Source organism: Carassius gibelio, chromosome A8, assembly GCF_023724105.1.
Source record: "Carassius gibelio isolate Cgi1373 ecotype wild population from Czech Republic chromosome A8, carGib1.2-hapl.c, whole genome shotgun sequence".
Classification (NCBI taxonomy): domain Eukaryota; kingdom Metazoa; phylum Chordata; class Actinopteri; order Cypriniformes; family Cyprinidae; genus Carassius; species Carassius gibelio.
In genome coordinates this window covers 10,144,901-10,205,848 of record NC_068378.1, presented here as the reverse complement: position 1 = coordinate 10,205,848, position 60,948 = coordinate 10,144,901, and the positions used below count along the sequence as shown (strand labels likewise).

At 37.0% G+C, this 60,948-nt stretch overlaps 1 protein-coding gene across 1 annotated transcript; it reads right to left on the bottom strand.

Annotated features, from left to right (window-relative positions):
- Positions 1-419: 419 nt before the first annotated feature.
- Positions 420-45,805, bottom strand: LOC128018398 (solute carrier family 15 member 4). Its single transcript, XM_052603874.1, has 9 exons — positions 45,619-45,805; positions 44,720-45,342; positions 42,900-43,192; positions 42,315-42,456; positions 39,309-39,386; positions 35,003-35,183; positions 26,042-26,200; positions 15,739-15,897; positions 420-2,522 (listed from the first exon to the last, which is right to left on the bottom strand). Exons 2-9 carry the CDS (start codon positions 45,290-45,292, stop codon positions 2,371-2,373), a joined length of 1,737 nt encoding a protein of 578 aa, XP_052459834.1. The 5' UTR covers positions 45,293-45,342; positions 45,619-45,805; the 3' UTR covers positions 420-2,370.
- Between the last annotated feature and the right edge of the window lie 15,143 nt (positions 45,806-60,948).

Genomic DNA, 60,948 nt, shown 5'->3' with positions numbered 1-60,948 from the left:
TTTTAATGAGGCATAGCCTATCAGCCTCTCTTACAAGAGTCGTGGAAACACTGAGAAAGGTTAACACTCTCATAATCCATCCATAATTCATACATTGTGCTTACTCCTGATGCTCTTCAGCTTTTTTAAATAGAGCATAACACTGTAAAAAAAAAATGTGGAGGCGGTAGAAATATATAGGCTGTGTCAACAGTCTGACTCAGAGAGAGAGAGAGGAAGAAAAAGAGCTCAAACAGTTCATGATGGTCACACTCCTTAGAAACCACTCGTCAGTCTAGATATGCTTGGCTGAAGAGCCACGATGTTCTGATTTTATGCTCAGCTGATGAAACCAGACAAAAAGCATATACGCTAGGAATATGTGAGAGCTGTAATAAATGGGACACTCATATTGAAACTGTTTTCTCAGACACAAACACTTGAGGTCAGATGCATTTTATTGAACAAAAACAAAAAGAAACCATTTCATTTTAAACAAAAAAAAAAGCATGAAAAAAATTGCAATGTATGTTTTCACTACACAAACTCAAACTGCATTTTAGAAAGTGTCACATTTCATGATATCAGACTCTTTGAGGAAGACAAAATTATTTTACTTATTTAAAAAGCTTTAAATCAGCATTTGAATGTGCCCAGGTAAAATGAATGATGCCCTTTCCTCATAATAGGTGTTTTTTTCTTTTTATTTCAACATATTTGATCAGATTCAAACTGCTCTAGAGTCATGTGGAGCGACTCTGGCATTGAAGGCATAAGGTGTAACTGCTGAAAAAGTCCAAAGCAAACCACAGGAACTGCCCGTGCATGAAAACACATAAAAAGAACCAGCACAGAAGCATAAAGGGAGTGTTGTTACTATTTTGTTGAGCCTGTGGTCAAAGCAAATACAGCAGACTTAATTTATTAGTTGGCAAATACAGCAGCAAAAAGGGTTGTCATTGCAAAATTTGCATGAAAATTACATCAAGCAAGACGCCCTTTTACAGCATGATGACATTATGAAGCTGATGTATACATTTTTATAGGATGTATCATAAGCCTGCATGAAAAATTCATGATTCTATATACTCAATTATAAACGTGCTATTTTTCACTAGAGATTAGTCCTAATGTAATTTCACTACCTCATTCAGATACAAATATGAGCTTAAGGTTTGTTGTTCATCCAAAATCCTTATACGAATCTAGAAAGATCATGAATCATTACAAATAAGACGCAGGTTTTTTCAAAGGAAACACTATTCATATTCAGATATTCCTGCTGTAAAGACGTCAGCTGAGCTGTGTGTGTGCTTCATGATATCAACACTTCTTGCGCAAAGTCATTATTTTTCAGGTATACTCGTATCATAAACACTATGAAGCGCAATGCACTGCTTGGCCTTTCCACTTATTATCAAAATCCTTAAAAACAAGCTAGAAGAAATCTAATACCTGATAAATATCTAAAAGTAACAAACACTTGTAATGCCACAGGTTTAGTACCAAAGTTATAAATGTAATAAAATGTTAAGGACACAACTAAATGTGAAAAATAAAATAAAATTGTTCAAGTCTTTTGCACTGAAGTTTTTATCAGCTACTTCACTGATGTTTATAAAAGACTGTACAGGCTGGCTCCCACCTGAAATGAGTAGCCCACCATATTTGCCCTTTTGGACATCAGCCAATTAGCATCAATAGTGTAACAAATTAAAATGTATTTCAAATTTAAAATAAAGTGGCCAAAGAAACACAATACAGTCCAAACAGTGCCTGGACTAAAGGAAAGGGTGGGAAAAAGTTTCAAAAGTATTGTTAAATTGTGTTTTAAAAAATACAAATGTACCAAAAAAAAAACCATGCGAAAAGACACAATTTTAAATAAAGCTGAACAGGAGTATTTTCTTACCCTGTTGAGCATAAACTACAAAAATAAAGGGTTTAATAAATATTTAATTTAAACCAATAAGTTGTAAACTCATAGTAAACCATTTAAAAACCTTCAATTTATAAGCAAGTAAAAATCTTGACATCAAACCAACAAAAATCCTACATTTTGAACAAGTGTTGCCCAAAGTATATACTACAATAAAGCATTATATAATCCAGTTCAGTGATGGAGTGGACAAACCTCATTTCCAACCATTTCACATGATAATGTTTTTTTAAGCTTATTATTATTTTCTTTTCTTTTTTTAAATTGTCTTTGCGTGTTAAAAATGGCAAGAGAATGGCCAGTTCCAGTAAACGGGTTTTCCAAGTTTTGAATCAAATAGTTTAAAACCTAATTCTTGAAATACTACGAGGTTTAATATTTGGCAGATGATTTGGTGGCTGAGGAATGAAGGTGATCGTACGGCTGTGTAAAGCTGGTGAGGATGATGGGGGTCATGATTTGGTCAGAGACCCCCTGTGGCTCACTGCTCTGGGCTTCTGCTTGTCATACTTCACAGACACAATGAGGAAGACGAGGAGTGTGACTCCCTGAATGGCAGCCAGGAGGAAGAAGTAGTAATTCAGTGTGCACTCGTTGATGTTACCTACAGAGAGAGGGGGGGAAAAAAGTGAGAAAAAAAAGGTGAATTTCACAATACCCCAATTTCAGTAGTGGATAACAACCTCAGACATGATTTGGTGCACAGAGTTCACGCAACCTCTGTATACTGGTTGAAACAGAATTTGAGTATTGTTTCTTCAGAAGCAGGTCTCACATTTTTATATGTTGTAATTTAAAAATAAAAAAACAAACCATCAAAACAAGCCATGGTGATATTTAATATATCATATTTTTTTCTAGAATTATGATAACTGCAATGTATAAACAAATATATCCTTAAATCTGGACCTTCTGTTCATTTTAATCAGTTACTATTCCAGAATATACTGATAATATACTGATACTTCTTAACATCCTTCCTTTGTTCACTTGATCAGCGGAGAGATTTCTGCTCAGTTCTAAAGGCGTGTGTACAGGTAGATGAAGAGAAGCTGACCATCTGTGTGTACATGCTGCATTCATATGTCAAAAGAAAGCAAAAAGCATATGTTTGAGCTTGTTGGATCCCCGAAGGCGACAGAGCGAACAGGCAATCTGCTGTCTTCATACTACCCTACAGCTGCAAGGAGCTTTAACTGATAGCATGTCTGTCCGCACTGCTTGTAAGCATCCACTGCAACCTGCAAGTCCATCTGACTCCGGCTCATTCAAGAGGAACCTAAACAAGCATTCCTTCTCCATCCAATCTCTCCTTCATTTCCCATCTCTATATAATGCTTGCCAGCAGATAGAGGGTTTACATCAATACTTAGTGAGGAACCATAAACAAAAAGCTGCATCTTCACAGGATGAAGCAAGAGCCTATAATTTACCATCTTGGGAGCTTAAGTGAAGCACACTCGCTCTGATTCTGCTGGCATTACAGACTCCGAGCCCTCGGGCTGAACTAACTCTCCTGTTGTTTAAGCCTCTGACTGCTCAGGGCCATTATAGTCCTACATGATGACTGTGTGTAGTATTAAATTCAACCCTCTACTTACATTAAATTCAGTACGCAAACGCACAGAATTGGCTCAGAAATGTGTCCAGTACTATGAACCTCTCTGAGCCTCTCTCTCTCTCTCTTTTACTCTCTTTCACTCTCTATCTCTCTCTCTCTCTTTCACTCTCTCTGGGCTGAGGAAAAAGCTGCTTAACACTTCTGATCTGTTCAGAAGAGGTGGTCAAACCTCCAGGGTTGAGGACCATCAAAGAGAAACTCTTAATAAGTAGTTCAGGGAAGGGACTGTCAACTCTCGGGAGTGTTTCAGACCGGCTAAAGCAGGGCCCTGTAGTGCTTCTTAGAAATACCTATCACAACGTCTACAAACGTATATCTGCATGAATGCATTAGCATTTAAATAGATGTATTCACATGTCCACTTCTTGCCGAAATAGGGTCGCTGATTAGAACAATGTATTACACTTTAGAGAGGATTCTACTTCAGGTTGAAGATGTCATTAGATGAAGAAAAAGACATAGCACATTTTCGTAGCAACTGATTGGAGGAAAGAAAGATTAGAAAGATCTGCTGACCCACAGCTGAACCTTTGAGGAACATCATGAGCAATTCCGTGAAATACAATTATCCACGGCCTCAAAGAACACATCTCAAGCAGTTCTTATCTTCTGCCAGATGAGACAGTTGAAGACATGAAAGCACTGATTCAGTACAGTATGGAGATGCGATGCATTCCTGTCAACATTTAATTAGACAGTATGTATAGAATGAGGGCTGAGAGATTTCAGATGCACACAGAGGTCTCATCCTTGAAACCAAAGCAAATTTTTGAGTTCTGTGCAACTGTAAAGTAGGGGTGTCCTATTCTGCTTCTGGAAGGCCACTTTCCAGCAGAGTTTAGCTTCAACCCTGATCAAACTTCACCTGCATGCTACAATGATCTCGAGTTCTATGAAGGAGCTCTGGAAAGATTTAAGGATTTAGTGACAAAAAGGGCCAGGGCCAGGCCTGGGACGTTTTATTTTTTGCACTTGTTTTAGTTTTCATTTGGAAATTAAAGTTTACATTGTCTAACCAAAAATCAACCTTATTTTCATTAAAGGATTACTCCACCCCAAAATGAAATGTTTGATATTAATCACTTACCCCAATGTTGTTCCAAACCCGTAAAAGCGGTGGATTAACCCTTTAATGAAAATAAAGTTTATTTATTATTTATACATTGGTTGGACAATGTAAACTTTAATTTCCAAATGAAAACTAAAACCAAGTGCACAAAACATAAAACTTCCCAGGCCTGGCCCTTTTTGTCACTTAATTTCTTAAATCCTTCCAGAGCTCTGGAAAAACTGTAAAAAGCACAGATGTTAGGGCATTTCAAACTTCCAGAAACTAAAACCCCCTCAGACCCCAGAGGGTCTAGGGTTTCTACCTCCTCTTTCCCGTATCTACAAGCCATGTTACAGGAGGCCTTCCAGAAGCATGATCTGGCATCTTTGCCACAGAGTGTCCATCCAGTCTTTCAAAGATTTTGAATATGAATTTGTAAAGTTTAGTTTGAAAGCATCAGTTAGCACAGAGCCATGGCCTTGCAGTTACTGCTAATGTTGAGTCGATAGGTTCACACAGATATGAATCCAAGCAGACCCTATCCCATTCCTGTCCCTCAGTCCCCAATAATTTCCTTTCTCTTCTTCACTGTCTCCATCCAATAAAAGTGGCAAGCCATGTTATGGCTACAGGAACCTCCTGATCAATTTCTCTGCTGCTTTAATATACTCTGTAACAGCAGTCGCTCCCCAATGACAACAAGTGTTACAAGCAGGTGGACAGTTTGACTGAGAGAGCAATAGAGCTCGGGATCTTTCTGCCCTCTAGCAAGGAGAAAAAAATGCCCCTGTCTGTGAAAAATGCTGCAGTTACAATACCCACATGCCAGAGAAGAAACCAACAATCAATACCCTTAAATGGTCCCAATTCATGCCACAGGCTACTCCAACTCTGCTCAAAATAAGAAACATAAAATAAAATATGGTGTGCTATTGTTTTGAGTTTGTTTCCCCCATCCCTGGTGTTGTGCGTTGGCGGGTGACGTGGCTTTTCCTCCTATGCTTCTGGGAGATGACATGATTTAACAGCAGCAGTTGGCAGGATGTGGAGGTGCTGGTCACCTCCCCGAAAGGCAAGACTGTAAAGAATACTCAGTCAAGGGACAGAGTGGGAGATATATCACGACGACACGCTCTGGGAAGATTGGTTATGCTTCCCCTTTAGGAAAGTGGCAGCTGTCGCAGATTTGGCTGCGTTTGGGCAGTAATGGAAAAATAAACATTACTGGAGCCCAACTGCATGCTCCTGATGTGAATCTCAAGCAGGAAAAACAGTAAGCAATATAAGGCTCAAAGAAATCAGTAGGTAACAAAAAGTAGATTTTTCACAAAAAAATAAAATAATGGATACATTATTACATTAACACCATACATGTAATCCTTAAAAGTTGATGACTTATTTTATAACAATAGTTTGAGAGGAGGTAACTTTTGACTGGTGCATGAATTTTCCATCTGTTATACTGTAGCCCCCATAATTTGCTTTCCATCGTTACAGGCCACATGCCCTCATTTCACGTTACATTGCACATTTAGTCTAATATGGCAGCTACACAAAGATAACAGCAGACACCTGGCAGTCTCACTCTACAAGAGCCGGCAACTGTATTTGTCTTGCTGCAAGCCCTCTGGAGTCCAGCAGAGACTGGCCAGCACACACAGACAGACACGCACCGCACTTGACCTGAGAGTTCAGGCAGTGTCTGCCATGCTTCCTCACTCCTGCTGAATAATACATACTGCACAAGTAAAACAATGTGCTCAGCAGGGAAGAGGAAGTGTGTCTGCTGATCAATACAAACACATTGCTACACAGCAGACTGAGGGGACAGATATTGGTTTAATTAACGCTCAGGCAAGGTTAGAGACAGGAGGACAGAAAGGAAAGAGTCATTAGAAATTGTGATTTTAACTTTCTAGTTTTAGAAACTTTAAATGATTTTAACTCTTCTAGTATTTTAAAGGTCCAATCATCCAAAAATGAACGCTCCCATCATTTACTCTCCCTTTTTTACGTGTTATTTTCATTCTGTTTGACGGTCTATGAGGAAAACAACAAAGAAATGTAATGTTCATGCTGAGGTAGCATTTGGACCAATCAGACGCACAACTATTTGTTATATTTAACAAATAATATCTAACACCCCTCATCTAACCAAAGGGTCTATGTACCCTTCCCCCAGAATGCAACTATCGCCTCAAAAAAGAGGCAGAACAGCCCTCTGGTTCCTTAGCAACCACAGGCACACTATCTGATAACTCTAGGTTTGTGGCTCCCAGGAATGTAGCAAAGCACTCTAAACCATAGTCTCTCAAAAACAGGCACATAATGCTCATAAAAAACCTAAAGATTCTTCTCTTGAACCCCTCAATCTAATTTATATGCAAAACACCATACTAGAGACAAAGAGCTGTAAAACTTCCCTCCAAAAGTTACCATTCCTCATTGGCTCACTCAAATCCTGAGGGTGTGACATCATCCCCCTATATAAATCACTGATCACCATATCAGGGCGGTTCTTTTATTAGATTCAGGAATTCCAGGAGAAGATGCTGAGCTAAAAGCCTTAAAAACCACCCTTAGCCTTAACTTTCCATTCATCAAGATCCTCTGATTTGAACTGAAGTCCCCATCAATTCACTTCAGCAGAGACCAACTGTGCATCAGGACTTTTCTTCAAACAGGGCGAGACGTTCAACAATCAAACTTAGTCTTATTAATTGATACATTAAGTATCATATGCACCTTTTGATAATGTAGCTTTGTTTTTATTTTTCTTCTCTTTACTGCTTAAGCTTTAACCCATTTTCCTATGCCAACACACAACTGCATGTGTGTGTATGTGTGTGTGTGTGTGTGTGTGTGTGTGTGCATGTTAGACTTAAGTGTTTAGGCAGTTAATAAAGTCTTACTTGTGTCACATTTGAGGTTGTTTCTTTGTTTGCTCATAACTGAAGTCCCCAATCATGCAGATTTTAGACATGCCCTGAGTAGTATTGTAAAGAAAGAAAGTTTTTTTCCTTAAGCAGAAAATTATTGCTCTTAGAATTGAAAGACAGTTGACACTGAGAGGTCAAGTTAATACATACAGCGGATCTAAATATTTATAATTAAATCATAACTAATTATGAATGATTATTCATATTTCCCCTTTTAAGCTGATTCGCTACACAGCATTTGTCCACATAATAAGAGTTAAATTACCCATACCCATCCTCTGTGGTGCACACAGAAACACTCTTTAAGGATGAAATACCACACAGATTATAAATCCTAGATTAATGCAAACAGCAAACATATTCATTAGTCTATAAAGTCCATTTTTTGTCACAGTGATGGAAGTGCTATAGCTTTGTTGTGGTTTGTCTTAATTTATTTCTCAATGCTGTCGCTGGCCACACATTCTTCATTAGAGACACAACAGGCTGCCAAACACTTGCAGAGATTCCAATTATGTCCACAAAAGACAAAACAAGAGCTGCCCATAACAGACATTAACTGGCCTCATAAATGTTTGGCAGACTAAGAGAGAAATGCGGAAACTGAAAAAGTGCAGAGAAGACGACACTGGAGAAGACAAAGACAACAAGATACTTACATTTTACTATACATTTTCAGTTTAAATCCATAGTTTTTTTGTTTTTTTTTAATGCAAAAACCAATTTCAATGCAAAACTTTGAAAATATGTATATTCTATTTAATATATATTAATAATAAGAGTCATTTTGTCATTCAGTCTGAGTCTCTTAAATGCTGACCAAGGCTGCAAAAACAGTAATATTGCAAAATATTTTTTAATGACATTTCATTTTCATTTGAATACATTTTAAAATGTAATTTATTCCTGTGATGGCAAAGCTGAATTTTCAGCAGCCACTTTTTTGATAGATATGTCTCTTTGATTAGAAAAAAATATGCAGGGAGACAGACAGAGGTCAGAAAAGTCTTTCCTATCGATACACAGAAATGTGCCCTTACAAATAAGCATGATGCTCAGATCACAACAGCTCTGTCCCCTCTTAGCTCTATCTGTGTGTGCCAATCCCAACAACAATATTTCAGTGTTCCTCGTCCCGATGCCTTGGCGGCTTTTCTACAGGAGATTACACAAGTCAGCACACAGAGTTCAATGACATTTGTCAGGATCTGTAAACAGAGACGTTCATATTTAATGACTCTCTTGTCTGGGGGGATTTCTGGAAGCAACAGTGTCAAAACCAAGAATAAATGGTATATATATATATATATATATATATATATATATATATATATATATATATATATATATATATTAGCATGATTTATGAAGGATAATGTGACGATAAAGATTAGACTGGAGTAATGGCTGCTGAAAACCCACATCTTCCATCACAGGAATTAATTTAATTTTGAAATATATTAAATTAAAAACATTTCATTTAAATTGAAATAATATTCACAATACTGTGTTTTTACTATATTTTCAAATAAATAAATGCAGCTTTGGTGATCAAAGAAAATTCTTTCAAGAATATATATATATATATATATATATATATATATATATATATATATATTAGGGGTGTAACGGTTCACAAAATTCACGGTTCGGTTCGATACGATACACTGATGTCACGGTTCGGTTCGGTTCGGTTCGATACGTTTTAGATACAGCAAAATGTAAAAACATCTCAACTTTTCAGAATGCCGCAAGCGCACCGCGGGTCATGTGACAAGAACCAACCAATCAGCTTCATCCTTTCCCGTAACAACGTTGAGAGCTCAGCCAAGATGAAGGAACAGCTGATCATAGTTGTATATGGATTGCAATTTTGAAATAAATTCAGTAGCAGAGCTACTGCAAGCGATTTTTAGAGCTGCAAATCCATTTATCCTTCGCTGAAATTTCCGCGTCTCATGGAGAGAGCACGTCATTGTTGCTTAGCAAAGACAGACGCCTCAGGAGAAAGACGCGCTTAGCGTTTTCCATGCGTTTTTAGGCACGATATGTGAACGGCCCCTAAGGCGCTCGCTCACTCAGCACGCGCTGAAGGCTCGTTGCAAAATGTCTAATGCATTTAACAGACCAGAAATATAAGATCCTAAAATAACCAACAGGTCTGGTGTTTGGGTTGGATTCCCTGTAAGCTATAGTGTCTAAATGCTGCAGGGATAGTTTGCTGCGTGCATGTTTCTCCTTTTTTTCGTCTTTTCCCAGATAGTACTGACGCATATATCCCAGATATTCCCGCTGGTTTTTTTTTTTTTTTTTTTGTAATCCCGCTGGTGTACCCTGTCATGTTGCAGATGCGACATACCGTTGTTTATTTATCCACCACTCTCTTGCCATCACCATTATAGCTTAAAGGGAATCCAAAGTGCACCCAAACACCAGACCTGTTGGTTATTGGAGGATCTTCTCATTTCTAGTCTGTTAAACGCATTGGCTATTTTGCAACGAGCCTTCAGCGCGTACTGAGTGAGCGAGCGCCTGCTGAGTAGCCTAACATAAACATATAAGATGGTGTTTTTTTCTTCTTCGGGAGTGTCAGGGGCGTTGCCTGTTACGTTGTTTGGGTTATTGGGCTACCTTGTTGAACGCATATCATTATATTTCTTTCTCTCTCTCTTTTTTTTTTTTTCAAATATAATTAATTACTCCAACGAACCGTTCGGTATACATAATGCGTACCGCGTACCGAACCGAAAGCGTCGTACCGAACGGTTCAATACGAATACGCGTATCGTTACACCCCTAATATATATATATATATATATATATATATATATATATATATATATATATATATATAAGAATAAGAATAATACCAAACTTTTGTATGGTAGTTTTCATGTTCTAAATGACTCGAGGCTAGGTACAGAATAAAGCTGACACCAACATGTTTCACTATTATCTCCTTGTTCTCACTCAAATTCCTTTGTCTGCACTCCTTTGAAAAACAACACATTTCTTTTCTTTTGTCATATTCAGTGAACACACTCTCTTCTTTCCTGAGACTCTTGGCCTCGATTAAAACATTGACATTTCTGTAAGTGGCAGATACAGATTCTAGACCAGGAAGAGAGGGTCATGTCTGCAGGCCCTCTGGTTTTTGCATGTTTTTTAAGCTGACCTGAGATCAGACAGACTGACATGTCAAGTTTCACCTCGTGGGAAAGAAAGAAAAACGAAGGAGCTCCCTGGGAGTCCAAAGAAGAGATTTAAAAGAATATATTTTACCAATACTGTGAGGCGAAACTGTGCCTGGAGACACCTGCAGTCCCTCAGATAAAATAAAGGATTTGGGGAAAATGTCTCCGAAAATATTTATCAAAGTCTACATCATACATTGGTGAAAAAGTAATAAAACTTCTGTGAAATAGAGCAAAAGGTTTGTTAGAAAAGTTTGCTGTAAAGGGCAAAACTTACAGCACACATCAAAGTTACCGGCAGTAACTTTTTACTTCACATGGAGCAAAATCAGAGTCGACAGCACTTCTGTTGTCATTGTGTTCTTAAAGATCACCACTAGAGCCCCATCTGGATGAGATGTAAATGTAAATGTGTAGAATATATTTGTATTTTATATATTAATATTGTAATATTGATATTGAAATAGTCAGAAGTTTCTGTGATCTGCCTCTCTTTAATTCATTTCATATTAATTTAAAATAAATAGCTATATAAACGACAAGCCAAAATGAATTAATTTAGGCTAAAACGAAACTGAAACCAATATTGGGTCTCTCATTTGACACAAAATCAAATGTTTCCATATTCACAATGTACCTGAATGTACCTGCCAAATTATTATTTCTTATGTAGCCTACTTCACAAAAATGTTTTGCATAACATCACGGCCGTACGGTTATAACACTTAACGGCACAGATTTTACTACATATTTAAACTGAGCAGTGTTTTTTTATATATATGTTTTACTGACTGTATTTTATTATGGTAATGAACAGGCTGCACTGTCAAGGTACAGCAGCAAAGCTTAACTGTGTGCATGTATGCAGCGCCAGCAATCACTTGAATTTTCTCCTTCAAACAGTGGAAGCAACTACTACTTTTACTCATAAAGATAATCAGAATTGTAAATGGATTACCTTTATTTGTGTATATTCACAATAAAAAAAATAAATAAACAAAAAAAGTGTGTACATTTTCATAATGCAATTTCGATTTTTATAAATTTGCTTAATTTATTATTTAAGTAAAAATTAAACTTATTCTTTCTAATTTAATTCAATTCAAATTTAAAATAATCTTGTCAGTTAAACATGGCTGTCAATAAGGAAAAATAACCAAAATGTGCATCCCTACTTCTTTAGTACTCAGCAGGAGAAGGAAAGTCACTTGTTTGGAACAACTTGAGGTGAGTAAATGATGACAGAATTTTCTTTTTTTTGGGGTGAACTATAGGAAGCTTCTATACTGTAACTGCTGGTTTTAAGTTCACTTGACCCAGATTATGTTTCTTAAGGTAACTTTACATAAGACGCAAGAATAACAACATAATTGGACAGAATACAGGAGTCTCCAGACGGGTTTTTAAAAGTTTTTTGTTACTTTATATTTTAAAAACGCAGTAATCATGGAATGAGACACTAAAAAAAAACAATACAAGTGTAGATGCATGAAAAATGCATATCTGAGAGGGGTTTTAGCACATTAACTGTCCAACAACTGTTGCAGCATGGTATGTAAAGGACACTAGACACATTAAAAAATATCCCAAAAACTAAAAAACACATGATAAACGCAAGTGGAGAGTGTCTGTCCTTTGCATTTAGCATGCCAAAAGCAGAATACGATTAACATGGATGTACGACAAGTTGCAAATTGACACCTGATAGCCTGTGGGGACCATGAAAGCTCTCAGGTGATCAGTACGGTAAGTGACCCCATGATGTTGTGCAAGTGGTAGCCGATAGCCCTGTACGCGACTGCCTCCAGTGTTGCAAAGATTATTGTGAAGTGCTGATTTTAACAGTAAGAGAGTGAGTGTCGAACTCACTCTCGAATGCATCCTGAGAGGTAGGTCTGATCTGCTATATGGTATAATGGGAGGATGCTCAAATTTGTGAAAATAAGTGCTAGATAGTGTGCAACAGAGCTGAATGCTGGGTAATCAGGCCCTGCAGCTAGTGATTAATACCTGTGCGTCTGATCCCATAAAAGTTGGAGTCTGTATATGCATCCACAGGCACGCCACAGGCTTGGATAGCATCTGTGTGTACATTCACTTTGAAAGTTCTCTTCTCAGCGCTGCATAATTCACTCTCTCACTTCGTTTCCTGCAGAGTCCAACACCACAGGAAACACGGAGAGAGAACAGTAATGGAGTAACCAGCAGAGATAAAGAATAACATTATGTTGCTGGCCAAAAATAAAAAAACAACAACATGAAACCCAGACTGATCCTTCCTGTTGTTCAGACACAAAGTCATCCTGGGCATCTAATTCAGATTTGACTAGTGTATGATAGTCTGCAGGTGCCATTTCTTCTTCACTTGGAGGAAGAGAGAATGAGAGAAATATAAGGAATTTTCAGTTTTGAATCTGACTTAGATGCATCATATCCTGATTCTGTTTCTTCTAATTCTCCTCATAATTTCCTGTTCTTTCTACTATCACTAATTCTGACAAAAAAGGTTGGCCTGACACACCGCAAAGATTACAAGTCCAGGGCTGCAGACTGCGCCTAAAACAGTTGCATTCGTGACCAAAAATAATAATAAGCAAGACATATTTTGGCTGAGATCGCCACTGGCAACTAAAATTAACATTTAATTTACATATAATGATTTAAACATATGCATGTAATGGGCATCATTAAACACGAGCAGAACAAATTTCTGTGTAAATCGTTTGTAAAGCCGTTCTGATGTAAACTTTCAAATTTATGAAAATGTTTGTTTTCAAAATGTTAGTTGGTACGAAACGATGTGTAAATGGTGCGTAAAATGTTCTTTTTGGCAAACTTATGACATAATAATTTTAATTTAATTTGCCCTTTCCCTCTTTTTAATTTTTCCTTTATATATTTATATATAATTTTTGCAGCTGAGTTGATAACTGTAAAACACAAGCACATCACGGTCACTATTTACCCAGCAGCAGACACCAGCACTGATGGAACACCAGCTAAAAGCAGATTCCAGTTGTGCAGCATGAGAGAGATCAAAAATGATGGGACATGCGTAGTTAAAGTGCAGACAAGCAGTGTCTGCTTGATCAACTACTTGAATAAAAATACCTGAACATTCCAATATGCAGATTAGATATAACATTCAAAGAGCATGGTCATTGACTTAAAATTGGCAAAAATGAAAATAAAAAATAGCACTTTGTGAAAAAAAAGAAAAAAAAAAAAGAAAGAAAAAATCATATTAAAGCATGTTGTGCTCATATGGACGTGGTAGGTTTGAGTCTGGCTGAATCACATTCTGAATCTGTTCTTTCCACTTGTCCTCATTATTTCCTGTCCTCTCGCTAGACTCTACTTCATCACTAAAAATGGCATAGTGAAATAAAAAAATTAAAACAGGAATGAACTACATAATTCATATTAAAGCATGTGGTGCTTCTATGACCATTGCAGGTTTGAGTCTGACTGTTCCTTCAGAGTCAGTTCTGTTTCTTTAACTTCTGATTTCCTGCCCTCTCTCTTCTATCACAAAAAAATTAGAAGGGGGAAAAAAGCAATGTGTCATATAATTCATAATAAGACCCACTCAAATATCCCAATGATGCTTGCCAAACAAACAGAGCAAAGAGGGACAGATTTAAAGTACATGTACTCTCAATGCTTCCATTAGCAGAAATGCCTCACACTGTATTAATGGGTGCTGAATTAGTTTGTGCATAAACTGTTCATTTGCCTCAGATACACAGAATTGGTGGGAGTACATCTGGACCATTGAGCTGTCATCGCAATGGCAATCACATCCATCTACGGTCTCATTCATCGTCCCCTCTGCGACAGATTTACACACCAATTTTGGTGTAAGCCTGCCATGACCATTAATTTGCATGTGCATTCATAATACAAGACCTGGCACTGGTACCGCTCTCTTTCTCCTGACTCTTCAAAAGTTTACTTTACTCCAGACAACACGAAACTGCCAACACATTTAACAGAATGTGGCACATTTATAAGCAAAACACTATTCAGCAGTAAAAAGTAGGACAGAACTTAATTTTGTTCATCTGGATTTGATTGGATCCTGAAAAGTGGGTGAAGCAAAGGCTGTGATATTATTGGTTGATATTTATTTTTTTGCCTTTAGGAGGTATTGTAGAGTTATTAAACTTTGATGAAATTGTGTGAAAACAACAATTTTTTCTACAAAATAACAGCATGTACTGACAACTGATGAACAGTTAGACTAGGGACATTTATTTAAGAAATCAGGGGTCTATTCTGGGTCAATTTTTGACCAACAAAATAGGGGATACGGACTCAGATATAAACAGTGGCTGAATGGGCAATCACCTTCTGGGTTTAGGGTCAAGCCGTTGTACGTGTACACGCACACATAATACACACATCATCAATCAAGCACATGTGCTCGCCTAGTCACTTCATCTCTGACACGACCCGAGAAATGAAAGGTACGACCGCTCCTTTAGCATAATTACAACACATCACATTTAAACAGAATGCTGATCAGGGACCATCTTTCATCATCGATTACATTCATCAACATGGAAGATGCAAGTCATCGATTTTCAGGAAATTTTAACATTTATAAATAACAATGAAATCAAAGGTCTGTATCTTAGACAGCCAAGCTGCTGGAATAGGACTTTTATTGCTTATACAGAGCTAAATTATATATTTTTTTATCCTTTCTGACCCTTGCACAAACCTTTCTGCATTATTAAGTCATAATTAAGTATGCTTATCAAGCCCTCACATGTTCCCACAGTGCATCTAAGTTTAGGTTTTATGCTCATTATGGGGACATTTGGTCCCCCTTAATGCAGGCAAATCTTGACCCCCAAACTCTTGCATTTATATTCATGCACACACTCATTCAAAAAGACACACTGCTTAAAAAATAGGTGAGCTACATCTGTTTCATCCCAGACATGCTGTGCAGTGCTATTCACGTATCTTGTTCTACCTTTTAATGCTCTCTCTCACACAAGTCTTACCGAAGTCTTTATGCGAGGACATCCAGCCGATGGCTTTGAGAGAGACGATAGCAAGTAGTCCCGATCCCACAAAGGAGCCGATGCCGGAGAAGAAGAAGAACAGGCCCATTATAGCGCTCTGCATGGAGCGAGGAGCTGCGGAGTAGGCAAACTCCAGACCTACAAACACAAGATGATGCAGAAGTCAGTGATGAAAGTCTGAAGTTTGCATCGAATGCATGATCAGAACCTCAAAGCATCCAAGGGATTCTATGCACATACAAAAAAACACAGTCTTGGGGAAAAGATTACGGTAAAAAAAAATGAAGAGCAGTTTCATTTGTAACAGCATGTGCTCACAGACAAAGACGCAGGGGGATACTACGAATGAATTGGAAAAGCTCTGACTTTTACGAATAAAACGATCTATAATGAGCCTCTTTTGCATAGAAAGGAGGAGTGTTTGCAAAAAAGTCAATGACTTAAACATGTTGCAGCGCTAAACGTAAGCATACAGCGCCTGATATGCCACATACTGTATGTGCATGTTTAGCAAATTCACTCGGTGATTTGGTGGACCAGGACCACCAATTTAAAATAAAAAGGAGAAATTAATTATAAATGCACTAATAATAATAATTAAAAAAAAAACACTAAAGTGACAAATTAAAAAAAAAATAATAATAATAATGAAACAATAATTGGATAATTCACTTTGCATGCAACATTTAAACATAAAAAGAAAAAAGTACTAATCTTTTTTAAAGCATTTTTAAAATAAAAATGTAAAAGGTTAATTTTTAGTAAATGTTTTGTATTTTTATTTAAAATCTTTTTTTATTACTATTAAATTCACATGCATATGTATTTTTTAATTTGTGACTTATTTACATACATTTGAAAGAATAAACTGATAACTGATCTATGATCATTTTTAAGTGGCATTCCTAGTTCTCCGTACATTGTTAACGTCCTTATAAAGCAAACAAGAAAACCTCTTCAGAAGACATCAGACAAAATTTAAATTGCTATAACATGTCTGGAGGTGAATGTGTGTTTGTGTGTGTTCGCGTGCGTGTGTGTTCATACATCCGTAGTACTCTAAAGGTCTGGCAGCAGAGTGACTCAAAATCAGCACACATCCCTAAATATTTACTGAAAGAGACAGGGAAAGAGAAAGAGGTATAAAAAGTACTATAATGAGGATTCTGAGTGAAGGGAAGAAAAGATGAAGTAGTTCAGAAAAATAGTAGATGTAGCAAGGACGCAGAAGAAGAGAAAGAAAAGATCAAATCTCTTTTAGACCCTGAGTGCTGGCTGCCTGCTGGCTGACATTGATAATTTCATGGCACCTCAAACTTGTCATTTTTTAAATTATGGCTTGTGGGCACAACTGTCAGACTCGCTTACTGAGCCTGGTTAGGCCATGAATCTTGTTTGATAGAAAGATAAAGAGTGAGAGAGAGAGAGAGAGAGAGAGAGAGAGCACAAGGGCAAAACAGCTAAAAAGAAGAGGGAAGGATTCCACCAAACAGAGCAAAAGAGATCATCCCATCCCACAATCCCACACTCACACTCCTCTGGAACAAACGCACATTAGGAGATGTGGAGGCAGGAGGGGCAGAGAGAAAAAGAGCAGCGAAATAGAGAGATGAAGGAATGCGGCTGCTCTATTACAAATGTTTTTAGCTGTCCGCAGGCATGCCTGACCTTTTCTGAGTGCTCTTTGTGTCATAGAGACTGTGTCTGCATCCTTAGATGACAACGATCGGATGCTTGATAAGCCCTGGGCTCAAGAAACACCATTAAAACAACAGCAACTGTTCAAAATCAGTGAAAACTAAGAAAATTGTATGAGCTTGTGAGGTTTCGTGAGGTTTTTCTAAAATCAATGGATTTACATTATTTGGTTGTATTATTGTGCATAAATATAGGAATCTGAATCTAAAGGTACTTTTTATGACTCTATTGACTAATGCATTGACCTCTATGAGTAACAAACCCCACTGGAAGCAGCTGTCATTAAAAGTCACTTAAGCTAATGAAAGCTGCATTTATTTGGCAAAATCACTGGCAATTATTACATTAATTTAAAATAACCTTTTACTTTATTTTATATATATATATATATATATATATATATATATATATATATATATATATATATATATATATATATATATATATATATAGTCGTGGCCTACTGGTTAGAGATTCAGACTCGTAATCCAAAGGTTGCAAGTTCGAGTCTCGGGCCAGCAGGAATTGAAGGTGGGGGGAGTGAATGCGCAACGCTCTCTTCATCTTCAACACCACGACTGAGGTGCCCTTGAGCAAGCCACCGAACCCCAACTGCTCCCTGGGCAACACAGCTTAAACTGCTGCCCACTGTTCCAGGTGTGCGTTCATGGTGCGTGTGCACTTAGGATGGGTTAAATGCATAGCACAAATTCTGAGTAAGGGTCACCATACTTGGCTGTCTGTCACTTCCCTCACCCATAATCAATTATTAAGCGATCCAACGATCTCAGGTCTTCATCACATGGCTTGACACCATTTTGACGGGAGGACAGGATTGAAAACATGCTAAAGAGGAAACATGCAAAGGTGAGGTCAAACAGGGTCATGACTTATATTATTTGAACCAAGTGCCATATTAAATATTCACATATATTAACATTCAGAAGTTTCTTGAGCAGCAAATCAGCATATTAGAATGGTTTCTGAAGGATCATCATGCGACACTGAAGACTGGAGTAATGATGCTGAAAATTCAGCTTTGCTGTAATATATATGCACAATGCATACTCTTTGCTATGGTGCTGATTTGCTGCTCAAAAAACTTCTGAATGTTAATGTATGTGTACATTTAATATGGTTCTTGGTTCAACTAATGTAAGTCTTGACCCTGTAATGTAAGTCTTGACCTTTGTATGTTTCCTCTTTAGTTTGTTTTTACAATTTTTATTGTTGACTTGCTACCTACCAAACCTCACAATCCTGTCCTCCCATGTGGGAGTCAAAACAGTGTCAAGCCATGTGATGAAGACCTGAGATCACTGGATCGATTAATAATTGAACCCTAATACAAAAGACATGCCTTGCTTTGGTTAAGTAGCCGAGACGGTGTAAGGGTGGAAGAGAGGAAAAAAGGAAATCCACAAGGTGTCTCAATGTGGTGAGCATGGCAACAAGTCTAATGACACAACCATCTGTAATATCACGCATGAAGAAAAATAAAATATCTAACTTGACCTTTTCTAAGTTCAGAGCTAAATTATTCAAAACCAAGGAAAGAAGTTCAACTTGAAATGTTCTGCTTTCATTTCCCCCCTCGCAGAGTCAGGTAGTGGGCGATTTTTCTTTCTCTGAAAAAACATTACCCTTTAACACTTTTCAGAGAGAACGATATATAATTAAAATTCCCAGTGGAGAAAAAAGAAAGAAAGAGGTTTTAGGTCTGTCCCCTAAACTAGAGTCCTCACACATCTCATAGTTTGTGTGCGTGCGTGTGTGTGTGTGTGTGTGTGTGTGTGTGTGTGTGTGTGTGTGTGTGTGTGTGTGTGTGTGTGTGTGTGTGTGTACGTGCGAGTGCATGTCTACAAAAATGTGACAAATCTGAATCAACTCCACTTCCGCTGTCATCCAACAGCCCACGACAAAGTGAGCTGGCAGTCCAGTCCATTAAAAAGGATTTATTCAAACAGAATAGGGCCAGAGGAGGGAACTTTCCAGAGACATCTGTCACATTTCTTGTCATCCAATTTCCTGGAGGTTCCCCAAGGGTATAGGGATGGAGTGGTGAGGCTTTATTTTAAGGGTCCTCCGTGCTATCAGGAGGCATTTGCATTTCATGGGAGGGCTGGGACACTGGAGACCAGGGGTGAGATGGAGAGAGCTGACTACGAAAGTGTCAGCACATCGCCGCACAGACATGAAGTTATCAGAGACAAACCTGTGTTCAGCTGCTGTTGCAGTCACACTGAATCTCAGTCTTGCTGCCAGATGGAGTTGAGGAGTTTTTTCTCCCCAAAAAAATCTAGTGCCAAGATATTTTGATTTGTAACTGTTGAATAAATGTCCGGCAGCTGATCTACTGTACAGATTTGTGAAATTGCATGTTAGCCTCCTTGTTACAGAAGATTACATTTTCTTTCAAGATACATTCCCAAAATTCACATGACAAAATCCTATGCACAAGTACACTGTAAAACGTGACGGATGTTCGAAGAATGATTCGCACTGCGTCAAACAATCTCTGGCCATGGCCATTTTCCCAATCATGTTCAGATGTTAAAGGATTATTCAAGAAAATGAGAAAGGCAAAATTAATCTTCATTTTAGCAGCGACATCCTATTCAGCATCTTTAATCTTAATATTTTTGATGCAGTCTTCGCACCTCTCCAATTTCTCTATCATTTCACAGCTGTCTGCGATCAGTAGGCGGGCTGCCTCTTGTATTGATTCTCAAAGCTTGATGGCTCTCTTCAGGTTTAAAAAGCGCCTGTGCAGATAGCGTCTTATAGCTTTCACAATACTCGAACCCTGGAGACGTGATGGAGGAGCGGAAGATTACACTTAGCCTTCCTCATCTCCCCATTCTGCTGGAAATTCAATCAGAGGCCGCTACGTCCACTGTGGACACATATTATTTCACCAGCGCTGTGCCTCTTTTCTTTCAATTTTTTTCTGGGTCCACAGATAAAAAAATGAAATGAAGATGTTAACTGTTAGGGACAGCCACTATCCCCGTAAGAAAGTAGAAGAAAGAGAAAAGGAAAACAAAGGTGTTGCTTGTTTCTTTTAGAGTTGGCTGCTGTGTTAACAAATGCTGCTATTTAACTTTGTGTGCCAGGATATTTATGGTGGAAAATCATCTATTATTTTTTTTCAGAGTATTAAAGCGAGAAGTGTCCTATGGGGGTATAAGTACAGGCATGTATTTAAATTTAGGCATGTATTAAAAAATTTAGTTAATGTTCCAGTGCCAAGTTCTTTGAAACATACTCTTTGTGTTCATAATGGATTCATATTGTTTCATGTGGTGTAACTTACAAAAACCTTACTATAACAATGGTCTTTTCATTTGTGGTTGTATCGCTGGTCAGTTCTGTTCTTTTTCTTGTATTTTTTCCTATATTGCCATTAAAGATATTGTACAGGGTTCCTACACATTTTTAAATTCCAATTTAATGCTTTTTAGGAACTTTTTAAGACCTGAAGAAATTAAAAATTAATACTGTATGCAAAGGGTGTGCAGTATTGAGAAAAAAAATATTAGAGGTGCTCCGATCACGATCGGCCGATCGTTATGCGTATCTCCTCAGTAAAGCCGGTTTTCTAATCAGCGGTTAATTCCATCAGGTGCGTGATTTCACATAGAGCAGCTGTTACTACACAGAGCCGTTGTTAATAGAGAAGATGCGCAAATCACGTTAATTTTCAGCGTTTATTGGCCCATCTTCTCAGTTAACAACGGCTCTGTGTAGTAACAGCTGCTCTATGTGAAATCACGCACCTGATGGAATTAACCGCTGATTAGAAAACCGGCTTTACTGACGAGATGCGCATTAACGATCGGCCGATCGTGATCGGAGCACCTCTAAAAAATATCTTAATTCAATGGGTCTTATTCACGAATAATTAACGATCGCAAATGGAGATCTACTGAAACCTCTAATTTCTGTGAATTTATTGGCTCTTCTTTAAGTTTTTTTTATCCATTTAATGCGAGGGAGGACAAAGACCTCGTTAAATTCTGTTCTCTCATCTGGCCTGAACTTACTTGCTCCTTTGAAATCATGATCTGTTTCTTTCAGATGCTCTTTTACTTGGTAGAATGATAACCTGCATGCAATGAAGGCATTGTGTTGTACAATGGAGCATAGGTGGTGTACATCTGGCTTGACTGTCCATCAGGTGAGCTTGATTTGTCCAAGTACAACATGTTTCTGGATCAATCAACCAGAGATATGACTTTTCAGGAAATATTTTAGGCTTAAAATCAGGGTAAGGTGGTTGTTCACCCTTGTTAATCAGCTATAATTTCCCACAGATTTTAGGAATAAATTATGGGTAGGGTTAGGTTTAGGGGTAGGGATTGGGTTAAGTCTAGATTTATGGACAGTAATGTTGATCCAGGATCATCAAAAGATGTTGATTACTTTGCAAAATCATGGCAATCCTGTCCATCACCAGGGCGGGAAAGACCACTTACTTGAATAAAAGACTCAAACTGTAGGCTAGGTCTGCTTGTTTTGCACAAATCATTGACAACAATCAGACTAACCCTAGACGACTGGATCAACAAACTACTCAAATGTAACAGTTAGTCAAATGTGTCTGCTTTAACTCACCTCTGTAATAAGTTTCTTGATTTCTTCAGTTCCAAGACTGATCACACTTATTAATATATCTCTACTTTTCCTCCTTTTATTTTTACTTTAACCACATCAGAATTATCTGGTATTCTTCTCACTGAATTTTCATTCTCTTTGCAATGAGGTTTCATGCTTTGCTACTTAATGTCTTGAATCATACAGTCAATTATTGTCTGTGTACTGGTGTTGTTCCAGCAGCGTTTAAAATGGCAGCTGTGAGCCCTGTACCAAAAAAAAATAATAATAAATACAAATTTTACTTTAACAATCTTAATAATATCTGTCCCATTTCCAATTCCCCCTTTCTTGCCTAAACTTTAGTGAATTGTTACTACTCAATTGCCTTCCCATCTTATCGCAAACAATATTTTAGCCCCTTCAATCAGCATTCCATAAACTCAACAGTACTGAAACAACATTAATTAAGGTCACTAATGTTAGCTGTTTTTGATTCTGTCCGTCTTTCTATTTTGATTCTTTTAATCTCAGTGCCGCTTTAAAATCACACTTAAATTTCACTTTTATGCAGATAACACCGGTTTATTTACATACAAAACCTGATGATAATGTGACTTTTCTTTCTCAATGTATTTTTGAGATTAAAAATTTAATGTCTAGAAAATTTCTATGTCTAAACCGTGACAAGATGGATGTAATGCTCAACGGTTCACCCCACCAGTAATGAAAACCGGACTTTTAATTGTTCCTCTTGTTTAAAATCTATGGGTGATACAACATTTTCTTCAATTGCTTCACATCTTTGGAATTCTTTGCCTGCTGAGATTAGGCAAGCAGTTTTTAAATATTCTCTTAAAGCTTACTTTTTTTTTAGGGTAGCTTCTACTTGATTATTTTGTAGTTGTCAAATTTCTCTTTTTACTTGTTGAATCTCTTTTTACTTATTTTATTTAATGCATTGTTTGTATTATTGTATGTTTTATTTATTCTTATTCTTGTGAAGTGCTTTGAGATGCTACATTTCAAAGGTAAATAAAGTTTATTATTATATTATTATTACAAAATGAACAAAGGACCAAGTTCTTACTGATCTTGATCAGATCTCTGGATCTTCCATAAAAATAAAGTTCATCCACTCTTTCCCAATACTGGGATCAGAAGGAAGGAAACTCAAAGACTGTGTTTTTCCATAACATGGCACTGAACAGTCTCTTGTTGTTTTCGGCGCCATCGTTATGGTTTAGTTTCTGTGTAGACCTGTGTTTGCCGCTTCACTATAATGCACGAATCGGTGGGCAGGGGTAAACAGATAGTGATGTAGAAGCAGGCACTGGTCTTATTCTGTGGAGGCAGTGTTTAGCCACACTATTGAAAATCATGAATTTGCACATTCAACAACCTGTCTTTCTGGCAGATTGGCTTTTATATAATCTGTTTTTAGACTAAGGAGAAAGTTTTTCTTTAACAGGATGTTTTTATGGTACAATGATCTCTTATATGTCAAAAAATCAAGGGAATTCGGATTTCTCAGTTCATGACCCCTTTCAATGATCTGATATTTAAAAGACTAAATAAAGAAATGAATAGATAATAAAAAATAAAATAACAGGACTGAAAATAACTACTGTCAATGCAGTCGTACATAGTATACATCCTCCTCTTTCAGTCTTCTATCAAAGACCTTGAAAGTACTTTCAGGATTGTCCTGACTAAAAACAAAAACACATCATTATTTGAAGAGCAAAAAACATGGACAAAGATCTGATCTGAACCTCCTCTTCTAACGGGGGGAGAAGAAATTCAGCATGACGGGGGAGTGTTTTTCCCTGACTTTGCCAAATGCTACTTATAGTCTTGTTGGTTCATAAAGGGGGGACCTGCTGCCTTTAATTTACTCTGTGTGTGAAATGGGTGTGAAATTACCAGTGTGGTGTCCTAAGAGGAAAACAAGCATATTTGGACATGACCTTGGAAGAGAAGCTAAAGGGTCAAAATAAACACAGCTGTGTGTTTGGGGAGTTAAGAACATGCTAACCTGTGTGAGAATGCACATGAACGACAGACAGGTGTGCACACAACCAGCGGTAAATATAAAGCTGATACAGCAAACACAAATAAGACAAGTTCCATCCATAACTGTAACCTGTAAACCTTTAGAAAACGACCAGAATAAGGGAACTGAGCTGGAATACGACAACCTTTAACCACAAGTTTAACAACAACAGCAAATATACAGTGTGGCCAGTGTAGCTTGATTCACTAATTTATGACTATTTTGAACTGGTTCTTTTGAACAAATCAGTTTAAATGACTCACAAATGAATCAGCCTTAAATGGATCACTGAATATTACAGATTGAACATCTGACACAATCACTAAACCACAAAGTCATAAACGACTTGAAAACAAAATAAATAATAATAATAATAATTGATTAATAATAATTGGAACTATATTTCAAAGGTTTGAGGTACTGACTTGAGATAATGGCTTGAGTTTGGAACAAGACTAATGAACTACATATAATAATATTGGTCCCACTTTATATTAGGTGGCCTTAACTACTATGTACTTACATAAAAAAATAAGTACAATGTACTTATTGTGTTCATATTGTATTTTAAAACACTTTTGCTGCTATTGAAGTGGGATAGGGGTAAGGTCAGGGAGAGGGTTGGAGGTATGGGGAAGTTTAAGGGTGGGTTAAGGTGTAAAGTATGGGTCAACAATGTAATTATAAATGTAATTACAAAATTAAATACAGATGTAATTACGTGTCATTTTTTTTAATATAAGTACAATGTAAAAACATGTACACAATAAGTACATTGTACAACATTATTAATTAAAATGTAAGTACATAGTAGTTAAGGCCACTTAATATAAAGTGGGTCCATAATATTTATAATAATTAGCAATTGTGCAGTCCTTCCTCAAAAGTACAAAACCACATTTTTGATGGAATCATTAAGAAACCAGATTTATTAAGTGGGATCCGATTCATTGAAGATAATAACATAGATTGCTGTAATTAATGTAGATCTCAGCAGTGAAGGTGGTAAAAGGAGGTCCACAGTTTTTACTTATAAATACTGTGTTAATGGATTCAGTTTCCTTTCATTTATTTTCTCATTAATCTCAAGCCGACTTGTTTGAGACTTTCTTGATACTTTCTTTGTGTATTTCAGCAGGAGCGAGATGTTTTCTGGTCATTTTAAATGCGCAACTGCAATAATGTATCGCCAAGCCCAGATCGATCGGTCCTGATTGATACAGCCTTGGATTCCTTAGCAAGCAATTTCAGCAACGGCTCAGACAAGAGCTACTACACAAAGGCAAGGCAGAGAGGAGTTTACTGCAGTTTTTAAAAGGACACGCATTGATTAGCATGGTCATTAGGACAGATGAATGATCCTATGAGAAAAAAAAAACTATACAGTACACAGAAGAGACTGAAAGCTTGAAGGACACAGAAAAAAAAACAGTTTTGCTGAAGGTGTTCCTCATCATGACCATTGCCTCTAATTTGTCTTTCCAGGCTCAGTATCACCTCATGAACCACTAAATGTTAAAAGGGCCAGGTCATGGAAAACGTCAATTTTAATACACCAGTGAATTATGTTGACATGCTGCAAAAATGAGGAATTCAGAAATCATACTGACACCACAACCACGAACACATTAAGGTTTGACTGTCCATGTCTATTGTACATATAAACACCTAATCACATTCAGATTTATGTATCAAATGTGAATAGGTTGGTTAATCATAACATGGTCACATAAAGCGGTCTAAAAGGTACAGAGGCAAACATGTTAGTCAATAAATGCAGTGCGATATTTTGGTGCAAGAAACCTTAAAACAAAACAAAAAACGATTAATTAAAAAAAAATGCTACAAGAACATGGTCACTTCTTATGCTCTGTTTGTGAAGTTGAGAGCTTTGCATGTGTGTTTAGCAGTGTTTTGCAAAGGGCCACCTACCTGCAATACTAGCAAATATTTCGCTGACACCGATGAGGATGTACTGAGGCACTTGCCACCAGATCGGTAGATCGGCTGCATAGTATGTAACTCCACCGAGTGACTGCGGGATGGGGCCTTGTGTGCGAACTATATCCAGCCTCTTCGTCTCTAAAATGCCTGAGATGGGCAAGAAAGAGAGTAACAGAATAAAATGATTAATAAATACCTAAACAGTTCATAGTTGCACTAATAACCTTTTAGACCAAAGATAAATGTTACACTATCTTTGTGTCATCTTCAAAGACACCAGTGAAGAATTTCAGGACCTCTGTGTATTTTAATTTGCAATGGATTTTAGCCTATATGTAAAATAGATTACGGGAGATTAATTGCTCCATATTGGAGTATTTTTGTCTTCTTGGTAAATTAACAGAAGTGTTAGTTCTTCCTTGCTTTATTCTAAAATCTGCTGATAGCTCAATGAATGATGCATATTTTATGTTTTCAAATAATTTTGTGCACATCATGTGCTATCAATAAATTGTATAATATTACATTGATACTAAAACTAAATTCCACTTTACAAATGTACAGGTTTGTAACGTCACTTGTAAGCTGGTGCATATTTAATGGTGCATTAAAAAACAAAGAAAGGTAATGTAGGCCAGGTCAGGATAAGCAGTATATACACATATGCGCTAGGATAATGTATGGGCAGCATATACACGCTACTACTACTAAATTTGTGGTCACTAATAATCTTTTTTTTTTTTTTTTTTCAGGCATTAAACTGATAAAAGATTCCTATCACAAATAAATGCTGTTTTTCTGAACTTTCTATTCAGCAAAAATCCTATTAAAATTATACCGATTTCACAGTAAATGAAAAAAGTATCAAGAGTCCATTAATGGATTAAGTGTCAGGTCAAAGCCACTAAAAACATGCTCATACACACAACATTAAACACCAGACTTGGTTTAGCAGGTAATCAGAGTGGAGCAGAGATTGTCAGCCTAGGCTCTCTAAAAGCTTGATCCAATAATAACCATGTTGCGGGCGCCACAGATAACTCCTCATGGGATCCCTCTATCACACTGACATGCACATATTCTCATTCTGAAGGGGTATGACCTTGTATTTCATATGCTTAAAACAGCAGTGTGTGATGAAGAGAATCTACAGCACGCTGCTAACTCAAAGCGTTTCAGTTAACTGTAACTTTTTTTTTCTCTCTTCCCTCTCATCTTTCACCCCCATCCCCACCTCCACCCCTCGCCCAAACACCAGAAGCGATTCGCTCTGATCTGTGGCTGTGGGGTGTCAGATTTAGATTGGAATACAAATGATGCCTGAAATAAAACACTCTTTGGCTAAAAGTGTGACCCGCTGCAGATTACAGACATCACTTCTGCACTTCCGAGCCCCGATTCAAAAAAAAAAAAAGAAAAAAAGCTTGACTTTTATATCTGGGGAAAATTGAACAGAAGTGGAACTGCCCCAAGGCATCGTCTGGTGTGTGGCGGGCGCGTGTGTTTGCAGCTTTGTTGTCGGAGCAGCTTGCCGTGGAAATGGCTGCTTCCTGAATGCAGGACAACAAGTGTGTCCAGGTGTGCGGGCATCATCTGTGCTTGCGGGTACGGTTGGCTTCAGAGCTATGCCACTGCCAGGCACCCATCTGTTTGGAAAATATTGTGTAAATGTTGTGAGGAGGTTCTGGCAGTGGTATTTTAAAACCAACCTAAGCCCTGCTGGGTCCAGCTACTGGGTGGACTCGGATTAAAATTTGATTCAGTACACTCGAGTTAAAAGGTAGAGGCCTCATCTGTAAGCACATAAACATACACACATATGCAAAAAAAAAAAAAAATTACAAAATAAACAAAACAAAACAAAAGACAATAATAAATCTATTTTGGACAATCCAATCTATTCAAAAAAAAAAAAAAAAAAGGAAAAACAGTCTAACCCTATTTTATTATTTCTTAGTAAATATCCTATTAGACTACACCTTAATATCCTATTACTGTACATAATTGAACTGAACAAACATATATGCTCATAACTTTACATGCCCCTTGCAAATAATCACAATGATAGATAGATGCCATTTACACTGAGAAAGCGAAAAGAGCAGTATTTTCTTTGCACTGTGTGTATACAGTGTTACTGTAGATGCTATTTACCCATAGTAGTGCAAGATACTTGGTGATCGAATCTGCAAAAACTTTGAAAACAGCGTTTCTTCAAAAACATCTAATTTAAAACAATATTACATCTTTCAGCAAAATCATGGAGTTTAGATTTCACCATCTACAGTCCACATTATTACAAAAAGGTTCACACTAGATTGAAAGGATTCCACAGAAGAAGAAAAATATATAGTTTAAATAATAATAATATTAATAATAAAGGGAAAAGGCTCTCAATATATGAGCATAATTGTATGTCACATTACAAACAAAACAAATATCTTTGAAGAGATACTTTCTCTTTGTTGTTCCTGCTCCTGAGGTTTCATTCACATCGTTGAGTCACGAAGTCTTTCAAAGATTCCGAAAAAAATATGCAATTATTTATCATTATTTGCTGATAATTCATTTTATACACATCCTTGACTTTTTGAATAAATGCCTGCAATTTACCTTTATGCTGTGTGTGCCCATAGGTGACATTTATGAGTGTGCGTATCTTGATGTACTCTGAAAAGTGAAACCGAGCAAGGCTAAGAAAGAAATAAAAAGAAAGAAAGAGCGAAGGGGCACAGAAAGGAAAGAACTGCGTGATTACTGTATGTTGGGTATTAATGAGGGGCACTAAATGACTCATTTCCCAAGATATCTCATCTATATAATAAGTCCCATTAGTGGGACCCATTATGTCACACACACCCACACTCACCCCTACATTTATGAATATACACACACACCATGTCTAATAGTTCTCCCTAACACACATACACATTTTTGCAGAATCCATTCACACATAGCAAGCATCCTTAAACCGTGCTTATTTCAGGTAGCGGTTTATTAATGAGTCAGTCTGTGTCATTGAGTGGGAGTACAAAGGATGGGATGCACTTTCTCTCTCAAGAAAGAGCACGAGTCCCAAAGGTTCTCATTAGTTTGATCTCTACAACACACACACACACACACAAAGAGTGTGATATGAACGTGATTTGCACATACTGATTCCACAAGAGTGTGCCAACAAGTTTCCCCTCGCTCTTGGCCACATCAAAGCAATGGTTATTATTAGATAACATCTGTATTGTGCACTGAATACTAGACTTCCTGCGTGTTCAGGCTCTGTCATGCAATACCAAGGTATTTTTCTTCTGCATCAATTTAAAACAGTGGTTCTCAGCCATTGAGTGGTGGAGACTGAAAATTGTCAAAAAAAAAAAAAACACATTCTGAAATGTACTTATTAGTTTATTATTACATTCTGCTTGAATGTCAATGGTTTTATGCTATCATTTACACGTCATACTAACTTAAGTGGTTAGTTCACTCAAAAATTAAAATTATTTTAATTCATCTTCAAAACACAAATTAAGATTTTTAATAAAGCCTGACGGTGTATTCACAGCAGAAAAGTCTGCTAGTTCACTTGCTTTGGGCCGGATCAAATACAAAGGTTTTCTTTGTGCATTCTGCCTTCACACTGCCCTTTTTATAAGTGAACCAGAAACTTTAAACAAAACCCCACATGTGCTTAAAGTCAACCATTCATTGGTTTATCCCTTCAACCATAGCACAGTTCATTTGGAAGTGGACCGAGACAACTGTTTGGGTGCTATTAGTCTGAATCAGACAGTCCTTGAACCGTAAGTTGGTATGCTGTTTGTGCACACAACATTGGCAAGAGCATTCTCAAAACTGCAGCCTACAATCTGATTGATTGGCTTTACTCAATTTCCAGAAGTGCTTCAGGGTACACAGGTTTTTATCAGTAAAACAGGAAATGTTGTGTTTACAAGATATCAGGCCGTTAGAATGGGTGCTTCTTAGAAAGACCTAGAAGGAAGATTTGGAAAAGTTTGTTGCATTGAAATTTTCAGCATGTTTACATGCACAAGCGTGTAAAATAAAATAAAATATTGTTTTACAGACCACTTAGTCTCTTTATTTACATCTACAATGTGCACTACACTGAAAAGAGTGGCTACACAAAGCTAGAACATATCAGACATCAGTCATTTTGGTCAACAGGTACCAGTATATTAAAGTAGGAGCAAATCAAGTGAAGTAAACACCTGAAAACTTCAATCATGCAGCAAAGCATTGACGTCAATCTCTCATTATTTTGACAGTTTCGAGTTTTTCTGGACTTTGTGTCCACAGCTTAAAGAATCCCTCATGATGACTACAAACCCACATTTATTCAGTTTGATGGCAGCTGAGACAGATGAGGAATTTAAAAATGTCTAAACTGCTGTCTCCATCACCGTGCAGAGTTTGACAGGGGTTTAAAAGAGTCAGAGAGACTCAAAGACAGACAGGGTGGGAGAGAAAAATATTCACATTTTCCCCACACTCCAGAGTGCGTCTCCCGAAACTCATCTCACTCAAAAAGCGCTTTAGTCTGAAATATGTCAAGGTCTGGACGCAGTGCACACTGTCAAGCTGACTAAGCTGGGTTTAATCCACTGGGCAGAGCTGGAATTGGACTGGGGACTGGCTGGAGTGCTGGGCGCAGTCAAACTGAACAATGAGTTACTGGAGACCTGTCAATGGTGTCTTCTTCTACAACCTCCGAACAGGCATTCCTCGACTCTCTCAATGTGTGACTCAAACTTTTGTGCCTGTGTGGACACAATCTTAAAGTGTTGTCTTAGCAGCGAGGCATAGACTGTGTACAGAACTTCAGACAGATATAAGAGCGAGCCAAAAACACTTGGAAGGAAAGTGCTGAAGTTTTGGAGAGATTGCTGTGCCTAGATATATAGTGAGTCAGATTCAGATTCAGATTCAGATTTATTCAGAAAATGAAAAACAAGCAAATGAAGAGACCCTGCACTTTTTGACTAATATATATATATATATAGATAGATAGATAGATAGATAGATAGATAGATAGATAGATAGATAGATAGATAGATAGATAGATAGATAGATAGATTCATTTTTTAAATAATAGCTTTTAGTCAAAGAAATGCTTCAGAACTGAGAATAATTAGGAAAAATATATATATTAGATTGAGAATTTTCTATGATACCCTTGAACTTTGAAACACTTAATTTAACTTTTTATCTTCTTCATAATAAAAAAATAATACACTGAAAAACAATGGTGTGTGATTTCACTTTTTTTCTTAAAGGGGGGTGGGGGGTGAAGGTTTTTTACACTGTTAAAGAGTTGGATTCCCATGCTAAACATGGACTTAGTTTCAAAAATTAAGTTGTACGTTTGAAGGAGTATTTCTGTTCCAAAAATACTCCTTCCGGTTTGTCACAAGTTTTGGAAAGTTTTTTTCGAGTATGGCTCTGTGTGACGTTAGATGGAGCGGAATTTCCTTATTATGGGTCCTGAGGGCACGTTTGCCGGAAGAGCGCGCGCTCCCGTATAGCAGAGCAGAGCAGAGGCATTCACTGACCAGAGCGATAGAGGACACAAAATGTCACAAAAGAAGTGTGTTTTTGGTTGCCAGGGCAAGACAACCCTGCACAGATCACCAAAAAAAAAAAAAAAACAGCATTAAGGGACCAGTGGATGGAGTTTATTTTTACAGAGCATCAACGGAGTTGTGCAAGTGTTTTTGTTTGTTCCCTGCATTTCGAAGATGCTTGTTTTACAAACAAGGCCCAGTTTGACGCCGGATTTGCACATCGTTTATTTCTTAAGGATGATGCAGTCCCAATGAAAAAGGGTCACGATCGTGTGTTGGAACCGCAGGCGGTGAGTAAAACTGCTTCAAATATCTCTGTGTTGTTAACTTAGCTATCAGCGCGTAAGCACATCAAGTAAACAACATGCGATGTTGTCATCAAACTGCACTTTCCACATGTACAGCTTCAAAAAAAAAAAAAAAAAAAAAGACGACATAAAGTGGAACTTAGTCATTTTCCAAAACCGCTAAGCAAATATATACAGTTTCAGTACATACCACATAGCATACCGCCTTTGCTGATGCTGCTCTTGTTAAACTTCAGCCTCTGGATCTGATTCTGGATCATAAATATACGCTGAATCTGACTGTTAGCCATAGTTTGTTTTGGATGATGTTTTTTTCTTCACGGTAATGTCACAGCTTCCAGACGCCCTCAACGCAAAAGCCTACTGGTGCTCGTGATTCTTTAGATCTGCCCACATGTCACGCCTCCAGCCACTCGTGTTTTTCCGGGAAAAATCGGTACAGACTATCTTTCTCTTATGAATATAATAAAACTAAAGACTTTTTGGAGTTATGAAGGGTGCAGTACTACTCTATAGGTACTCAAGATTAACAGGATATTGAGTGAAAATTAGCATTTCAAATGTTAATTCTTAATCCATTTTAACCAGATAAAGTTGCAACAACAATAGATCAGAGAAATAACTTATGCATAAATTCCTAAAGCATAAAAACACATGAAAATGGTCAACAAATAAGACGTAGTGACAATTACCTCTACAGGCCTGACATTTTCACATTTAATCTGAACCAAATTTATTGTTGAGTCATGAAGATGCCTAATTCTGGCCAAAATCCTAAGCATATCTATTCTAAATGGCCAGAAAAAATGCAATCAAGTTGATAGAACACTAGGTTTTGAGATACATTTCTAGTTTGGGGGGACTTGGAAGAAACAAGAAGTGAGAGGACAGTCAAAGTTCCTCTGCAAATCTGTGTTAAAAGGGAGGGTGAGAAAAATGAAAATGACAAAAGCGCTGATTCAGGTTGGTATTTTCCAGGACAGTAGGCTGTATGAATATTAACTGTCAAAACAAGCAGGAATATCGATCCACCTTTTGCAGGGTTCAAAAGAGCCAGCTCAAGGTTGGAGAGGAATGACAGAATTCTCAGAAGAGATCATTGGTCTGTGTGAATGTGTCATGAGCGTGTGGGTGTTTGTCGGTGAGTCATTCTACATCGAATCTCTGCCATATTGGAGTCACTGTACCTTATCTGATGAATGGAAAAGTCGTAACCTCTCTGAGATGAACTCATTTCTCAGAATAAGGTGAACAGTACTAAAAAAACACAATTCGACAATTGTGTGTGGATATATATATTGATATCTCACAAAACTCATAAAATTGGATCAGCATTTTGCTGTCACTGTGTTTATCAGCTCGATCTGTGACGTGGGTAGTCTTGATGTGTCGGACCAGGGACTACTTGTTTGGACAATTTATTTTCCACATTGATTCTGTTTGGACTGGACACATGATGATGATGGATCCATACACCAATCTGGACTATGTTGACTGATGCCTTACTGTCATGTTTTGCCGTAGCATGTACAATGCTGTGATCAAAAATGCAGTGTTTGGTGCACATCAAATAAACTGTAACTGGGCACATGTCCAGAAAAAAGTTCCACTTTTGATTTATCTGTACATAAAATATCTTGGAGGATCATCCAGGTGCATCTTAAGGGCAATTACTTTTCCCATGCCACTGACATTGAACACCAAAAAAAGATGCACCAAACTTGTGTCTCCATTTTACCACCAGACCATCTAAATACTACCACACTAAAATCTGACCCCAGATTTGAAATGTTACAAATGTGCTCAGAATCAAATTCATCAGATGTTTTTGCAGGACTGTATATTGTCTGTGCTGCCAACATTACCAATACTACCATTAAAATTTCACTTAGGGTCAACTAAGGTTTCCTTTTTTCTTTCGGTTTTTAATATTTTTATTAAGAAAAGACAAATTATTAAATTTGTCAAAAGTAAATCACAAACAATGGTACAAAATATTTATACTTCCAAATAATGCCGCTCTTTTGAAATTTCCATTCATCAAGAATTCTGAAGAATTTCTCACAGTTTTCACACAAATATTAAGCAGTGCAACTGTTTCTAACATTGATATAGCACAAATTGTCAATACAAAACATTTTTCAAGTCCACTGATATTAATCTACTCTCCTGTCTGGTTTGTTTGTCAGACAAAATGTCTTGTCAAATGTCATGTTTATGATTAGTCAATCAAACTCCCAGTGAAGGGTGAATTAAAATAATGTACAAGTCAGTGCACATTATTTTAATTATTACTGCAATCTAATTATACTGTTAAAAAATCTAAATAAAATGAGTTCTGAATGTGAATGTACATTCATAAATGAATAAACACTATTAATAATAATAATAAATAAGAATACCAGTCAATCTTTAGTAACATTGAAGGAACATTCTTAAGATGCAATACTAGACAAAATTGAAGGGAACAGGGATTGACCTCACAAATTCATTCACTCATGTAGTCTCAATGTTACACATTTGTGTCCGTTTCATTCAGAGATTGTCATATTTATGATGCTGCAGTGGACTGAATCATGAAGTGTATCATATCATGAAATAGTTGGCTATACCCAGCGCAAGAGTTAAGAATATATGATGTGTAATTTAGGTCTCAGTGTTTTGTATCATGTGTGTGTTACAGAATGTCACATATAACAGAACACACAGCAAATGAACCATATGAAATCTGAAATGAAAGTTCACTACCGTGAAGGGCCTTCTGTCGCAAAAATGGACACATATATTTAAAATGAGTATGCAAATGTCTGCTATCACACTCAAACACTCCCACATTTTCTTACATGAGTCTCAGTTTGTGAATATGTATAAAGAAGCTTGATACATCCACCTCACAAACCGGCACACACACACACACACACACACACACACACACACACACACTGTTTGTATGGCAAGAGTACAAGCTAAAGAAAAAAAAGCATAGGTTCACAGAAATCTTTGTTGTGTGTATTGATAATGCACAAAAAATGTGTCATTTAGTGTATGCGTTGTTGACTCACCGGCTGCCACCGCCGAACACATGACAAAGAACATGCCCACAGCGATTCGCTTCAGAGGGGAGGGCAGCAGGCCTTTGCGTTTGAGGATGGGGTCCACCACTTTATCCTTGAGGGGGATCAACATGAGGATCAGCACGGCGTCAAACATGGTCAGCCAAGCTGGCGTGAAGCGAAATGTATTCTGGGAACAACAGGGGAACAGAATGACTCATGTTTACAAAACACTAGAGGAGGAACAAACAGGAAGAAGGGTATGTGCAGGTCACTCATAACACTCAGGTGCTTCATTCTTCTCTATTTATCCTCCGTTGAGAAAGTAAGTACATACAAGTCTAAATGTGAATTCTGGGAGAGCATTTGGGAAAGAGAGATAGAAGGAAAGTGAATCATTCAAGCAACCTTAGCACCCTCATGTGGTCAATGCTGATCAATGGCTGTAAAACTCATCCAGTAAGGGAGAGCGACAGGTCTCTTAATAGCCCATAAAATCATTAATCACTTGTCAAGTACTTTAATATAACAGCATAGCATGCGTAAGAGCACCTGTTTCATAATCAGTGGCTGATTGCTCCACTCACATGCTGCTGATGTGTGATGGAAAAAAAAAATTAGATAACCTCAGGTAGGACTTTTTGGAATTAATGACCGATTTTGAAATTTAGGATCATTTTGACAAAGAAAAAAGCATGTGCGTTAATAAATAACTTTTTTTCTGAAGAAAAACAAAATGAGTAGGGTAAGTGGTGTTCAGAGTCTTTTTAGGCACATTGCTGTGTGGTTGCTAAAGGTCTCACAGAGTATTGTGCCATTTTATGTGAAATTCCAATTCAAAGAGAGAATATCAATACATGACTTCACAGGAAGAGGAGAGGGAAATTACCCAGCAGCCATTGCACATCAACTGAGTATTTAAAGAAGTTTGATTAAAATGAAGTAGTGAAACAGTTGAATTAGTCCCAGCTGTTGTGTCTATGTGGTTATTTGTGGATATAAAGTGTGTGAAGTGGAACAGTAACAATGCAACATGCATCATGATTATGGTTAAACAAGATAAATGATACATCTAATATAACTACATTACGTTTATTTCCGTATTAAACATCAGATGATAATCACTCAGTTTAGCTTTAAAATAAGACATTTATATTCATTAAACCAATAAATCATTCACGTTAATTTAAATGCACCTATTTGCATTGTACACGTATATAAAATTAACATATTTACATTATTTACAGTATGACATCATAGCTCAAACTCCTCTACACAACTTAAGTTTCATGTATGTTTGATGACTTTGTAGGGTGTTCCAAATGAACACATTTTGTCAAGTGAAGTGAACTTGTAAGTGAAGTGAAGTGAACTGGGTGTAGAGAGCAGTGAACACTGTGTTTGGACCCTGTCGATCGGAACACAGCTCAGGCTGTTGCTGTGGTGTTCTGGGTGGATGCCAGGGGGATGCTATGAAGTTGCTAAAGCTTTCTGAGCGTTCTTGCTCACTGGCCCAAGTCAAAAATCCCACACACAAGTTTCTATGATATTCTAGTCTTCAGAAATGAGTTCTTCTTATTATTTTTCTTTCTTGAACATTGGGTCTGATCACTTACAAAGCAGTGTGTATATAAAGCAAATAGCAGATACAACAAAAATGTGTGATCAAATCCACCAATGCAGGAAAGAACTATTTTAACTCTGATTATCAGTAGTTCACTTTGGCCGCTACAGGAAACCATCTGTCATCATTTCCTGCACAGACAGGGTCTGATGATCTGACTGAGCAGATCTGGGTAGATTCAGCTGTATCCACGTAACAAAAGTTAAAAACAGCCCAATCCATTCTTGTCTTGATCTGATTGGTTGTAATTAACTCAAGCACCCTGTACAATATTTCGCCATCTGTATGTTTTAATTGACGTTAATCAAATAACATCAGACAAATGCAACACCAGAGGACTAGACACCCGGAGCACTAAGAGAGGTTTATTCTGCATCCATGCCTGCAGGTGTGCATGGGCGTTTCACACACACATTTACACCTCCAGTAGAGTATTAGTCGGTTAAGTGAAGAGCGTGTCTCAGTCCGCATGTTTGAATTTAATTCTACAGCTTCAGTCAGTCCCAAATCTACTGGTGCTTTGAACACTTTTAATTCTCCATCTTACTCCCTCATTACATTTACATTTCTTTGGCTAAGCACTGGTAATTTACATATGCCCCTCAGAGAGCTCTGTCTCCCCTTCATCGCCGTGCACTTTTAAATACTTTTTTCTCCATTTGAAATTGCCAGTTTGCATCCTTCTATAATCATATCATTTTCATCCACATTACCACTGGTGTCTGTTTCTCTCTATGGATATCTCCTAATTAAGAGCTCACAGTTTGGCCTCATTAAGACTTCACACTGGATTCCCTTTAGGCTGTGCTGTCCACCGAGACAAATCTACAGCAGCACATGTTCATTTAGAAGGGGAAGCCCTTGTGTGTGGGAGAACTAGTGACAGATGGGGATTTGCACATTTGAGCATGCACTCCAGAGAAACACCATTATACCCAGAATGTCAAATGAGTTGATTTCTATTGAATCAGGAAAGCTGGGGAAGGACCTTTTTGAGTCATCAATCAGGCCATTTTTTAAGGTGGTTAACAGTCCCCTTTAAATTTCATATGAAAATGGTGGCAGACTTCGATCGGCTCCTCCCTGTCTTTCAGTGCCTTCTTCAATCCAGACCACAGCAGTGTAGAGCGAGAAACAGAGGACAAGGTGTGTGTTTATCGATAGATTGTTATAATATCATATGTGCAGTTCTTTGTCATGACTACAGTTTACAAAATATCATGGGGAAGCAATTGGTTCCACATCTATCTATCACCACAGCGGTTTCCTCCAGCGAAAGTGAAGCACATATGAATGCATGCTTTATAAAACTATGTTGCAATTTTCATTTGAATATATATATATATATATATATATATATATATATATATATATATATATATATATATATATATATATATATATATATATATATATATATAACTTGAAGATGCAGATTTTTTTCATCACAAAAATGTAAAATTAAAATTACAATTAAATTAAATTAAATTAAATGTATGCATTTAGCAGACACATCATTAAATTAAGCAAACTTTCACGTCATGTCATATTTTTAAATGTTAGTAGAAAATGGCACGACCACTATGAAAGTACTCTGGAAAATGATATTTAAATAGCATGAGGTGCTTTACAACTGTCTCTACAATATGACCATGCGGTCACACTCTGGAGCGATGTGTTATTTAACACAGCCAATAACGTCTCTTTCACTTCCCCATTATCATTTTGCACTTCCTCTGTCCTTACCATGTGACTTTGAATCTAATTCTGAAAAAAATATTTTCAGACAGCCATGAAATGGCATGTACACACACAAAAAAAAGTTGCTCATCCAGTTACATTCGTGTCTATGCATTTCCATGGTCATAAAGCAACATGTGACTTTATTGTCATTGCTGATCAGACAGCCCCGGAGTTGTGATTTTGGATTAGTCACCGTGAAACCGTCGTGAGAGGGTTTAATTCAAGGCGAAGGTTCTGACACACTTACCTAGTAAAGTGTATATATGTACATGCACACTTGCACAAAAACAAATAAACAGCAAGTTCAGATGAGAAAGCAGGTGCTGGATGCTAATCTGTGATTAGTGAAGGTCACAGTTTTGAAGTTAATACCCCAATTTTCAAAGGATTTCTGTAGCTCATGCGTGCCAGCGTCTCCAGAGAGTATCCTAAACAGCCTCTACTCTACAGCAAGACAAACATCACAAGCACCTTGCATCACCCCAGGCATGCTGTTTGCTCTCAAATTAAACCTGAGAATACAAGTCATTTAAACACATCGTTTTTACACTGTTGAATTTAGTGATCACTTATAATATTACTCATGGTTTGTTGTACCAAAATATTCCAAATTAAAGTGTCTTGTTATCCCTTACAGTTAATAAGACTGTTTATGCTTAAAAAAAATAAAAAAATTAATGAAAATCCATTTTAAAAAGACATGTTTAATTTATGGGAACATGTATCATTAATGGAAACATCTGTGACATTGAAACGGTTGTTTTCTAATAGCATGGCAGAATGAGAAATATGGGAAAACTGATGAGGAAAGTGACCAGAACATGGGTAAAAAAGGAGGCCAACTGCTTTAATTATTGAACTCTTCATTAACAAAGCAATTATAGTTTTCTTTCAGGCCAATTTGGAAGTGATCTGACATTATTGGCTCTGAAATAATGGTTTTCTTACCGGGTGGGAGTCTGTGGAGTTGGGAACGGCTCCAGGAATTGTCAGATGGAGACTCTGGAGATAATATGTGGTCTGCATCTGCAAGTGAAGACAACAGCACACATAAACAAGAAGGAAGCACTCACATCTCATTTAGCGGTACTAACCAGCCTACTATGATGCATTCTCCACTTATAGAGACTCTGTTGCAGAATATCGCTATTGATTAAAACTTGAAATACGGCAGAGGAAGAAAATAGCAAGTGGAAATATTTAAGCCAGTAAAAGCAGTTTGGTACTTCATGAGAACATTCTTCAATATCTATTCATGCAAAAAGCCATTAGGCATTTTCCTTTTAAGTTAGAGACATTGTCCTTTACTCAAACCTTAATTTAAGCCCCTGAGGAATAACAATGCCGAATGACCTTTCTAACAGTTGGCAAGCATCTCAGCAGACAAAACATATGGGATGACAGGGAATCAAAAGATGACCTTTCGCTGTAATTGGAGGAAGAATCTTGTTTTTCACGTGAGATGGACTATACTATGTTCCTTATCCCAACAGACCCACAGCAATTTACCATTACTACAAATGCTGCATTCACCACAGGAAATTACTCAATGAATCCTTAGAGTGGAGAAATTTACAGTGCATATATATTTTTTTTTAATAACTTCAGAAATCAGTCTAGAAAACAAATGCGTGACCAGACATCCTGATAAAATTGGGACAGTGTTGATTTAATGAGCCATGTCCCGCAACTAGGGGTGGAATGGTTCAGCTTTTTCATGGTTCGGTTTATTTCACGGTTTTAGAGTCACGGTCTCAGTATAGTTTGGTATGTGCTATGTTTATGGAAAAATTACACTTTCAAATAAAAACATTATAAATATTTTATCATGTATCATTAACAAATATTCTATCTAACTACAAGCAACAGCATAAATTAATGCAATAGTGTAGAGATAAAAATAAAATAAACAGTGATTTTCAGTTTTAGATAAATTTAAGATTATTCTTTAATTTGCTTAAAATCTGTACGTGTTCTGAGGTGCAGGTTTGCGCACTTCAGATGAGCGCACGCACAAATCTTCACAAAGCTTAATTGAGTTTAGTTTAAACACACATACTGTATTAACAGGGATGGGCAGTATTTCAAATACATGTATTTGAAATAAAACATACTATTTTGTATTTAAATACCTTTGAAAAAATGCATTTAAACATTTAATCCAAATATGTTTTTAATTTTAGAAAAAAAAACACTACTTATTAGACTGCTGATTTTCTTCATGGATGGGCAGTATTTGAAATACTATTTTGTATTTAAATACATTCGGAAAAAGTCAAATGAATTTTTGATTTAAATATATAACTTAACATTTTTTTTTTTTTTATATACTTGTTGATACAGGAAATCAGCAGTCTAACAAAGAGGTTGATAGGCAAAAAGTATTTTATTTATTTTGAAACTACAGAAATATTAAGATTAAATCGTATTTTGTATTTGAAATACATGTATTTGAAATACTGCCCATCCCTGCATATTAACGTGTGCTGTTCAGGTCTCACCTGTGCACGCGCTATCACCACCCGGGTGATGATGAAATACACGATTGCTCATATTCCAGCATACGACATTCACATTAAACAAGACTGAATGGTTTGTCCGTGGTTTTTTTCTCTCATCGCTGTTGTTGTAATGTCTGGAAAGCCAGAATGTGAATCCATCACCAGAAACATATATTAGCTGAACCTATATCAAACCATATTACAGATGCTTTGTCAGATTTAAGTTGAACCGCAGTCCCAGCGCCTTCGGAACTGTATGTGGAGAACCGTACGGTTCGATTTTTTCTTTTTTGGGGGAACCTTCCCAACCCAACGTTACAGTTGATAATCAATCTTGATAATCAATCAATGTCCTCTTTCTATAATGAGCAACCAGAAGCATATGAAGTTCTCTGACCCATTAATACAACATTAAGCATTAAAAAAAACATCACTTTAGAATATTCAGCAGATTGAAAACATTTCCATATTATAATTGTGCAAATGGCGGAACATGGAAATGACTTGCTTTCAACAAGTAATTTAAAATAACAGCTCATAAAAACAAACCTACTGTACCCAACTTCTGCCAAACCATTGCCAACTTTAAACACACATTTTCTTGGCATTGCATTTCAATACATTTTTGAATGTCAGGTTTGATTCCTGTGATGTGTCCAAACATTAGATCCATTACATCCACTTTCACACAAACAGTTTCTTTATTTTTCTTGTTTAACTGTTATTTATCAAAGCACTTATTTAAACATTTTAATGTCCATTAGATCAGACAAGCATCTTCTTATAATCTAAATGAGTTCTGTGCTTGAATAAAGGTCAGAAAAGGTGGTTGTTAACTGGAAAAATGAGAGAGGCAGAAATCGGAAATATTTAAACATGGAAATGTTGACAAACTGTATTTAAAGATCTGCAAAACACTTTATGAGTGGTTTGACACACAACTTCTGTTTTTCTGTGGTAAGGTGACATAAATTCAGCTGTTACAGGCCCCATGCCAGCTGTTGAAGGAACGCTGCTTTAGTAGTAGAGATATCCCAGTCTTTATTGCTTGTCCTTTCTGCATTACCTTGAGCAAGGCACATATAAAGTTCTTCAAGGAAGCACCTGTCTGCTCAAGGGCTTTAAACCCACCCAATCCCATAAAGGCTCCAAATGGCACAAACCCTTAATATGTCAAAGACAAAATTTTTGATTATAAACATCCATCACTTGTATTTGACATACCAACGACACCATTCATTACCACCATGCCTCTCCTTCTGTATGAGACACCTTGAGACTTCAAGCTAATAAAATACCTATGCAATTTCCTATTCATCCTCTGTCACAACTACAGTAAATTAAGGTTAAAAATACACTGCCTGTACATTCCCCCTACATTTTAAGGACCTATAACTGACACAACAGATCTGAAAGACGTAGCACTTGAGACACCCACTCATAAAAACCTTACCTGGAAATAGACAGTCCAGTACGGAATGAGGGCCAGGAAAACAGGAAGTATTTTAACCAACGATTTCACTTCCTCCACCTTCTCCTCTGAAAATCGCCCACCGTATGTCACCTTTGCACTATCCAGTAGAGATGGCTTTGGCCTTGTGAGGGAAACAAGGATTTTAACAAGCATTCATTAAAACATCGCTGAAATATCTGAGCACATCTGTGTTTGAGAAACAAAGTAAAAAAGATAAAGAAAGAATAGACCACGGATTTGGCCAACTTAAAAAATAACAATGTGGCATGTTTTCATGAAGCCCCTGTTCTTTGATCTAGAGAGAGGGCTCGGCACTTGACAGTAACTTTTGCTGCAGAGACACGATGAATAGCTCCATCACATATGAGACAGACAAGAGAGGTGGATCAAAGAGGGATAACGTTACAGACTAATGGAGTCATCTGAATCTGGTGTGGAGGTTCCCACGAAAGAACTGCATAAATTTACAATCTAACACACTAAAAACATTTCACACAGTTGAGACTGTGTAAAAACTAAGAGTCACATTTAGATGTAAGACAGTAAAGTAAAGGTAGCACTCACCTGAGCAGACTTGGTTCTTTTGGCCCGCGTCCACAGAGGGCCGAGGACAGGATCCGGAACATGTCACTGAAGGCACTGCCGTCTGCAGGTTTGGTTATAAATACTGTTCTGCCCAGGCTAAAGACGATGAGGGACACCCCGAGGCAGACAGCAGGGATGATGTAGCCTATAAAAAAGCTAACGTTCTGCTGAATATAAGCTACTCCACCCAGCGAGAAGATTGCTCCAAGATTAATGCACCAGTAGAACCAGTTAAAGAACCGCCGCGTTGCCTCCGGACCTCGATCCTTCACCTGTAAGGACATACATCATAAATACACATGTGTGTCCTTTATGATTATCCATTAATTTTATTAACTTGTTTTATTATTGACTGAAAATTATCCTAATATTAATAGTCAAATCACTTTTAATACCATAATAACCGATCCTATAATTGATTCATTATCAAACAAAAACATAACACATCAACATTCAATACCCACATTCTTCATTTAATTCAAGTACTGATTTACAATTTACTAGATGCATTTACAAACTTGTGTGAAGTTTTTTTTTTCTCAAGTGTGTGCACATTCTTTCTAAAGAGATGTCTGCTCTCATAAAGCTAAAAAAACAGATATAGATCCTCAACAGTTTTGGGAAAAGTGCCAATATATTGTCACTTGTAAGCCAATATTCAGTTCAATGCCCCGTCTCTTCTATGTTTAAATGAGATCTACACCCCATAATACTACCCAGATGGTACATCCAGCAGTTAATTTCTTTATTGAATCTAAAAAACACATGACGATCTTATGACAAGGCAGCAAGTCAACAGACATCAACACTGGCCTAATCCAAGTCATCCACATTTAAAGACTTGTACTGAAAAATAAGCCGTGGGTTTTTATTTTCTTCCAAATATATGTCAAATAATCCAGTAGACAAGGTAACTTGGAAAAAAATCTGTCAAACATTTAGATAAACCAACAAAGACAGATTTCAGTTTTACTTCCTAAGTTGTCAGTTTTATTTAGCGTGTTATGTCTAGCTCAAAAGGATGGAGGATGGTCATTCAGCAAATACTTCCCTTATAGTTCACTTATGACAGGGATATTCCCCACTGTACTGGACTACTGTACAGTTTCATGTCACTGAGAGGTCATGGTGAAAGTGAAATGAGTGCTAAAACATGACGGAACTGAAAGGATTCTTTATTGTTTTGCACATTGTAAGAAATGTTTGGTTGTACTTGTTGTGGATCAATCTACATTACATCACTGAATTTCTTCAGGATTTAATTCTCCTCAATAATACAACATATTAAGTTTGCAGATATCACTTTAGCTCAAAAAAAAAACAGTTTTTCAAATCTGAAAAACAGACCTTGGTAGTGACCATAGAAGCCATTTCAACAAAAAGCTTTGGAATTTTGATCTTGTGACACAAGTCATTTTGCAGCCCACAAGGCTAAATCAGACTCAAAGTACCTCAGAAATGTGTGGTATGCTCCTTGTCATTTAATAAGTGAAGCGAAAGTGCCCAGAAGTGTGTCTGAATTTAGGGAAGTCTGACAAAATGACAATGGCCAAGGGAACCACAAATATCCCAGAAATTTCAAAAGCTGTTATATGTTTTAAATTATAAAGACCACATTTATACTGCAAAGAAAAACAAATATGAGTAAAGTATTATTTATAAGTTAATTAGTTTAATTTTTACAATTATTTTCTTTAATTGATTTATTTTTTCACTGTTTTATCTAAACTTTTCCACGGACCCCAAGCACTCCCTTCCTGTCACTTCCCCAGACCCCATTTTGAAATCCCCTGCATTACCTGATCTGCCCCGAATGGAGTGATGTTTGATTTGACAGCTCCCACCCCAACAGCCACCAGCACCAGACCACTGTAGATCGCAGGTCCACAGTAGGACGGCCGATTCATGCAGGTCACATTTGCAGGCACAGTCCCGTTTTCAGAGAAACACTCTGCTGACTGCACTGGGAATGCCATCTCTTCTCCACACAGAGAAGCCCTGGTGCTGTCGTTGGCTACAAATGGGAAAAGCAGCATCCCAATCAGGTACAAAACTAAACTCAATGCTATGGTTGCAAACTTGCCAAGGAATGCATCTGCCAGCCAGCCACCGAAAGGCGATATCAAATAAGTGACTCCCATGAAGATCAAGGGGGCCTGGCTGGCCGAAGTGCCCTCCCAATAGAAGGGGCTGCTGTTGAGGAAGAGCACCAGGTTCGAGGTGATGCCATAGAAGGCCATCCGCTCTAGAGACTCTGCCAGCAGTATGGCAGCACATGCCAGTCTCCTGCCATTGAACACCGACTCTGATCTGGTCGGAGCCACAGAGTTGTCCAAAAGAGGAGTGCTCTCGTTTACATCCCTGCCAGCCATGGCCTGATATGCTGTTTCTCAAGAGGCGGTCAGCTGACCAAAATCCAAACCTAGAACAACAACAAAACCACTGTTATTATATTAAAAGCATGTGATACCAAAAAAAAATAAAAATAAAACACAAATCATGCAGTGATGGGAATTCAGGAAATAAATCACAACAGAGTGCAACATTCTAATTTATAATGTCTCACGTGTTGTTTAAACTTACCGAGTTATTTGTATATCTCAATCAGTCACAAAACAATAAGAAAGGCTGCAGTCAGCAACTTATATTTTACTCAGTAAACAGGCTAACATCAACATGCAAAGATGAGTAAACATACCGTTCTTGTACACTTAGCACTGCTCCACATTCAGCCCGCAACGTGTTCACCAATGTCCACGGGATACATGTTATTAATTATATTAACTTAAGTTACTAAAGGTCTGACTGCATGAAGTTTAGCTGTGGTCTCCGAGGGTAAACAGCCAGTCACAATACTACCGCGTGACACCCGCTTCACTCACAGGCGTCCACGTGACGCGCCCACAGCGCACTCACCAGATCTGAGTCTCATCTGGATGAGCTTATCCAGCGCCAGAGAGGGGCGTTAGGCTGAGGCTCATCGGTGTGTATACAAAGCGAGTTAAAAATGGCATGAAAGCCAAAGGCCACTACTGATTGGATAAAGAGGTAAAATAAAGGGTTTATTTTATAGGCTAGTAATCTTGAAGCCAATCAATTCTGCAACGAAACTTCCTGTGTGATGCTTTGCCTGTCAGGTACATTTAATTATATACAGCTAGGTTATGGTTAATCCACTGACCTATAATAGAGAATATATAGATCAGTGGTTACTCACACCCTTTTTACGATATGTTTTTTTTTTTTTCTATTAAATTTAGAACTCGTTTATTTAGGCATCGGGCTTCTCAATCTGCGTCTTATCCCTGGATGTTTTAGACATAGTGAATTACATTATATACAAATACAGTCCTATTAGGTCACAGCTGGGCATTGTCAACATTTATTATGAATCATTATGAATATAATTTAAATAGATTGGTAATAAATTAAATTTTTATTAGCCATTTATTACAATGTTTTGTTGATAGATTCACACTTTCTATGATTTGCAGGCTTCTGTTTAAAAAATTATACATATATACATACAGTATATATTGTGCATACACCTCTTAGAAACATATGCTTATATTGACATCTCTAGTATTATGTTGTTGTTGTTTTCTATTATGTTAAGAACTAATTTATTCAGGTATTCATATTTTGTACTATCTATAATTCATCCATGACACAAAATCTTCAGTGTAGAATGAGCCATATGATTTGATAAACTAAACTAATTAATAATAATGACTTAACAAAAGTAAACAGCTTAATTACTGTATTTGATATGTGTGTGCGTGTGCTTGTGTGTGTGTGTGTGTGTGTGTGTGTGTGTGTGTGTGTGTGTGTGCATACACCTCTTAGGAAAAAATTTGTTATTATTTTTTCAGGTTCATTATATATTCTGAAAAAAGAAATTAATAAATATAATTGTATTACAAATTAACAGTTTGTCATCAACACTAATTATTCACACAAGTAGTTAACTTGTGAACTGACTCAAAAATGAATTTGATCAAAAGTAAAAAGTGTTTGAGTGTCAGTCATGTAGACCGACAGATCACACAGATCTTCTAGAGCTGCTCGACTTCATATAACTGACAGATTTTTAACAACCAAGAGGTGAATAAAACTTTCACAACTTGAACCTTTTTTTCCTCATTCAGACTTTAGTGGTGAAATAATCTGTGTTTGTGTGTGTCCAGGAGGTTGCTGCTCTGACATGACCACAGCAGCATGAGGTTATCAGAGTCATGACACAAAAGAAGTGTGCTTCATCCATCTGCTGGCAGGCGAGCTCTCATTGTTCATTAGTGTGGTATGGCACAATGTCTTAAAATTTTATTATTTTTCTAACATTTAATCTTAGATCACATTATTAGATTACCTTTTGGCTTTATGAACACATACAAATGACAGCTTAATTATTTTTCTTTTTAGCTTTTTTGTGCAATTATTTCAAGACCACATGGACCATTTGTCTTTTGTCACTGGTATTACCTTCTTTATTAACATTAAATTATTTTATGAAATTTGTTTTTTCAATTTTTTTCAGCACGTGTAGTCAGAGTTACAAAAAAATAATGAAAATGCAAGAAATAGGGAAGTTATGATTGATTGATTTAAATTTAAAATAAAAAAAAAACAGTACGGAAACACAGTAACACAACACAGTAACACCAGAGACACGATGAATCACCAGTGTCATACATAAGACCTGATATACTGATCTTCACTGGTGTTACCCATAAGGAAGGCAACACTAGTGACAATTTTCATGAAAAATTAATTTTACAAAATGTCTGATGTAAGGTATCAAACCATATGTTGTCAGTCACGGTATACTCACTGATTTAAGCAGTTTAATCCATTTTTATTATAGTTTTTTTTTTTTTTTTTTTTTTTCAGTTCCCTAACAATAAATGGGTCATACCAGTGACGTCAACTAAAAGCTTCATATGAAATTGTTAGTTAAACGAGAACATTTCTGTTAACAGAAAAGAAACAGTGGACTTAACATGGGCCTTTTAACATAGATCTTTAGAAAATAGGAAGGAAGCCAAGTGATGGCTTCAGTGTGGTTTAATGTCAAAATAACAGATTTTTGTCAAATGGTAACACCAGTGACACAACTCCAGAGGGCCACTGTTTTTATTTTATATTTTATAATATTTAGCATTTTGATTTATAAATAAATTATTGTATTTTAAAATGGAAGAAAAAAAAAAGTTTTTGACTGCAAAATAAAGCACTTTCCCTCTGCACATGGCTGTGGGGTAAAACAATTTTGAGGTGCTTGTAATTATTTATAATTAACTAAAAGCAAATATTGTCACAGTTATGGCACAAGAAGGTATTATTTGAATATATATATATATATATATATATATATATATATATACAAACACACATATATATATATATACATATATATATATATATATATATATATATATATATATACAAACACACATATATATATATATATACATATATATATATATATATATATATATATATATATATATATATATATATATATATATATATATATAAATTGTAACCCTAATGTGTTTTTTAATTGTAATATTTCTTTAAAGGCTAAGGAAAGAAAAATGAGGTTTGATTAGCGAAATCAGGCAGTACCGCAGTCCTCTGTTGATGCTCAAGTCAACAAAAGAGCTTATCCTAGTAGTTGTAACGGGAAACAGGTCAATTTAGCTCAAAGGGAATCATTTAAGATTTTAAAGGCAATTTGAACAGAATCACTGTTTCACGGCTGTTCACGGAGACGCCCTGCGATTCAGTGAACGAGCCGTTTAACATCAAATCTGCGCTGGATACTAATATCCAAACTATAGTGAAACCACTATCAATTAGCACAGTAACCAGATCGGCAGTTTAAGACATTAACTTGTAAGCACAAAACACAAGATACTTCTCTTTTCAATATGAATAAGGCTTTATTAGATAAATCTAAGACATATAAACTAATCTAACACATAAACGTACGCACTCACACATTCACACAAGTTGCATGAAGGTCGAAAGTTAAGGAAAGATGAGTTTAAGAGAATGGAAATATGGAATCCCAAGTTAACAGCAATACGTTAAATTGCATAAACATGAACAACCATCAATCGCGTAATTAGCGCTCGCATTGAGTTCCTCAATGGGGTTAAAATTATATTAGATACACCAGCACAACAAATATCTGGGAATACGTTGCCTTCGTTTGCTGTGAAAGGGATTCCAGTTGAAAGGGGTATCCCGGTGTCGCTGATTGGCTGGAAGTTCAGTTGGCTGAAGTGACGTCTTGGGGAGCCCGTGCTTGGGCGTTGGCTGAAGCTGGAGTTGTGTGGCTGGTTGGAGTTCAAACGCGCAGACGAGGTCGACGTTACAAAACTTAACTCAGAACACGAAACTCTCAAATGGAAAAGAAAAGAAATAAAGTTTGACGAGACTAGGTTGTGTTCCTTCTCATTGTGGCATAGTAGCAGCAGGCAGGCACGCTGGAACCGCGCTCGAAGAACCATGATGACTAACCACATGGCTAGATGCTACAAGCTAAAGCTAGGTAGCAAAGCTACAAGCTAAAAGCTAAGAGCAGGCATGACTAATAGCATGACTGATAGCACGAGCAAGGCTGGAACTAAAAGCAGACTAAAAGCAAGGCATGACTGATGTCCAAAGTATTTAAACTTCCTTGTGGGCCACCCCTCAAATGTTGCCTTGACCAATCAGATATGGTGGAGGGCGGAGGAGGAGACCGGCGTCTACCGTTCCTCAAGGCCCGGAGAACGTTCCCGAGCGGGCCGCTGCCGTCCAGGAGAACATTCCCGAGCGGGCCGCTGCCGTCCAGGAGGACGTTTCCGAGCAGGCAGCTGCCATCCAGGAGGTTCGAGAAGCCAAGGTCGGTGCCCGATGCTGTTCGAGAGGCCGAGGCGGTGCCCGAGGTCGTTCCCGAGGAAGTGTCCATTGTTGTTCCAGAGGCCGAGGTGGTGCCCGATGCCGAAGCAGTGTCCGTTGCTGTTCCGGAGGCCGAGGCGGTGACCGAGGCCGTTCCAGAGGCGGTGCCGGAAGCCGAGGCGCCTCACGTCTCCACAGGCAGTCCAGAGTCAAGTCAGGTGCCCATTGACTTTCCAGAGTTGAGTCAGTTCCCGGTTGACCCTCTAAAGTCGAGTCAGGTGTTCAGGGACCCTCCAGAGTCAGGGTTAGTCACCGTTATTTGACTTTCCAGAGTCGAGTCAGGTACCCGTTGACTTTCCAGAGTCGAGTCAGGTACCCGTTGACTTTCCAGAGTCAGGGTTAGTCACCGTCGACCTTCCAGAGTCAGGGTTAGTCACCGTCGACCTTCCAGAGTCAGGGTTAGTCACCGTCGACCTTCCAGAGTCAGGGTTAGTCACCGTCGACCTTCCAGAGTCAGGGTTAGTCACCGTCGACCTTCCAGAGTCAGGGTTAGTCACCGTCGACCTTCCAGAGTCAGGGTTAGTTACCATGGACGTTCCAGAGGTTTGTTATCCCGTGGGTCGGACCACACGGATGTGGTGGTCTTCCGCTCCACCCTGGGGGCCTCTGGCATCGACTAGGAGGACGTGGTGGTCTTTCGCTCCTCCCTGGGGGACTCTGGCCTCGATATATATACATACATGCATATGTTTAGCCAATAAGTATTTTTGTCATAACTGAAATTCCACACTTACAAAAAAGTACCATGGTATTACGGTTTTCATTTTGTACCATGCACCATGGTATTATTTGAAATATTATTGTATATGAAAAATATGGTAATCATTTTATTATATACATAGTATATACCATGTTATTACCATCACTGTGCCATGGTACCCCAACATCTAGAGTATTTTTTTATATGATATTTAATCATATGATATATTGTCATAAACTTCCTCTATCAGTTTATGGCTTTGATTTAGAAAACTGTCTATTGACTAATACATCGGTACTCACATTCTTACTCACAGAATGTCTTAATATTGAAGGCTACTTCGCTTTCTTTTTTTTTTTTTTCTTTTTTTAGTCTTTGCCTGAAATGTCCACTCTATGGATGACTACTTCCCCCTATGGCAAGATAAACACACTGTTTCATGCCTCAAAGACTTTGTTCACTCTAAGGATTTAAAAGTTCAACTTCAGAGGAGGTGAATAAGTGAAATAAGGGATTTATGTATTTGTTGTGAATTTTCATTTCTCTGCAGATGCTAGAGTGTCGTTTGGGGTGGTGTGTGGAGGGACACAAGCTGTGATGGAGGAAGTTCTGTAGAAGGTCAGGCCAGGTTTACTTTGATGAAATCTGACACTTATCCTGCACCCCTGCTCAAGTCAGACATAATTAAAAGAGTAGTTTGACCAGAAATGAAAATTGTCATTTACGACCCATTCTAAACCTGTGACTTCCTTTATTCTGTGGAACACAAAAGAAGAGATTTTAAAGAGATTTTTGTTCTTTTCCATGCAATTAAAAATGCAATGTGTCTGTTTCTCACATAATAATTAATATGGAACATTTTTTCGAAACGTTTGTGCTCCACAAAAACTAGGAAAGTTGTATAGGTTTGGAGTGAGGGGTGAGGAAAGGATTTTTAATTGTACATGAACAATATGAAAGAGGATTATATAAGTTTATTGTATATTGTAATATAGGTGTATTGTGGATATCTTTTTCTAAGAATAGTCTTTACTAGTCTTCTAATCTGTACTGGATAAGATGGTCTGGATAAGCATATTAGAATGATTTCTGAAGGATCACATGACACTCAAGACTGGAGTAATGATGCTGGAAATTCAGCTTTGCTTCACATGAATAAATTATGTTTTAAAATGTATTCAAATAGAAAATAGTTATTTTAAATTGTTATAATATTTCACAACTTTTTTTATTACTCTTACTGTATTTTTGAAGATTATACATTTTCCTAACTATTGACAAGTACTGTTCTCTTCTTTTTTCATCTGTGATTGACTGAATCTGCACCCAAAGCCTGACAGCTTTGGTTTCAATTCATTAGCCAGGTGTTATAGACTCATGTGATCTGTTTGATTAGTTCAGGCAGACTCACACACTTTTGACAGTCTTAAAGGAATAATTGTCACAAGGGAGCATAAGAGTGAAAAGATCCCTTCCACTTCAAACACATCTCCAAGAGAAGACCCCATGCTGCTGCCTTTACTGACTAACCTTCAACATCTCCTGAAAGACAACCGAGGGACAGGGGATGTAAGGAAACCCTTTAGTTGCAATAATGTGGAAAAATAACAACACTGTGTCAGCTTATTCTTTTTTCAAAATCATTGTTAGCACAACCCTCCCCAAAAAATCAAAGAGGACCTTATGTCTTATACATGTGCTGTGTGTGCGTCTGTCTGAGTTTGAATAAAGGGAGCTTTAGGATGAGGCTTCACAGCAAGACAGAGGCATAGTCCAAACTTCATGACTTTTTTTCTTGACAAAATACAAACACAGCTTCAAATACCAGAACCACAGTGAAAGTCTGGGATGTAAAATGTAATTTGAAGTTGGGTGGGGAGTTTTAAGGTTTTGAGAAATGTAGAAACATCAAGGTCACATTGAAAATAAAAGTAAAAATAAAAAAATTCTGAAATGTACATTTTAAATGTTACTTTTAACCATTTTTATTTTAACAATATATTTTGTAATGAAAATGTTTTTGAAAGTAATGTTTAAAAAAACGTTGTCCTCCTCTTCATCAGCCTGACTTTAAGTGTTACTCGGTGATTGCATTGCGGTGCTTTTATTTGCGTGGCTTGACTTGTTTGATTTACAGATTTTGACGGTCACTGACAGCTTTGATGTCTGGGATAGAGTGGAATTGTGGTGAAATGAAAATGTTTGAACATAATCACTGGGGTGAACCTCTATTTCAAGCCGGTGTAGAAATCAGACTTATCATGTTTCTTTACATGTCAAACGTGTCAACTCACTTTCTTCATCTCTCTCTCTCTCTCTTACACTCAGGTTTGCTGTGGTGTTCACTGATAAACTGAAAGAACGTGCCGAGGTGCTCTTGGTAAGAAATGTTAGGGTTTGTGGCTCTGGGTTCTTAGAACCTCTGTTGTTGACATGCCAGAGCAAACTTTCAGCAGCTGTCAAGAACACTTTTCATACATGTACTAGATATGAACTTCTATGCAGTAAAGAAGTTAAAAAAGTTTTGAAATCATCAAAGATAGTATTGACTTTTTGTTGCATAAGAGAGATTGTTGTGTAAAATATATCCATACCTGTATAGAAAATAGTCATTTCAAATTGTAATAAAATTTTACAATATTACTGTTTTTACAGAATTTTTATCAAATGCAGCTTTGGTAAGCAAAAAAGAAGTAAAAAAAATAATAAATAACTGTAGTGTATTTAGTAGGAAATGTCTTAATTACATTTTAAAGTATAGGCACATTGAAAGGATATTGATTAAATGTGTTAATACAAATGCCAGTGTTTATTCCTAATGGGTTAAAGAAGAAGAAGAAAGGAGGGAGACAGACGAGTTCTGTGCTAGCTGATGCTTTATAATACAAAAGGATTTAACAGCTACAGATGCAATATACTGCCTTCAGTCCTGTAATAGCACAACATTAAAATAACTATTTCCATGTTTTATCCTCAAATGAAACCCCAAACACACAAGTCAAGGCAAACAGGGTTAGTTCAGTCTAATGTTTTTTTTCTTTTTTTCTCACACACACACAGCAGGGGTCTCCTTCTCCCAGGATTGATAACATCCAGCCAATTCCCCCTCTGTCCGTGTGAAATTATCCACTTTATCTCAACCAGCCATTTACATTTTATTCTTTTATTACCTTCCTCCTGTATTTATTTATTTTATTTTTTTCCTCAGCTGGTGTTGATTTAGTCAAATCATATTTTTTTTCTGTTATTGTATTAGCCAACATATGTTTTGGGCATGAACTCTGAACAGGGATAACTATTATCATAAAAATAGAAATACTAACGATTGACATCTAGGTCTATTTTCATCTTCAGGGCTTCCAGGGTAATTCATAAAGTAATATATTAATATCTAAAATTAGTAAAATAATAGAATTAAAGATATTTAGAATTAATTAAGAATTATTATTATTTAAAAAAAATGTTTCCCCTAGTAAACATAAATGAGTGGAGAAGTCACTTAAATGAATTGGTCCGTAGGTTGGGAACACACATCTCACACTACTACTAATGTCCAGTAGGGGTCAAACATTAGTTTCTTGACCATTTGTTCCAGGTATGTGAGATCAAGAAGATCTATATACAGCCTCAAGGTAAAGATTAGTAATACTGCAAGCTGTGGGCCAACTGCATTTTGAAAGGGCTTTATATATTTTTGAAATATAATATGTTATGTGATTCCTGAAACATCTACATATTTTTTCAGGGATTGAGACCATTTTCGGCTGGAGTGACTTTTTACACAGTACAGGTGCAGCTTCACCAATACTGCTCTCTTAATAGACATACAGGTAGAAGAGCATTAGATGACCAGGTTTTATTAATATCTTGACATATGCATTCATCATTATAGTATTCAAACACTGATGATTTTTATAAGCAGCAGATGTCACCCCATTAAATATACATGTGGTCTTCAGCCCTCAACACACCTGAAAGAGGTTCAGGAGCTCTCAACCTTGATTATACACAACCTGACCGCCTTCAGGAGTGAAGAGGGTGTGAAAATATATTTAAACTTATGATATCACTATTGCCTGTTTTGGTGATTTAAACATTTAGTCCATCATTTCCATTTACTTAGAGGTTTTGTTTTTTGCTTACGCTTTCTTTATGTTTCAAATAACATTTAGAAAGGTTTGATGGTTTTATAGAAATTTGAATAAATGTCTTCACAGTCAAATCACAGTTTTGTAGATTATTCTCACAGATATGCCATGGTCTTTTCGGACAGGATAAGTGATATTGAAATTATTTAGGTGGGTGTGTCTGCTGCGCACTTGCCAACAGAGTTAACTAAGCCAACAAAAAATATACTTCTCTATGTAAATAATTATGCAGGAAATATTAAACATGGGCATATAGCTGAATCAGAAATTGATTTGAATATAGAATTAATATAACAGTAAAATCTTCTGTTAATATGTTGTATTGAATTTCAACGCTTATCATTCATCATCTTGGAAGAAAAGCTCATATCTTTAAGACTGTATGCTAGGTGTTATTTCTCTGAATAAGTTATGATGCATGTGTGTTTTTTTTTGTTGTTGTTTTTTTTTTTTATTGTCCAGATTGAGCACCAACCATTTGACTCTTACGGATCATGTAAATTCTATGGCGTTGTACTAACATAGCATTTCATTTGCATAGGGGTATAATGTAATGTATGTTTAATTAATTATTAGAATGAACCAATTGTCACACACCTGGACTCATTTAGTGTTTTTGCCCCAGTGACCCAGTTTCTGTCTTCCGTGTTTAGTTTAATTAGTTCCCAGGTGTGTCTATTCTATTCCTCACGTGTTCCATGTCCCTGTTAATTTTAGTCATGCCATCCACCTGTGTTTCCCCAATTATCTGTTGTACATAAGCCTTGTCCTTTCAGTTCTGTTTTGTCGGGTCTTCTCACTTGTGACCACTTGCTACTTACGTGTGTCTACCTCTGTGCTCCATGTTGGATATCCCCTGTGTTGGATATATTAAAAGCCTTATTCCGTTTATCCTCGACTCCGTATTCCTTCAGGCAGCGAAAAACCGTGACACCAATATGGTGGCGTGGTAGCTTCACTTTACTCTATTATAGTTCGTATGTTTAATGCATCTGTATCACTTATCCTGTCCGAAAAGACCATAAACATTGCAGATAACACATGAAGTAACAATAAATTGACATAAACATAAAAAATCATAATAATAATAATTTGTGCCTGATAAGCTTCAAATCTGGAAATTTTAGGTCCAGTGTTTTGGCTGTTGGTCAGTGATGCTCTCAGCTGGTAAGGAATAGTAAGATGACTGGTCGAACACTTTTGGTGGATTCACCCCCTGACGGCAGTTTAAAATGCAATGAGAAATGCAGTCATACCTCGTAAGCTAAACCAATGAAATTGGCTGCTGGGCAGGGTTTGCGCTGAATAGTGCTCTAAAGAAAATATCAGTTCAAGAAGTCAAGAGGATTGTGTGGTATGAGGCCGTTGAGCCTCACATTTAGTTGCACCCAGCATCACTGCCCCATCCTACTCAGTGAATCTCAAGCCCTGGGACCCTTTGACGCATAGAACAAATCAATAACGATACATGTTCCCACACACTGCACCGGCTTGCGGTGGATGATATGTTCTTGATCTTGTTTATTTATATAGCACCATTTAAAACACAAAAGAGGTTGAACCAAAGTGCTTCACATAAAAAGAACAAGAATGGAAACAAGAATTTGCAACATAAAACACCACACTGACATATAAAACACCACATCTAATCACTTCATGCTACCAACATTAGATGTTCTTTCAGCGGTTTCTTATAGATTGACAGTGATTTGGCAGACCTGATCGGCAGAGGCAATTCATTCCAAAGGCTCGGTCCTATCACAAATTCAGTATATTATTATGAAAAACAGCGGAAAGCAAAAAAAAAATGGATGTAGTTAAACAATAAACACACGTTTGAAAGGTAAAACATTAAAATATCAAACCAAATAGCATTGTTTATAAGACATAAAAAGAAAGTGAAAGAAAGTGGTTGTCAAAAAAGTTATTATTATTATTTATTTATTTTTATTAGATGCCACTTTATTTATTATTTTGTTTCTACTGATTTATTATTTTGTATCTAATGCAGTGACATTCAGATTTATAAGTGTGACTTAAGTGTCCAAGGTGTCTAAAGACTTTTAGGGCTGCTGTGTATCGGTCCATCAATAATGAAAAGACCCACTTCCTGGGAACATGCTGCCTTACTCTATAAAATGTTAAATGTACAGAGACTGATTCAAGGCCCAGAATCTAATCCATTCTCCTGAGCTCATGCTCTGGCTTGTCAGAGTAAATCAGCTCCAGTGCACCTGCTGCTCTGCATTGAAGATTGATCTCTACATGAGCCCATGGTAACACTGCTCTGAGATCAGTCAACACAAGCCTCTGCAGCTCTGTCAAAGCAGGTGCTCTGAACCCGACCACGTTGAGTGGATGCTGAAGTAGATGATGGGATAGCTGAGATTTCATCTCTGGGTCACACTCAGGTTGGAGGTCTAGTTGTGTCGAGGTCAAGTTTTTGGTGGAGCAGGTTTTCACATGACAGAGAGGATCTGGGTGGTCCTCTGAGATTGTGCTGTATAGACCCCCTCATATCATCAAGATGAGATGAGGATGAGGGTCACGCCTGCAGGGGCTCATGGGAAATGATGTTCTGATGCAAAAATGATTTAGTTTGCTAAGAGATGTGAGCAACAGTTTTTTTCATTCTTTCCAGGAGATTTGAGCTGTCAAGAGGTGTACAGTAAGTGTAGCTCCAAGGGTTAATGTTAGTGAAAAAACATAATTCAGAAAAAAACTGAGAAACTTGAGCATACTTTGACTAGTCATTGAAAAGCAAATTTTTGCAGCAGTGATTAATCTATTATAAGTTAATGGTGTAATTTGATTTGTTTTTGAGGCATATTTTGACTTGTGTATATATACAAATGTGTAACAGGACTAACAACACTTTTTGGTAAAGAAAGCGTTATACTTTATATTAGATTAATCATGTAATTACTCTGATGTTACACTGCAGTGACCAGTAAGTTATGCTTTACATACAGATTGTGTTTGGTGTCCAGAATGTTACACTTTATATTAAGGGTCCCACTTTATATTAGGTGGCCTTAACTACTACGTACTTACATAAAAAAATAAGTACAATGTACTTACTGTGTTCATATTGTATTGTAAAACACTTTTGCTGCTATTGAGGTGGGATAGGGGTAAGGTTAGGGAGAGGGTTCGAGGTATGGGTAAGTTTTAGGGTGGGTTAAGGTGTAAAGTATGGGTCAACAGTGTAATTATAAATGTAATTACAGAAATTAAATACAGATGTAATCACATGTACTTTTTATAAAAATATATAAGTACAAAGCAAAAACATGTATGTACACAATAAGTACATTGTACTAAATTATTAATTAAAATGTAAGTACATAGTAGTTAATTCCACTTAATATAAAGTGGGTCCATATTAAGTAGCCAGTTTCTGAGGAGTTACCACATAAGTACACTGGTATTACGTTGGTCCAACTCTAGATCCAACTCCTCCCACTTTACATATTGCTAAATCTACCAACTTCTGGATCACATGGTTCCAATTACTTTTATACATGTTGTTACAAATTGCAATTTTATAAGTCCTGTTACACAAGTACTTAGTGAAGTAAAAAAAAGCGTTGTTACCAATGTCCAGTTAGACATTTGTACTTAGACAAACCATCCTGAGGGTTGTTACATGTGTGTAGTGACAGAAATATTACACTTGTGGATAATATTTACTAATGTGTACTTACACTGTGGTTAAAGTTTACATTTAGAGACACAATATAAAGTGGGACAGAGCTATCATCACACATTTTTTGCTTAAGCTTCACAAAGCAGAAACCTTTAATCGCAATTTTTATTTTTAGCAGTAAAACTGCAATTTAATCATGCTGCCCTTGTTCACATTGCAGCTTTTTCCGCATGAGCAGTCCAATTCTGGTTTGAAAAATGCATCTGATTACATTCAAGCCGGTTTAGAAGCTAGCATACCACTAGGTTCCCTGATATGGCACATAATAATCAAGTAAAAAATTGTCTAATGTTCCCAGGGTCCAGTGGTCTGTTAACACACATTAGGTCAACTTTAAAAGTCAATATATATTTTCTCTAACAGTAACCTAATCCTACACCAGGATAAAAGGTGCAATTTAATACAAGTTAAACTGAACAACATGTATAAAGACCCCTTTATTAATTCACTTGAAAAGGAAGACTTTATAGATGACTTTAATGAAATCATTTGGAAAGCTGAAGTAGATGTTCAGAGCAGCTGGCTTAGTTCCAGTTGCATTATTCTAACCCTAACAGTATCCAGTAATCTTTGAGTGATTAGAACACACTATAGCCTGGGAACATACAACTCATGTTTCTTATGTGCCATATAAATCTGGGGAATATAGGAGCCTTGGAACATAGGAACGACCACGTTTAGAGGCAGTGTGCACACATTATGTTTTTGAAATGCAGTTAGTATAACTGAATAACCCCAAAGTGTAATGCCAAAGGTTTATATCAAGTTTTATTTATATAGTGCCAGTGCACATTGGTTCAGATCAGCTTTATTAAAAATTATTCATTTCTTCTCTAAGTCTTGTGGTTAAAGTCAGACACAATGCAGTGCTAAATGTTATGGTGGACTGCTTAGCAGTACACTGTAAAAAATTGTCCTGTAAATTAACGGTAGTATACTGGCAGCAGGGTTTCCAGCAGTGTACCGTAATTTTACAGTTTTATTACCGTTTTCTGAATTACGGCTTTTTTGTAAATTAACGGTAATATACTGGCAGCAGGGTTTCCAGCTGTGTACCGTTATTTTACAGTTTCCAGAATTACAGCTTTTCTGTAAATTAACAGTAATATACTGGCAGCAGGGTTTCCAGCTGTGTACCGTTATTTTACAGTTTTCTGAATTACAGCTTTTTTTGTAAATTAACAGTAATATACTGGCAGCAGGGTTTCCAGCGGTGTACCGTAATTTTTCAGGATCATTACTGTATTCTAGTTTTTTTTTTTTTTCTAAACCGTAGAACTGGCAATTTTGCCAACCATTAACTTTATTAAAAATACCTGTATTTTAACAAATTCACAAACTGGCATTTCATTTATACTAAAAAGTGGCAGCAAATAGACAGAAAAGAGAGGACCAAGGGGGTATTTCTTATAGAACACTATTTATTTAAGTGCCCAACCAATAATTCAAATGCTTTCTCAAAAAAAAAAAAAAAAGAAATAAGCAATCAAAATGGAAGAATCAGTCTTTGTATGTGTTAGAGAAAGATGAGATGAAGAGAGAAGAAAATTAACCAATTTACAAAACAGACAATGTGCAAAATGAACCCTGCAGAAGTCTGTGGACATATTTAAACTAATTTAAGTTGACCATATAAAACACAAAACAAGCAGCCGTTTTAGGTCTAGCTTTGTGCTATGAGTATGACAATGCATGGGCATGGGCTTGGAGTGTACGTTCCCCTAAAAACAGCCTTTAAGAAATGGCAAACAACTTCTGAACAAGAATCTTATTTTGGTGTAATAAGTCAAAACCTGGCAAGGATTTGTAGAACAGTCCAAGAACGTTTCAGAAGCATAAAACTGTCACCAACTCTGATGCAAGTGTAGCCAGGGAGGGGTGTAGTCTGAAACATAAACATTGAGAAAAAATCCTTTTTAAGTTAAAATAACATCAGCAGAATTTTAATAGAACGTAACAAAAAACATGTATACTGTATAATAATATAAAACATTTCAGAAACTTAGGACCCTACGATTTCCACGATGTGAAAAACATGGAGGCAATCACAGAATCAAATCATGAAAACGGAATTAGGCAAATAATGTGGATTGTCACAGAATTTGTCACATTTGTGATGAATACAATAAAATAGTGTTGTACACTAAGTGAAATCGCGATGTGGATTAGTGTATTAATTAATAAAAGTTGCAATATTGTGTTAGAAGTTGTACTTATAATTTTTGTAAAGTTATCCAAAGGATTAATTAGTTAATCAAAAAAAGGAACACTAGATTAAAGGGGGGGGGGGGGGTGAAATGCTATTTCATGCATACTGAGTTTTTTACACTGTTAAAGAGTTGGATTCCCATGCTAAACATCGACAAAGTTCCAAAAATACTCCTTCCGGTTTGTCACAAGTTTCGGAAAGTTTTTTTCGAGTATGGCTCTGTGTGACGTTAGATGGAGCGGAATTTCCTTATATGGGTCCTGAGGCACTTCTGCCGGAAGAGCGCGTGCTCCCGTATAGCAGAGCACTGA

Coding starts and splice junctions, on each gene's coding strand:
- LOC128018398 (XM_052603874.1), bottom strand. CDS start 45,292: ATGGCTGGCAGGGATGTAAACGAGAGCACTCCTCTTTTGGACAACTCT. Junction 39,387..42,314: donor ACTGGACTGTCTATTTCCAG/GTAAGGTTTTTA, acceptor CTTCACTTGCAG/ATGCAGACCACATATTATCT. Junction 35,184..39,308: donor ACTCCACAGACTCCCACCCG/GTAAGAAAACCA, acceptor TGTTGTTCCCAG/AATACATTTCGCTTCACGCC.